Source organism: Diadema antillarum, unplaced genomic scaffold (genome assembly GCF_040938485.1).
Source record: "Diadema antillarum isolate AM-2024a unplaced genomic scaffold, OU_Dant_1.0 seq00001407_RagTag, whole genome shotgun sequence".
NCBI lineage: Eukaryota > Metazoa > Echinodermata > Echinoidea > Diadematoida > Diadematidae > Diadema > Diadema antillarum.
This window is the reverse complement of record NW_027272162.1, coordinates 100,877-161,824: the sequence shown is the minus strand read 5'-3', so window position 1 is coordinate 161,824 and position 60,948 is coordinate 100,877. Positions and strand designations below refer to the sequence as shown.

Genomic DNA, 60,948 nt, shown 5'->3' with positions numbered 1-60,948 from the left:
GATTTCCATACTTTTGTCACTGCATGAAAAGCGTTCATACCTATTCTTTCGTTTATACGTTGAATTCCATAATGCTGACTTTGGAGGACTGGAGTTACAAATAAAGTTATGTCAATATCAAGTAAAATAGGATTTATTCGCTATTAAAAGGAGTCACTACACTACCCTACAATATGGACTTATTTTCATCTATATCGAAAAAAAAAAAGATTAGTCCTGTCCCAACACTGCATCACTCATATCAATTATATTCAAATACTACATGTACATACCTGACATGATGATGCTAAGGTGGCGGCTGTTGAGAAGAAACTATTGGTCAAGTAGGCGCATACCAGTATGAACTTTGAAAGACGTGGCATAGTACACACCCATTGGGCAATGTCTTCTCCCACCGAGGAGAGCTTTAGGATTTCATCATTATGAAGATATAAGTCCAGATCTTCAATCTGAAGAAAATAACGGAATCAAAATGTGGAAATAAAAAAGAGAGATTAATGAATGGTGTGAAAATCGCAAGAAGAAATATTTGAACACGCAAAAAAAGAGACCATTGTAGAGGTGTTATACACGTTACGATATGTTACAAATTAGTGAACTTATACTCTTTGGAAGCTGACAACGAAATATAATCCGCTAAGTTTTGTATTTGTTACGATCTTCGCAGTGGAACACATCGAAATAATAATAACCAGTTTCTAGCGTAAATAAGGAGGATTCATCACTTAAAAGAAAAACAAACAAATGAACAAACACAAATCACGTCTAGTATTGAGTTACATTATTGAGCGATGCTATGTGACAGGGGATTCTTGTACAAAGGTAACATTCTCTATGACTAGTCGTCAATGACAGCAGCATGACAAAGTTAACAATGTAAAGCCTGGAGAGAATAAACTAATTGACAGATGATAGGAAGGTGTATCATTGCTATTGTATGACTCGACGTCCTCGTACAGTAGCCTTCACGTTACGGTATAATTTTTACGTCTAGATTCAAATAATGAGTTGTGACTTACGAAAACAGATTACTGCTCCACAGCCTTGCTTTTTGGGGTCGTTGCCATCGAGGAAGTGATCACAAATACCAATCACATTTTCGTAAACAGAGTCTTCCAGTGATATTCTAGGTTAAAATGTCTTTAATTATCTTTACTCTATTCCATGTTATCCTAAAAGTTGGATTTATTAGGAAGCACAGACATTGCGTAAACGCACACGTAGCGTGTAGTCTTTGGGATTACAAGATTGCAATATACGACAGAAAAAAAAAAAAATCATGATCCCGAGCATCTTATCAAAACTATTTTTCCTGGTCTATATGACAATTGTCTTAATAGGCCTAACACACTCCTTTTAGACATGAGGTAGCTACAGCCAGTGACGTCTCTGGTTGTTTTAAAAACTAATTTGCAGTAAGGATCTGTCTTTATTTGAGTAAAAAAAAAATACATTTGTTTATTTCAAGCCAAAATTAACATTATCATCATTAGTTTTGTGTAGTTTTTTTTTTGTTATGAATGAATTGAATTGAATTGAATTTGCCAAAGTCTTTGTTTGTACACATGTATGTGTGTTTCTGTGTCTGTGTTTCAGTAACAATATCCTTTGCCTTATCCCTTCCCATTAAAAGAAAAAAAAATAATGTGTACAATGTTAACTTCCTGGGAATAGTACAGCGCCACCTACACAACATTACCGCATTTAGGGAACCCCCAATGAACTCTCTTTCAATCACACCCCCTCTCTCTCTCTCTCTCCCTTTTTATCTTTCTCTCTCTCTCTCCTTCTCTCTCCAACTTCCCTCACTTCTCTCTGCCTGTTTGTTTCATGGCAAAAATTCAATAATCAAACTTATCGGAGAGAAACATTGTATCGTCAGTAAAGAAAAAAACTGTGTAAAGCCCAACCGGATAACGGAGGGAACTCATTGCACTCCATTTCCGTACATTTGTCAGTGCATGAAAAGTGTTCATACCTATGCTTTCCTTCATACATTGAATGTCATAATGCTGAGGAGGATTGAAGTTACAAATCATGTTATGTCAATACCAAGTAAAATAGGATTGATTTGCTAAAGGAGTCTCTTTACTACCCTACAACACAGGGTTGTTTTTTTTTTTTCATTTCTCGAAAAAAAAAATGCAGTCCTCTCCCAACACTACATGACTCATATCAATTATAGTAAAAAACGACATACCTTGCATGATGATGCTAAGGTGGCGGCCGTTGAGAGGAAGCTATCGGGCAAGCAGGGGCACCGCAGAATGAACTTTGAAAGACGTGGCATAGCACACACCCATCGGGCGAAGTCTTCTCCCACCGAGGACTGACTAAGGACATCATCATCACTGCTACTGAGACTGAAATACAGATCTTCAATCTGAAGAAAATAATAGAATCGAAATGTGAAACCAATAAAGAGAGATTAATGAAATGGTGTAAAAATGGGAAGAAGGAATAATTGAACATGAAGAAAAGAGATCAACGTAGAGGTGGATCGACGACTACCATTATATTTATGATGTAATGTGCGGACATTTCAAAGATAGATACGTAAAATGAAGCTATATATATTTTTTTTTAATCAACACACTTAATATGATAATGCTGCAATAACACTAATAACGACGCATTTGGACGCAGTATATGTACTCTCCTATAATACCTAGGAGTGTACAGGCCCAACCAGCTGAGTTACCTGATGTAAGATGGCTGCGTCATTCCCTACAGTCCATGATCGTCATACTTGAATGGCAGTTAATATCACTTGCTTTTCTACCGTTTTTGGTCAGGTTCGGACCAATGCATGTATTGTCAGTAATAACGATCCACATGTACACCGAATGGATCAAAGTGAAAATGATATCATAAAACATAATGAATAATGGGTGAAATTGTTAAAAGGATAAGATGACCCGTGTGCACTAAAAAAGGCGGGACAAAACTGGACGAAATAGTGGCAAAGTGTCCTTGAACAGTAACAAGACATGTAAGAGGAGTAAAGTCGCGCCATATTTTATGAAGGCAATCTCCAAAGTAAAGAACATTGATGAACATTGTTATTGAACATTATTGTTGCCTAATCAGGAGGAATATATTGTTAGTGGAAAATTTAACATTGTAATGTAGCTATAAAATGCAAGCAGGATACAACGTACTGTCTGATTTATTGCATATCGTTACTCGAATTATCACATTATACCGAATTAACCAGGCTCCCCGACTTTACTGAAAAAAAAGTGTGGTGCATACAATAGAATGAGAAAATCAAAATTGTTTTTCACGAAAAAACAAAACTTTCAAGCAAATAACAAGTGCATCAAAGGAAGAGAACAATAAAGCAAAATTTCTAATGTCCTTCCTTCTACTACATCTACATTTGTACAATGTTTGTCTCCACATGAAGTAACTCCCACAAGATAGCACCCTCACGCTGTATATTGATCATTTCTGTCTGTCTGTGACTGCAGTCAATTTCGTACAGTGCGCTGCTCCCTGGCAAGCTTCGATCTGGGTGCCTGGTATATAAATCTAATCAATATCATTGTTATTCAAGCAGTTCATCATGCCAGGTCATCTTCTTTAAAAAAGTATTATGTCGATATGGCTGCCTGACGTACCTTGCTAAAAGTGACTTCCGAAAACTCATGCTGTTGTGATGACATACAAATCATCTACAAATCATATTTTAATCTTGTTCAAATTCTACGATGTTATTAGGAGCTGTCTTTGTCCTTGTAGCCTTTGTTTAGAGCGACATTACTAGAGCCTAGTTCTAGTCAAACGTGTCAAATTAGCGGTATTCAAAAGACGGCTTTTCACGGCAAAGAGCTGCATTTATTTTGTCAATCATGTCTGTGTTAACTAATTTACTGAGATAGGACTCGGTAGAATGTACGCAATGAAAAAGAAAGCCAACGTATATTCATGGCTGATTCAACGGTTCAGCTATTCTTTTTCTTTTTTTTTGTGGTCACTGGCCGCGTTAGGCAGGTGACCGCTATATAAAGGCTCTGATAAAGAAATTTCGTGCGGGGGATTTTTCAGTGGCCGCTATAAAGCAGGTGGTCGCCATAGATAGTTGGCCGCTAAGGTTTGAATGTAGTTAATTACAACTTAAAATACCATTCTATTTGATGGTGAGATACTTGACCTGCAAATGACTATCAAAACAAGAGATTAGAAATACTACGAATAAAAGATATCACACTTGTATCGACCTTTGCATAAAGACGCTTACTTACTTGTAACTTGCTCTTCTCTTTGCATAATTGAAAAACGTGTGGAACATCGACGACGTATTTTACGATGAGATAAAAAGAAAAATGTTTTTCCCCGCTCTCGTCTTTCTGTTGTGCTATGGTATCGAGTTGCTGCTGACAGTGTTTGTTGTTCTCTAAAAAATTAGGTTTTTCACATTGATATCCCAAGAGCATCAATTTTTCCAAATTTGATTTTGCAGTCAGAGAATCTGCTGAACATGTTATGTTGTTATTTCTTTTTTGCCTGATATTACACGTTCTTATAATGATAATGCTATACCATGTAAACGCACAAGTTATCGCTCCCAAAGCATCAGAAAAGAACGCATATAAATTGTTTGTTTTTTCAAACACTTCACATCTTGCACAATGCATCACTGCACGTTGTCCCCTCATTCTTCTCTTTCTTTCTCTTTATCGCCATTCAGGAGGTTGTAATTTATATGTTATATTTTTAATGTTGCATTTTACATAGACAATAATTTCTGAGGCTATTGTCCTCCTCAAGCGTTTACTAATGATACTGGTCCCCTGAACTCTCTGCATCAAGAATTGCATAATTTGTCTTTGAGCAATAAATATACTGTAACGTATGTTTGGATAAATGTATGCACAAAATAGTTTGTTTAGTTCCTTTTTGCATTGTGTCAGGGGAAAAAGTAAAATATTTGAATTAGTAATTTGTTTTAAATGTAAGATTCAAATTACACTGTACACTCAATTAGTTTGTTCAATTGACTTTGTATTTCATTTATATATGACAAATAAATTTAGAAATAAAGTCAATCAATCAACCCCTCTCAGTGGAAAATGACCAAACTCATTCCTCTACTCAAGTCAGGTGATAAATCCTGTCCTACAAATTATCGCCCCATTGCGATTTTACCCTGTGTTTCAAAAAATCTTGAACATATAGTACAAAAGCAGCTTACAAATTATTTAAAAACAAACGATCTGCTATCTACAGCACAGTCAGGTTTTCGAGAGAAAAATTCTACCACCACTGCTTTGCTAAAAGTCACGGATGACTTTTTGCTCGCCATCGACAGATGTCTTTACACAGGGGCAATCTTCATTGATTTGAAGAAAGCGTTCGATACGGTGGATCCTTTCAATATGTTGCAAAAGCTAAAGCGAATGGGGTTTTTCTGACGCTTGTCTTGCTTGGTTTAGAAGCTATTTAACAAATCGAAAAGTCGGAACATTTCTTTTAAATTGTTCTATGTCAAATTGTTCAGATATACTCCATGGTGTCCCACAGTGCTCTATCCTGGGGCCAGTTCTCTTTGTGATTTATATTAATGACATTGTCAGTCAAGTAAAGAATTGTCGCATTCACTTGTCACATAATGACTCTATCCATATTGAAAACGTTTTAAACAACGATCTTAAAAGAATATCATGATTGGATGTGCGTTAACAAACTTAGTCTAAATCTCCGAAAGACTGAGGGTTTTTTTATTGGTTCTCGCTCTTTATTATCACGCCGCAATGCCCTTCGCATAAAGTTATGCAGGCAGGCGATCAAACACAAAGAAACAGTTATGTACCTTGGAGTTACACTTGACCAGCAATTAAAGTGGGATGTTCACACCAATAAATTACTTGGTAAAGCTGGTAAACTTCGTCATATTGTTAATGAAACATCATATAATTCTCTTATACTCCCTCTGTTTGATTATGCCGATTTAATTTATGACTTGGCCTTGCTGAAATTATACTTCGCAAATAGAAAAGTTACAAAATAGGGCGGGTAGGATAATTCTTGGGATAAATCCACATAAGCACGTATCAAATCATGAAATCATCAAATTCTGAACTGGGATTTTTTAAACGTAAGGCGCAAAAAGCATTTAAATTCCATGGTTGCAAAATGTCTCCATGACTACAGTGCCCCATATCTTAAAGAATCATTTAACTTTATGTCCCGAAATTACTCTCTCCGCTCAAATGGTACCCTTTCACTGCCAAAACCCAGGACCGAATATTGTCGGAGAATGTCTTCGTACAGAGGTGCTTTCGGTTATAGTGAATTACCTTCAGAGCCCCAGGGCTGTTTGAGTGTAACCAGTTTTGATAAAATGATTAATGTTATTCTGAAATACCTTTGATTTAAATGTGGCATAAAATAAACTGTACCTGTAATTCGTATTCCCTTTTCATAATGTTCATATTATTAAGATAAATATCAAGCTTACAAAATAGGGTGGGAGGTTGGGGAGGTACTTAGGCCTAATTCTTGCTCCCTTCTTTTTAGAAATTGTTGTAAAGTTATACTAATGTTTGTTTTTTGATTTGGGGGTTTTGTTTTTCGCATTCAATTTTTTCTATTGCATTTATAATTTACTCTGTTCCTGGACCCCTTGGTAGAACAGCTGTATCATGTAGGCACAGCTGAGTAGGGCAATCCAGCCGTATTTTAAAAAATCATTCTGTTGACTGTACGATTATTGTTTTGTTGTTGTTTTTATACGGAAAATAAATAAAACAAAAACAAATGATAAAAGGTGATTGCTTTTATATTTTCTTTTTTTTTATCAAAGTCCCCCATAAGAAAGTCATTTTTATTACTATTTGCCAAATGACTTAGTTCCAAAACGGACACTTTGTGCATATTATTGTCTTATCCCTGGATTGCCTTATAAACGCCCATTGGTTTAAAGGGACTGGGGAGGAGTGTTGGAACCCAAAATGCAAAAGTACTATTTCATGAAGTGAAACAGGCAAAAACAAGGACCAATGCCTAAGAAAGGACTAAGCAATGAAAAAGAATCGATGAAAAATACGGCATTATGAAGATATCTATGATTTTGTGAAGAGCGTTACATGTAACGCTTGTCAAAATCTACCGGGGGGTCGGCTTAGAGGCTCTCCGTTCAAGTGTTGTTTTTGCCTCCCTCTTTTGTCCGATTTTGGCACAGCGTTGATGTATTGCCTTCTCCTCTGCGAAAAGCAAGCCCAAGATACATCGCCGCGATCGCGAGGCAAAACGCGTGTGCCTGATCACTGGCTAGCGAGCGTTATCGGTGCATTTCCCGGGATCCGTCCGGCAGCAGACCTAGCCAGCACGGGTCCGCTCGAACTCTCAGCTGGCTGCGTATAGGCAGGCCTACTTACCGTACCATTCCATCCACACAACAATGGAGCCGCAGGAGGAGAGCGAGAGATCTGTCTCCAAGAAGAGGAAGACCATGAAAACCAGTGTGGCAGTGACAGAGTAAGGATGATGGCGACAGAAAAATAAAATGAAATCAGTCCCAATCCCCCTCAAGACACTAGAAGATAAGGGGCTGCACGACAGAGATGTCATTTCACTTCTGCAGCTGGATCGGTAATAAATTTGTGAAGCTCGGAAGACTTCATTCAGTTCAGTGACAGTGAGAGTAGGACCTACTGTTGGTGTAACATTGCTGATAGAGATGTCACTTAGAGGATCTACACACACTTTACTATTATTAGTAGGCCTAACGTTAGATTAGTAGTTTAGGTGTCCTATATGCCACACCCTAACATTTTTCTATTACGGTAAACTAAAAAGATATATCAAAATTTGCCTGAGATTTTACTCACATGTGAAGAAAGGCTACATGCAGATTCACAAAGGTGTACCGGTATTCAGAATGCGATTGAGGTATAGACCTACATTTTTATGGTAGGTGTCCTAGACCTATGTTCTACCACTCCCAGTCCAAGGCCCCTTTTCTCTGCCAATTATATAACTGGATTTTTTTTTGCCTAATGACACCCCAAATTTGGCTCAACATTTCTCCTTTTTGAAATGTGCTTCTGGCAATTGCACATAAATCGCTGTTCACATTAAGATATGGCACGCTAGCCCGACCAGACGCTGTTACTACGCTGTCGCTACGTATCTACGTACAGCGACTGGGCTGTGTATAGTTAATGGCACGCTAAAGTGTTTTGCATGTAAATGCGCGAATTCCTATTTTACCATATTCTGGATTATGTTGCCCTATTCTACCTTCATGTCAAATTATGGGTCTCAAAATGTAGAAATAAGAAAGTTACGACACTCATCAGAGCTGATGTTTGTTACAAATCGGCGATACGGGAGAAATCCAATTTTACGAAACGACACTGAATGAGTGAAAGTGTCAGCGAAGAGCTGCGTAGAGTGATCATCTGGTCACTCTCGGTTTTTACAAATAGTTTGTGGAGAGTCAGCAGTGTCTATGTTGTCACCGCAGCTATGATTGGACCAAAAACGTGGATTCACATGTTTGGTAAGGTACCTAATTATTGTCTCCGGTACACATGGCATTGCAAAAATGTTGATTGAAGTGTATCTATTGTGCGTATACATAAGTGGCTAATGGCGTATATATGCATTGTAGCGCAGTTCACTCAGTCCCTAGTGTAGTGGTTAATGGTGTATGCTTTGCAACACAGTAGGTGCTAGTTGTTGAGAAAGGTCTGTCAGATATTATTGTGGGTATCTTTTGTAGGGCAGCAGCCAGCATCACATTCAAGGACCATCCTGACTAGGCAGCTCAGTGAAGCCAGTGACATCCCCTCTCGTCAGTTGAGAAGCCCTCCCAGCTACCCAGCTTGATGAAGCCAGTGAAATTCCCTCCTGGTCAGTTTCGACCAGATACCCAGCTCGGTGAAGCCAGTGACATCCCCTCTCATCAATTGAGACCAGCCCTCCTAGCTAACCAGCTTGATGAAGCCAGTGACATTCCCTCTCGTCAGTTTCGACCAGCTATACCCAGCTTGGTGAAGCCAGTGATGTCCCCTCTCATCAGTCGAGACCAGCCCTCCCAGCTACCCAGCTTGATGAAGCCAGTGACATCCCCTCTTGCCCATTGAAACCAGCTCTTGCACTGGTACAAAAGGTTTGTACAAACTAACTTTAATTATCTGGTACTATATTTGTTTTAATACCCCTAGATCCAACAACTGTTTTGAACCTACAAATGAAAATTAATGTTGATATTTAGTAAACAAAACATCAATAAATTGTTCGATTTAACTCTGTGTTCTCAAACGATGCTGTTATTATTCTTGCTGTAATAATTGATAACATTTTTTTTTAAACCCATAGCTGTGGTAGTAGTTAATAAGATTATGGTTGTCTTTATCATTACTTTTAGGGTTACAAGTTACATACATTAGTTTGTACATTGCAGCCACGTATAGGCCTACTGCATGATTGTATGTGGAAATACAGACCCCCAAATCCCATGCATGTGGCTGGATTTAAAGACATAGGCCCTATATGAGTTTGTATACACAACATATAAATAGGGCCTACTTTGTACAGATGCACAATGAAAGGCTGAGGTCATCCCGACGTCATGTGCAGTGTCAACTCATCAAAAATTTGGCTAGGGTCTGAAGGTCTTATTTTCCTTTTTGCTATTTAACTTCTACAGTAGACAGTCTATTTCTAACATATTTCATGGAGTTTTCTCTGTTGCATATATGTGAGCACTGCAAGATATAGCTACCTGGTAGACTCTACACTGAAATAAATGGGATAGCAAGTTCTGTGACTAAATTTACAGATTGGTGAAGAACTAATGGGACTATCCTAATTGTAAGTCAGTGTTAATGCCTTTCATTGTGTCTGATATACAGATGAACTCGGAACAGTCCAGATGCCCCTGTGAAATGGAAAAAGGACAAGTTTGTGAATGCCGTTGCCTTCTCCAATTAGTTGTGGAGGAAAATGCTACTTTGAGCAAAGGACTTGGGTCAGATTGAAGTGGATCAAAACCTGGTGAGAGTGCTGACAGATATTGATTTTATCAGAGCCTGGGCAGATGTTAGAAGATAACGGGTTAGATGATGAAGAAGTCCCTTTGGCATGCATATTTGGGAATTTTTATGTAATATCATAAATAAAGTGGGCTTTTTTCATTGGACTTTCAGCATCTAACATAATTACTTTCATTAGTACTGAACTTGTCATTGCTTGAATGATAGTCATTAAAGAGAATATTTACTATTTGTAATACTGAATAGTTAATTGAGTCTATATGAGTAGTAAAGTAATTTTTCATTGTAAATGTGTAGTAGTTAGTTTGTATATTACCAACATTCAGTCATTAGGTGAGAGATCAATAGAATGTGCTTGTTGGCCTCTATTGCAGTGGAACAGCTAGCATCACATCCAAGTGCCATCCCAGATATCCAGGTTGTTGAAGCCAGTGACACCCCTCTCGCCAAATAGGCTACGCAGCTCGGTGAGACCTGTGACATCCATCTCGCCAGTGGAGACCAGCCCTCTCTGCCACCAAGCTCAGTGAAACCAGTGACATCCTCTCTCATCAATCAGAACCAGCCCTCCCAGCTACTTAGCTCCATGAAGCCAGTGACATCCCCTCTCATGTTCTTCTTTGTGGCAAATGTTTGAAAACTGAACTTGGATGACTTCAGTATCATAATTATGTTGAGTGCATCCAAGTGATGGCAATGATAATACGTGTAGCTCTGACACCAGCTCTTCCTGTAGGCCTACTGTCAATTTATGCCTTCATTGTGTATAATAGCAAAAGACATGTTAGTAATGAAAAAGCTGCACCTTTGTACCAGGATTGTTGGGGATTCTGATAAATGCACATTGAACATGAATAACATCAATTCCAATCATACACTACATTCGCGTGATGGCAATGATAACTGATTTGACACTACATTTATATCTCTGAACTCTCTATTTCTGTCTTTTCTGTGAGGTAACAACAAACATGTTAGTACTCAAATGTGTGAATCAGAATGAAACAGTGAATTGATTGCATAGAAAATTTGTTCTTGCCCCATGTGGCAAGTAGGGAATATAAATCCTGTAAACTCCTAAATTGCATGTGCTTAAACTGTTACTTGAAACTGAAAGGGCTGCAATATCCAGGCACAAAGTGTTTTGTCCTTTTTTTATGCCTCCGCCAACGAAGTGGCCGGAGGCGTTATGTTTTTGGGTCGTCCGTCCGTCCATCCGTACGTCCGTCCCGTTTTGTTTTTGTCGATATCTCAAGAACCGTGTGGTGGTTTTACATCAAACTTGGTGTGAGGGTATATCCTGGGGTGATTATACTTTGTTTGGATTTTAGGGTCACTGGGTTAAAGGTCAAAAGTCACAGGTTATTTTGTGAAAAAATAGGTTGAAATTTCATGATTTTCGCCATATCTCGCAAATGGTTCAAGGTATCTTCATGGAACTTAGTAGAAATTATATGCATGTACCGATGGGCAGTGATTATCTAGGGAAGTTGGGGATTATGGGTCAAAGGTCAGGGGGTGAAAAGTCAAGGTCAACTCCTCAAAATATCACTACTTTCCTTATATTTATGCAATGCCTGAAGATTTTTTTTTTTTAACTTGATGTATGCATGTATTACCCAATATATATTCTGTGGGAAGTTTCTTGCCAAAAGGTCAAAGGTCAAAAGGTCAAAGGTCAAGTGGAAGTGCTAAATTGCACTTTTTCCTCCATATCTCGAAAGTAACTCAAGGTATCATCATGAAACTTACATATTTATGCATGTTCTACCTAACAGTGATTCTCTTTGGAACTGTGAGGTCAAAGGTCAAAGGCCAGGTTTAGATAATACTATTTTACCATTTGATACTGAAATTATACTTTTTTCTCAATACCTTGAAAATTACTCAATGCATAAACTTATAAAAGGGTCAAAAGTCAAGTAAAAATCATCAGTTCCCCAAATACCTGCACTCTGACGTTTTAATCATTCATCCAATTGAACCTAGTTCTAGGAAAGTGAACATTCAGCACATTTGTGGCAATCCTGTCATTTTAATATTTTGCCAATTGTGTGAAACTGTCATCACACATTGTCCAGACATTGTACTATAGACCTATTAGGAGAACCATGCATTATGGCGGAGGCATACCAGTCGCCGTAGCGACATTTCTAGTTTTTTTCATTTGGTCTTTTTTCCCCTGTGTTTCCCAGGTGTTTCAGTGGTGAAAAGCTACAATTACTCCGTTACGATAAAATATTGCATCAGTGTTTTAAAGTGAAACACAAATGGCACAGCAGTGTACATCACTGAAAGGGCCTTTCACACATTTCATTATTGCTCTAATTATTATTATTATTATTATTATTATTGTTATTGTTGTTGCTAATGTTTTTATTACTATCATCATCTTCATAATGATTATTATCCTCATCATCATTTATGTGATCACTGATATCATGCCATGTGTTACATTCAAGTGGCATAGCAGGGCCCCGTTTCATATAAGATGTTAGGATGTCAACTCTTGCTTGAATGACAACTTCCTATAGCAACAGCCAATCAGGAAGCTGCATTCATGTCGTTACCCTGACAATTGACATTCCAGCAAGAGTTGTTATCATATCAACTTTTTATGAAACGGGGCCTAGGTCCTACAGAGTAGCATTGTCCATCAGCATTTTGGGAGACACTTTTTCAGCACATAATTTTGTGATAACTCTATCAAATCACATTATTATGAGGACAATATTTTTGTGGTAAATGGAGTTTGTGCCCTTGTAATATTCATTGCATCTATATTTCATAGCAAAAAAAAAAAGTATATGAATTTTGATGTGTTGGAAGTACTTCAAACAAGATGTTCAGTTTTCATTCGCATAGATATTAAAATACATTGTTACATACATTTTGGTAAGTCCCTACACGATTTTCTACTGATATGGCCCGAATTCACGAAGGTGGTACAAATGAAACCATGGTTTAAACCATGGACAAAAACCATGGAGCGCCAAGTGTCGCACGGAATATTTTGTTACGAAATTGGTCATTTCGTCGACAAAATGACCGTTTCGTTAACGAAATTATCATATCTTGGACGAAATGTTCATTTAATTACAAAATGTTGTCATTTCATTACAAAAAAAAAATCATTTCATCAACCAAATGACTGATTTCGTAACGAAATATTCCATGCAACACTTGGTGCTCCATGGTTTTTGTTCAAGGTTTAAACCATGGTTTCATTTGTACCACCTTCGTGAATTGGGGCCAATGTGTTTTGGCAATGCAATAATATGTAGAAGGTCTCCACACTGAAATAGTGTAGTGTTCTTTGTACTTGAAGTCATTAACCATGTGACATTGATTCTTGGACTTTCACTTCAATATTTCTTCCCTGCAAATGTGCAAGTTATTTGAAAGTGGTTGCATTTGTTAGTTTTTTTTTTTAATTTACATGTTATAGTATTATTATCATAATTGTTCAATATGATAGGAGTATAATGTGTAGATGCCAAAATTGACTAATGACAGAATGCTGAGCAGTTTCTTATTTTTTTTCAAATGATTACCTTACCTGTGTAAATTGGCAATCTTTGTTATACAACTATTTTTATTATGACATTTCATATTTAAAAGATAAAGGCCTACATGCAAGTCTTCAGCACAGATTTGTTATCTCTACATTGTATATCACGTCACATTACTGTGAGAGCAGTTTCTAAATACATGTAGCACATTTGCAATTAGAACCTGTGCTCATGATGCAACACCAAATGCAGATATACATGCAAAAATAAAAGAAAATGTAAGGTCAGTGTACCCTGTTACACATAACTTTTAATGTAGGTCCCATGTACACATGCAATTTATATGTACACATGAAATTTGTATGTATGCATGGTAGTATAACGTAGTGTAGAGATTTATTTTGAACCATTTATTATAAGTGTATCCCCCTTCTGTTATAACAGGTACCACCCCTCTACACATAAATACGTCAACCCACACATACACACATCCACATGCATCCACGCACCCCACCTATCACAGACGCACCACATATCACATGACATTTTCCACTCTTTCACTTCTCACCCATTGTTCCCTATAATATTGAAATCATGCCTAAATCACGAAAGCTTACACATCATTTACATATTATGAATATTTAGTTTTAACCTTTGTTTCCTTATTTGCATGTTTTGTTATGTTGATTTTGTGTATGAATTAAACCCATGCAAAATTATGTGAAGAATAAATTGGCTACAAGTTAGTTAGCCAGGGGACTCCTTCCAAGTAACACATGTGTGCTGCCCAAGTTTGCTTTTAGTGTGATGAGTGCTAGAGAGCTAAGCGAACCCGAGCCCTACATAAGTAATGTGTTTGATTTTTATTCACTGAAATATCAGAACAAGATATTACCTGTGTAGGCCTAATTGTTAAGCATCAATTTACCACTGAGAAAAAAATGTGTTCTATTGATAGAAACCTAATCAGGGTTCTAGATAAGACTGAGTGAATGTTGTTGGCCTATGTGGAAATAATTGACTTTAACAGATTATTCCTTGTGTCTTTTCTCCTTGTAGGTGAACAAGACATTGCATCATGCATGGTGCACTGTATATGATAAATAAGAAAATGTATAAGATAGCCTCAGAAATTGTTGGATTAGTTATTAGACTATTACAGGTGTCACATTATCCAGTCTAGAAGACTGAAAATGATCTGATTCCCAACATTTTGTGTGTATGTGTGAAATAATTCCAATTAACCCTATTCATACAGAAAATAGGTAGGCCTAAGCCATACCAATTAAATGACCAACTTTCTAACCTATTAGTATTCAGTGCATGTTTCTGTTGTGAAGAAAATCATCCACAATAAATGTTACAACTAAGTCACATTTGAAATTACGAATACATGACAAGTTGTACCGGTATGGTACCGTAACTAAAAATGAACTATTGGTTAGATCCAATGCAAGTTTAGATATAACATGGTACTTCTCTATCCATAGCCTATTTCTTGTGTTTCAAGCTAGTCTTTGAAGACCTTGCTATTAAAAAAAAAAAAAAAAAAAAAAAAAAAAATGGGTTTGCCATGAAGATTGCATTTCTTGACAATGACATGTGCATGAAAAGTTTAAGATATGTAAATAACATGTCCATGTAATAACACAACCCGTTTGTGTTTCATGTAATTGTAATCAATAATTGAGATTTTGTTGATTTTTTTTTTTATTTTTTTTTTTTTTTTGCTACGTAGCCCGACCAGACGCCATGCGAAGCACGGTAGCTACTGCGTACTGGGCTGTGTCCTTACCACAGAACTCTTACACATAGAAGAATCACTCGCCACCCGTTTTGTCGCCGTCGCTCGACTCATTGTCACGTGACGTCCGCCATTTTGCTTAGCGGAACTTTTTTGCGTGCAAATCCCAGCAGACGCTATCCACATACAGTGACTGCATGTTGTACCGTGTTTTTCTGACGTTCCGAGACCTTGAGCGAGGCATTAAAATGCCATATTGTGCGGCTGTAAACTGCACAAATCACTTGAAAAAAGGATTTGGAAACAGGTAAGTTTGACACCAAGCCATGATGAGAATAAGAAGTAGTAATTCCCCAAGTAACGTTACAATTAGGCGGATCGGTCGTATGTTGGCTTTCTTGTGAGCGCAGTAGCAAAGGTAGTCCCAGACACTGGATTTTGTGTTTGCCGTCGACATATCTGTTTACCACCAACTACTATGCAAAATAAAAAAGATCAATTAGATCTAGGCCTAATTTAGGCCCTGGGGCTATATTACACTCTGTACGTTGTGAGTTGGGGCAAACAGCTTTGTACATGAAAAAAGTGTAAATTTATGTAAATTTGAGCTTAGGTGTAAACTTTACACGTAGATTTATTCTTGTCTAGGTAGTTAGAGTCACAGTACCAGTGGTGGGCAAGTGTCAGTGTCAGTGACAACACTATGGTCGTTTAGATACTAGATTGTCTAGACTGACTGTGTACTCTAGTATGAAAGTAACCCCAGGACATTGCTTTCGCAATATGCAATATTTGTCATACATGTATTTGCGAGACTTGTCTTGCCTACATATTGTTGCCACGTTAACATTTCGTACTATACCATATAGTATGTTTTCACACTCATAAGGATTTCATTTTGAATTGTGCTTGAAGCGAACAAGTGCAAGTGAAATCTTGGATTATACAGTATTGCCTTTGGTATTTTTTTTTAATATTCTTGCCAGTGTCCATTATTCATGGTTTTATTTTGCTGCCATATTCTATGCTAAGTGATTGTACCTGTATGCATTTGCTTTCATGATATACAATACATGTAGTTGTCTTATTTGTGACACTTGTTTTGCCTACATGTACATACTTTGAGATGCAGTGTAGTATGTTTTCACACTCTTTAGATTTCACCTTGAATTTCGTTTGAAGCAAATGGGTGCGTGTGAAATCTTGCATTATACAGATGTTCATGTATTGCCTTTAGTTGATATTGTTATGCCAAGAATGCATTTGATATTCTTGCCCGACAGTGTTCATTCTTAATGGATTTTATGTTGTTGCTATATTGCATGATAGTTGATTATACAGGCATTTGCTTTCGTGATATACAACATTTGTTGTATATCTGTGATACTTGTTTTGCTTACATGTTGCTACCAAATTATGTTTTCATACTACACAGTGTATGGGATAGTGTTTGTTAAACTCATTACTAAGGATTTAATCTTGAATCATGCTGAGCTAAGTACGAGTGAAATCTTACATTTACAAATGTATTGCCTTTAATACTGTTGCAAGGAATGCCTTTGGTGTTCTTTTCAGTGTTCATAATTCGTAGATTTATATTGCCATAGTGCACGCGGATCAACACAATATGTTTTCATACTATACCATAGTGTGTTTTTACTCTCTAAAAAAAATCGAGTGAAAATTTTCACTCTAAAAAGAGTGAATACAAAAAAGAGTGAATTTCGAGTGAAAATGGAGTGAATTTTGAGTGAAAATGCTCATTTTCACTCATTTTGGAGTGACGTCAGGGATCACTCCAAAATCTTCGAGTGATTCCTGACGTCACTCCAAAATGAGTGAAAATGACCATTTTTACTCATTTTCAAGTTCAAGTAAATATCAAGGGCTATAGCGGCTGTCATACTGTCCGATCAGTGAGTTGACCGTACCGTACTCGCGAGGAGCTGCGGAGGTACCGCTAAGCAACATGGCGGCGTGTGCACTGAGGCGTCGCATCCGGGGTGCGCGGTGGCGACACCGAGCTCAGCGGGTTGTGAATGGGTATGATTCTTCTATGTGTAAGAGTTCTGTGGTCCTTACCCGGAAAAGTACGTACAATGTACATTGTACACGCACAGCAAAGTCGCTGTATAAATAGCCAGGCGTCTGCATGGTCGGGCTACGTAGTACCGTACCACGCGTTCACCTATCCCGCTTTCGGTACTTCTCAATGAAGAATCTTACTAAAATAATTAATGGAGTTTGATGGCTTTTAGGATACGTAGCCTACCGAATCTTCCGACGAAAGAACTAGCTCTCATAGTATCTTGGAAGAAGGACATGTGAATCAGAATCGGTGGAGTCCTTAGGTTAGCGCTCTCATCAAATGAAAACACAACGCGAACTCTGTACACTAACGTTATAATTATAGACTGTAGGTCCTATACATGTGTACGTGTACGTACGTAGTTACAGCATCCAAGATCGTACATGTAGTTACAGCATGCGAGATATGGCAAGTGAAGTGCGGCCAGCGCTCGCCGCGACCATAGGCACAGCCAGCCGTAAAGCTAGCTTGCTCTACGTATATACTAGTAGTTCCGCAGCTCACTCGGCATTTTGGCTTGATTTCGCTGTAAGTTGGCTTGATGTTCGCAGTCAACAAGCAGCGCTCCGCAATTGAAATACGTATCGCCATCGTATCGAAGGATCTTTTTCCAGAAAAGTATGTTTTGTTTTTCGCTTTTTAAAACATTTGAGAAGATACCGATTTCCAAGATATTTTGACACATGTTAAGTTACATATCTACCTTTCATGTTATACCCAAAACACCTTCTCTTTCGCATGTTTTGCACAACCGAACACTCCTCCCCAGTCCCTTTAATATTGACTTTATCGTTTGCCATTAACGTCAGGCTTTAAACTCTGCCTTTCATTTGGGGGTAAGTGGGGGTGGGGGGAATTATTTTTAACTCATTCACTTCTACACGGACACAGCGGCGAGGCTAGGATTTAGTTTTCATTTCGACAAGAGGTATTTACCAATGCATGATTGCCCCAAGAAATACTCACTGCACGTCATAATCCATTCGGCTTCTGATATAACTTCCCATTGTAGTAGAACATTCCATTGTCCTAATCATGATAGTAAACAATCGCCTATATAATTATGTGCACAATCATCATGGGGTTCATTCGTCGCTGTGTAATGTTATGCCTGAAGTATATATGCTTTAAGGCGGAATATATGTCAGGCGTTTCGAATGTAATTGTCAACTTTGTGTGGCACTCTTAGATGAGGGGGTACCTTTGCCTACATGTCTCCGGACGCCGATCTAGAAGCCTTCCTTCCTCCCCATCTTTGTAGCAGCTTTATACTGAGTGAAAATCCCTGTAAAGGCTCCCCTCGAACCCTGCATATAATTACCTGGTTTGCATTGACTTTGCGGGATGATTGTCATTCGTTACGCAAATGAATAAAGTAGATTTAATCTTATAGTATCCACTTCGTGTATGTCTTGGCAGAGATATTCAGTAGAATAGCGAGGACAAGAATATGTTGAGGGCTTATTGCTGTTGGTCACAAAGAAGATGGGAAAACAACATATCACTCAATTAATTCTAATAACAAGATTAGTTGACGATAAAGACGATGGCATTGAAAATGATGCCAGGTGCGCCATTCTATTGACCATAATATTATTGCAGCCTTGTTTCTGTGTTAATTTGCCTTTTGCGTCTACAGGAAGTGACTACATAATATAGCCGAAATCTAAATGCATGTCGATTTGTGTTGATTTATGATGCCCTCAACATCACTTTTGCGGTGAAATGCATATCTAGAAACATTCCATATATTTTTTAACGATGTTTTTATTCTATACAAGTTGACTTTGATTTTACTCAAACTTGCATACTATAATTTAGATCGCATTATGTTCTTCGTGACTGGTTAAGGATTTTCCCTCTTAATCAGTTATGATGGTCACAATATATATATATATATATATATATATATATATATATATATAATCCAAGTTACATCTGAAAACATATACTCATCATGTTATAGTAGGTGTTTCAATATGTATATATATATTGAAACACCTACTATAACATGATGAGTATATTTTTTCAGATGTAACTTGGATTCTTTGTTCGAGAAGATTTTTTTTCCTGCAAGGAAACATTGTTCGCACCTAAGATTGTTTTCTTTACATTTCTTATTATCATCCATTTAATGTATTTCCTCTTTGAAATATCTTAGTAACACTTCATCTGTAGTCTGTACATAAAGACATGTGTTGTAGATAATGATAATACATATAAGTTCCTACCAGACAGTTTGAAGCTTCTGCCCGGAGGATCTTGTGGAATTCCACGTGAAATTGTGAGTGTCGTAGCCACACCTTACGGAGTACACTGCTGGAGCACATGCCCTCCGCCAAGTCACGTGACACAGTTCTTCCGCACTTCACTTCGTTCATATTTAGCGATTGCTGATAGAACGAACATGAATTGACAGTAGAGGAAATAAATTATTTTCATAAGAATAAGGTTGATAAAGTACTCGCAGTTGACTGGAGGTTTAAAACTCACAGAGAAAAAAAAATCATTCTATACAGGTTCTATTCATATCGTCATTTCACTAATCACAACTCGGAAAGGAAAGGATGCATTTTCAGTTTGATGAGAAAGGTAGAGGGGCGATGAGTATGATTGCATTACATCAATACTCGTGTTAGGTGCCCTAAGTAGCTGTATGTTCAAAACACTATACACGATACTCAGTTTGAATCTCCCTTTAATATACACGGCGTCTTTATTATAGGCAATGTTGGGTGATTACTACAAAGGGCAGTTTGACAACTGCAACTCTCGCAAAAGGTCTCATTTCAGTAGACGTTGAAACTCCGTGGAGTCCAATTATTTTGCAATAAGAACATTTTGCTTCACTCCTCATAACATTTTTTTTTTCTAAAAGCCACGACGAAAAACGTTTCTCCAGCCCCTTTTACACTTTCACGGATACCATCACGGATGACCACGGATCGTCGATCCGGGATCTTCCGTACAGTTTCCGGCATGACCGTGTTGACTCCGTGAAGTCATCCGGCATTATCCTTGACCTACCGGCATGTCCGCGGGAAAAATTAAGCTTGCTTAATTTTTCATCCCGGACATCACGGATGAAAATCAATACGAGCTCTTCCTTGTTGGCACCGTCTACTCCTTGTTGCCGCCGTATTCCTTCCTTGTAGGCACCGGCTACTCCGTATTGCCTCCGTACTCATTCCGGTACATCCGTGAAGACATCGGGACGTCCGTACTAGCATCGGCTCCATCCGGGATGAGAAATTCGTGTATTTTGCCAATATAAGCTCATAAAGTCCATGAAATTTGCTCACATCTTCCCCCACCAGGACAGCCAGCAACCCCTCATACTGTTCGAATAATTGTAGCCTGAGAAGCTTCAGTGACCCACACACATTTCCTTGATAGTTTGTGTGTGTGTGTGTGTGTGTGTGTGTGTGTGTGTGTTTTGCTTTGTTTATGTCATGATGTTTCCGCAAAATGAGAGTTTGCAAGAAGAGCTTTGCCTGATGTCGACAAGCCAAGGCTTATGTAGGCTGCTGTAGATTTTCTTGTGTGCTTGTTATTAGCTCTGGAGGCATGTTGCCCGAGAATGATAAAGTATCAAAAGCAAAAGTTAATGTCATATGTCAACATTTTAGGGACATCCGTGTAAAGACCGCGAAGGGACCAAGTTGCATCCGTGCTCTTCCTTGATATCCGTGTTGGCTCCGTATCGTTTCCGCTGTGGTCCGCGTTCGTTCCTATATAGTCAGTCCGCTTAGGCACCGTACTTGTCATTGTAGTCTCCGTACCTGTCCGTGTAGACATCCAGTTGGGATCGTATTCACACCGGTATTGAGAGGAAAATCTATATTTTGCATGCCGGAACATCACGGATGACGATCCGTGGTCATCCGTGAAGCAATCCGTGAAAGTGTAAAAGGGGCTATACAATTAACCACCAAACGTTCTAATTGATAACAAGACATGAAATAAGTGCCATGGCAATTCAGATTAAACTTACACATTAAGTCATCATAATGTATTATGCGAGGAGGGCAATTATTTTACATAACAATAATACTTAAACGTTAATACAATTGCACAGAATGTTATATAAAAACGATTTCTCTAAATAATAGGGCCTGTTCCAGGTCTAAAAAGAATGTTAATAAAGCTGTTGAGGTTGTAGATTATGCACTCAAATTCACACAGGGGAAACACACACACAAACACACACCCCACACACAAGGAATGTTATTTTCGTTCGACATTATATTTTCTGACATATTTCAAATCAATATTCAAATTGTGTCACTCACCACTTGGTTATAGCGCACCATGAACACCACTCCTGACACCATGTGTTCTGGTGAATTAAACCACAGTTTGTATTCATCCCATCGTTCTCCCACTGCCCCTGCTGCCTCCTCAGTATGACATTCAAACGCAACGTCAACACAGAAATTACGACTATCATTCTCTTTGTCATTGTAGGAATAAGATATAAAGTTATCGAAGGGACAGTTTATCAAGCCTTTGATGATATCAAGGCCAAGTGTATTCCCTGAAGCTGATATGAAGTAGAGTACGTAGCGAAACTCCTCAGGTCGACTAAGAAGTTTGTTTTTCACCTCGTCGTACTTAGCACGATCATTGTCGAATAAATACTCGATGTATACCCCTGCAATGTATTCTTGAAACAGTTTGTGGGGAAAAGAAATAGTTGATGTAACCAAAGAAGAAATGTTGACATCGCGTCGACGTTCCCTTGTGACGGCATCTTTTTCTATTGTCAGAACCCCCACTCTGCAGCAGGTGACCATAGCATCATCACACTCTCTGAAGTATTCTTCAGAAAATGAGAGATTCCTGTCAAATAAACCCTCTAACGCTATCTCACTAATTTCTTGAATTGCCCTACCAGCTTCCTTTAAATGTTCAAGAATGCTCTTATTCTGTAGATTTTCACAAATTTTTGATGCATAGTGTTCTTTCAGGAAAGAGATCATTTCTCCAAAAATCTGGGAGAAAGTGCGCAATTTTTGCATTTCTCTTCTTCTTTCTTCACTGAAGTCGTTCCACAGGAGGCAAAGCATTGCACAGTAAATAGGAAACGGGGCCATGTTCGACCGGATGACATCATTTTCCTGCATAAAACTGATCAAGCTTTCTGCAAGAGTGTCCTTCTCTTTAATTCGAAAGAACCTTCTAATATAAGTTGATAAATTCTCCATGTTAAATCCTTCGACGTTTAGAAAAGAGTAAGTTTCGGCAAGAATCCTGTCCATCATGAATTCATTTGTCCTCCAAGGGCGTGTTGTCACAATTACTTTGCATGAATTGTATTGCTCTGTTCGTAGAATGCGAATGACCTCACTGCTGCTCGTTTTACTTAACTTTTCATCAAACTCGTCGAAACCATCAAAGATAATGAGAATCCTACTCAGATTCGTTGAAATATAGTTATCTATCGTCTTCTTTGTTGCCGTATTTGAATGAGAGAGGTACGTTTTGACAATATCACCAATACTCATTGCGTTCTTGATATCTCGAAGAGGTATTAGGAGTACCATGTCCTGATCCTGGAGAATCCTTCCTTGGCACCAGTCCCAGGCAATCTTAGCGCAGAGCGTCGTTTTACCGACCCCTCCCTCACCCTGGATCAGAAGTCGCTTTGAAAGATTTCCATTTTTATTGTTTGTCAGAAGATCGCGGTATGTTATCGGTGTCTTACGCTTGCTGCTTTTGTCTATTATACTTAAATTCGTGTAGATATCATCCAATTGAACACGTTCCATAAAGTTGAGTGGATCCACCGTGACCTTGCTTCGTGACATACGGTAATACTCCTTCAGCTCTTCCTTGCATTGCTGTACCTGTTCCTCTGTAAGCGATGGCGGTTCTTAGAAGAGAAACCAAATGAAAGAAAAAAGAAAAAATATAAAATCAATATTATAAATATAAGAGTGTACGTAAATACCCGCAGACACGTAGGAATATTAACATGTATACAGAGAGAGAGAGAGAGAGTGGTGGGGGGGGGGGGGGAGGGGGTGAAGAGAGAGAGAGAGAGAGAGAGAGAGAGAGGGGGGAGTGAGAAAGAAGACCTGTAATATGAAATATCGTTTTTTTTTTCTAATACCCGTGTTACATAATACAACTGTATCATTGCACAAAGAATGTAGAGATGAGTTTTATAACTCTGAAAATATAAAAGTCACTGTGCATAATAGAATACTGCGTTTCTTTCAAGACAACGAATAAGATTGTGATTATCTACATATTTTTCTCACCCAGCATTAATTCTTCTTCCTCGTGAAATCGCTCTGGTATGTTTGGTCTTCGCCAGCAGGGATTCCAGCCACATCCTGAAATATTATCATCATCAATAGGAACAAGAGCGTCACTATAAATGATAATTTTCATACACAGTATAATATAGGGGGCAAACTTATTTTCAACACCTTTCTCGTTTCCCCTCTTTTCACTACCAGATTATCTCAAGAATATGCGCTTTCGATGTGTGGTATGATCCATTACTTCATGAAAAATTATGTATTTTATTTGACATAGAGAGATCATCGCTGATTATAAATTTGGAAGTTCTACTTACATGGGACAATTTTTCGGTCCCCGTAATGTTGACAAGTACATAACGTATAACTAATAATTTTTTAATATTGTTGTATCAAAACTATGGAAAATCATATATAAAAACAAAGAAATACACACTTATACGTACACACACATACGTACACAAATACACACAGACTCACAGACACACACGCGCATAATCGTTAACGCAACAAATGCAAATATCTAACCTTAAAGAAAATAAACCATACCTTTACGAGGTAGGTAGTCCGGATGTTTGCTTTGCAGATATTTCCCAAAAGTGAGAAATAGGATGACTATGACAACAGGCACACCAATGGTGAGTCCAATGATGAGACCCGAATTAACGCGTTTTCCTGAAACTTCATAGAGACACAAATGAAACACGTTTTCATTATTTACTCCATCTATGCAGAAGACAGTAAAATAAACACATACGAATACTCAATGTTCAATACAATGTAAATATTTTAGTATATGTGTTTGAGTGTGTGTGTGTGTGTGTGCGCGCGCGTGTGTGTGAGAGAGAGAGATACAGATAGAGATATTTTATGTTTGATAGTGAAAACAAAGTGGTTGATTGCCTGAATACATTGTCACCACTATGATGACAAAACAAATTACTCAAAGGACACATTTTTCTAATTTAGTCATCGTATGAGACTGACATCCACGAGTCACACGGTCAAAGAGCTCGATATTGATAAAAAGTCCAGATCCATGAGTCACATAGCTGACTAGTCATACAGCCTGTCAGCTTGACATTAGGTTTAAAGGTCTGCGAGTCTGACACTTCCTAGGCAAATTAAAAACAAAAACAAAACAAAACAAAACAAAACAAAACAAAGCGCTTCACGAGACCAACACTGCATATGACAATAATAGGTATCAGACTCGTGAACCTTTTTTTAATACCTAAACTCATGGACCTTAATATACTTGCCTTGAAGTGTCGATATCACGAACTGTACGACTCGTGTGATGTATAACTCGTTGGTGTCGGCCTTGTGACACGTACCCCTGTCAACTTTCTTAAACTACTACTACTTCTTCTTCTTCTTCTTCTTCTTCTTCGTTCTCTCCTTCTTCTTCTCCTTTTTATCAATGAAACTGGTTAACAATTCTCTTGAATGCATCGTACTTTTGTATAGTAAATCGGAGACCAGTTAAACGGACACTTTTTATGCGGAAAGATTACTTTGGTCAAAATATGAATGGGCGCATTATACTTCCCCGTTACAAATCTTCATAAGAACATTAGTTTAAGTAATGTCAATATTGTTTGCCAGTTATTATTCGTAAACAAATAATTGGCAACATTTCACGAAACCTGATGAAGGCAGAACTGTGATTTCTCGGGTAGACGTTCCATTCAGCGAGTCACCGGTAGCCACGCACATGAAGGTTTGCTCTGTCCCGTGATTGGCTGAAACAGTGATTGTCTCGAACCTCTCGTATGTGCCATCAAAAAGTGTGTTCTGTTGTGAAACCACAGAACCCAGTCTCTTTTCCAACTCCTCAGTCCATAGCATGGAAACGTTAGGCTTGAATCCACTCACGACACACGTAAGATTTAAAGAAAGGGTGTTGAAGGGAGATTGATATGTACATCGGCTTTGACGAGATTGACTTCTATCAGCACATTCCTCAATCGTATGTCCTGATGCCATTGCTAGGAAAATAAGAAAATTATGTAGAAATGATATGTTATATACGTATCCTAATCTTTACTCGGGAAATAACTGACATATGACATGATATCACCTGATAATTTGCGTAGATGTAACGAAGAGTTGGTTTCGTTTATGCTTTTCCAATATTTTTATTATTTGCTATTGTACAAATGAGACTACAACCTGAACAATGCTCAGTTGAAGAAACATAATTATGACAATATTTTTATTCGATGATAACACACAATAAACAAAACTCACCTGTTTACATTTGAATTAAAAATTTAAGATGATTACATCTATATAGCTTTATGATTCAACACCAAAATCACTGTAAAGGTATCCAAACAAATTCATAAGTCATATCATAAACGCAAAAAGGAACAGCATTACAAACTGAAACGGAAAGAAGCATCATTATTCATAGTGTAGTTATAAAACCAGTAAATAGTTTCCAATTATGCGAAATGCAAATATGAGACAAGTGACTGAACCTGTCTGAGTATGTATTGTACAAATGAACATTTTGTTTGTCATAGAAAACTCGATCATCAAAAGTCTTGGTGGCTACTATGGTAAAGCCTTTGTAGAAACTGTTGTTTTTAGAAAAATAAGTCCTTAGTATAATTTGTATAAAAAAAGATTTTTCATGACTGATTTATACGGAAAGTTCACACACTTACTGTCCGCAGTCTACATCTACTTGTATTTTTGTTTTAAAGCATAAGCAATAATGTCAAATAGGACAGTAACTATGACACCACAATGTGGAAAAGAGCCCCCCACCCAAAAAAAAAGTACAAGATCCATTTGCTAAAAAAATAGTTTAAATGTAAATCTTCCTCTCAGACACAAAACCATTACAAATTACATAGTGTTTTTTCCTTTAAAAATATCTCTTTTATCTCATTATATCTGTTTGTTGTGAAACTTGTGATATGTAAACAGTATCAGATATGTCATTGTAGTAAATCTAATAAATAATGCAGTGCTTTATCAATAAGAAACTAAACGGAAGGTTAAGTGTGCTTGTGAGAAAATGAATATCTAAACATGTTCTAACAACATTAATATACTTTATGTGTCATGCTGTATTTTTTTTTTCAAACAAAAGGTTTGATTGCAATTAGTCTCAGATGTCAATCACCATGATTACTCTTGAAATTGGCTTAACTGTTATCATTATCTTATAAGTCAATGTGACACTATGATATTGTGACGGACTATCACTAACATGTCGTTCTTTCGTCTGTTTCCTTTCAGTTAGCTTGAGCTTCTTCTTCTTTTTATTCATCGGTAACTTAATTCATAACAATCCCTTTCCCTGTAATTAGGACATGAATAGAGACAGATGTTACTTACAGCTAATCGTCATGATGGTGGAATTTCCAAAACTTTGGGAATTCTTCAGGAGCACCTGACAATAATAACGACCCTCATCTGCCACCTCCAAGCTGCTGATGACGAGGTTGAAGTTCTTGTCGATGTCGAACCGTTCCTCCAAGCTAAAAAATTCTCCATCGATAAATTTAGCCTTGGTCGTCCTCTGTTGTCGATCTGAGATTCTCTCCTTGACCCACTGCACAACGAGAGGCTCCTCCTTGATGTCACACCGCAGCAGGATGTCTTCTCCTTTCCATCCGTGAATGTTGGGTGCAGTGCCTACCACTGACGCTATAGACGGCAGAAATTTGAGTTGGCGTGGTAGTATGCCAGCATTGAACTTCATATGGCTTTCTACTCTAAACTTCTTGTATACATGATGCCTGTCTTCATGCCCCCCCCCCCCCGATTGTCTGGTTTAACCAGCAAAAAAAGCTGTTAACTCAATGTCCTTTATGATTACGATTTCAATCATTTAACTCTTTATGTGCCACGTTCGCACATCCAACTCAGTCGACGGCGTGCCAACTTCGCATATTCTGCTCAACACACAAAGCCGCTTAAACCGATTGATAAATCGCTAATCCCGTGGCACAATGAAAGCGTTTCTCGCGCTTTTGTTCCTCTAGCATACGGCTTGCATTCTATGTGGTGATTAATTATCAAGAGGTGTTCCCAACTAGATTTGTGTGTACATATGTGACCGTGCACCTCAAAACGAACATAAAGTCGCACACACTGATTTTGCGTGAGGACTGAAAATAAGTGAAATGGGTCAACCTAGCCAAACTTGAATCCCTTTTTCATTTCTGAAAAACTTTGCCCACACTCTTCACTTTCAACTCTAATAACTTTTGAAAGGATAGTGCTACTGCTTTGAAAGTTTACATTGATTATGGACAGAATGTGTTAATGAGGCGTGCTTAATTTCAGTTTAATCTGATAATCTCTTCATTGTTGTTACTCCGGTGGTTTACTTCCTGTTTTTTGTCCCATTCATCGCACAGCCAGCACAGTTTGGTAAAGATTAAGCGCTTGAATAGACACTGTGCTTCAGAGCCTCTTTTCTCAGTTCACACTTTTCCTACGTTTGTGCTTTCTTTCCAATATTTAGATAGGTTAGGAGAGTCCATTTGATTTGAGTTATACATCATTTTAAAGCTTAAAGTCTGCTCTTTCAGAATATGGTCTTAACTAAAAATTCATGTCTGGCGACTTTTTGTTTGTTTTGAGGTGCAGGGTCACATATTAAGTTTCTGTTACGGTTTTATGCGCATAAGTCATGCCTTTACAGTAATGTAGCAACTGGTCATATAAAAGAAAAATTGAAAGTAGATTTGTCATACAATTTATATCGAAACAAAGTTTGGTATTCCTCTTTAACTTTGCTCACTATTGTGTCCCCCTTAACAGAAATTTGTAGAAGTTATACAAATTGGGAAAAAAACGAATTCTTTCTCAAAGCATGACTACCTTTGTGTCTCAGAATAACGTGGCACACAGGGGGTTTCCCATGGCACATAAAGAGTTAAATGTCAAGGCTAAACGGATGAGAAATTTCTTCCCTATACGTAACGTAAGGTTTTAAACTTTGGATGAGTTGAGTCTCATTTTTAAGGTGAAGTTAAATCATTGTTTTTTTTTTGTCCGAAAGAATGAAAAATAATAGACAATATTAGCTTAAATCAAATTAATCGAAGTTGTCCTAATGAACCTACATAAAAATTGCTTTCTTCTCTCCATTTGATTAAGATGAACATAAAGATAAGATAGAAGAATTCATAATATTGTCCCTTAAAAAACACACACACAAATCGTAACGTTATTACAATGGTAGCAGGTATCCTAATTAAAGTCAAAAGTGTTATAATTCTCCGTTGAAACACCGCGAATGTTTACCTAAAAATCATTAATTAACATTCTACTCTCATCCTTCCCCTTACAATTATTAGCAGCTTATGCTAATAATATTAACCCTTTAAGAAATGTCCCTCTTTCTTACATTCTTGGGCCCCAAATCGTTATGAACATGTAACTTTGGTTGATTGCAGTGGGCCTACATCTAGGACTGATACCTGGTAAGAATTAAAGTGAACACACTCATTGTTCAAGTTAAATTTGATACGTTGAATAAAAAACAGTTTTCTATTTAAGTCTACAACACGGGGGTTGTGTCTTTGTTTGGCTAAATTTCAAACGTGACAGCCTGTATGGACATTTTAGAATTTAGTATGGGACGGTTTAAGCGAAAGAGAATACAACAACAATAACGAACAACTCTGTTCATAACAGTGATTTAAGGCAATCTCAGAATTTTGTAATCTTTTTAACGGATCTGTCGTTTTGAACCAACTTATCATATTGGTAATTACTCGGCAACGATCAATTGAGTGCAGTTTCACGAAACCAAAGTTGCACTTATTCAAATTCATGAAATTCTTTCGTCGAGATGTTTTCATTGCAACTGATTGACAAATTGCCCTACATCGACGTAAATGTCGGTGATCAGGAGGTCGTATGTTCGAATCCTGCTCGAGTATGTACGCCCATGATTTTTTATCATGGCTACTACTTAAACACTTATCAATTCAATGCTTATTTATGTCGATGTATGGCAATTTGTCAATCAGTTGCAAAGTTGCACTTACCTTTTATGGTTTGGTCACAGAACATAGTTGCAGTCAGTGTCAAAAGAAAAAAGAGGTTGTGTATTCTATCCATAGCTCATAATCTGAGAAACTGAGAAGATTTATAGATAATAAGTTGAATACACGTTTTGATTATAATGTCCTAATATACTGTCAGGCAATCACAATAATCATATTAGAAAAAAAAGAAAATGGTGGAATACATGCCAAGTAATAAACCCTTGCGAGACAAAATCAATTCGTCTGTGATCGCGTGGAAGTAAATGTAACGCTCCTGCCCGCTACACAGCCGTTTGCTTGCTATTCTTAAGTTGATAAAATTTTCATATTTCCAGATTATGTAGCATACAACATTCTGTTGGCACTGTTTGTTCGTAGGAGACATAGTCCAAGGTTCAATGAGAAGCAAACTTGTCTGTTTGCTCCGATCGTGTTTGATAATGATCCCTTACAACGCGTACATACTCTCATTTGGGAATTTGTTGCTGCTTTCTTTTCCCGCGACCAAAGGCCAACCTACATTAGGGAAGTGTTATCTTTACAATAATTGTGACAGTGCACCTCAAAACGAACATAAAGTCGCACACACTGATTTTGCGTGAGGACTGTAAATAAGTGAAATGGGTCAATCTAGCCGAACTTGACTTTTTCATATTTTCTGAAAGAACGGGTCTTCTTTCACATTATGCTAAAATTAAGTATCATAAAACGGGCGGGAAAGTGTGTTTTTTAGCAGTTTATCTCGGACATTTTTGGTAGAATAGTGTGATTAGGTGTGTCTTTAGAATCCCTTTTTCACTTCTGAAAAACCTTGTCCACACTCTTCACTTTCAACTCTAATAACTTTTGAGAGGATAGTGCTACTGCTTTGAAAGTTGGCATTAATTATGGACAGAATGTGTTAATGAGGCATGCTAAATTTCAGTTTAATCTGAAATCCCTTCATTGTTGTTACTCTGGTCGTTTACTTCCTGTTTTTTGTCCCATTCATCGCACAGCCAGCACGGTTTGGTAAAGATTAAACGCTTGAATAGACACTGCACTTCAGAGCCTCTTTTCTCAGTTCACACTTTTCCTGATTTAGTGCTTTCTTTCCAATATTTAGATAGGTTAGGAGAGGCCATTTGATTTGAGTTATACATCATTTTAAAGCTTAAAGTCTGCTTTTTCAAAATATGGTCTAAACTAAAAATTCATGTCTGGCGACTTTTTGTTTGTTTTGAGGTGCAGGGTCACAATTGAAGAGTATTCAGTCTGCAGATCAGTGCATGGCCAAGCATATAGTTATGATGAAGTGTCATCGTTGAGATAACTGCCACATACGCGCCATTGTGTTTCCTGCGTATTCCCGTTATGAACACGTTTCAAACTGGGTAAACTAGCTGGCGAGTGGTCCAGGTTACGAGGTCCGACACCCACGTACGGGTTATATAGCTCATTAATCAAACAGTCCACAAACTCGACACTGAGGTGAATGACGCCCACTAGCTATACTATGCACAAGCTAGACACTGCGCAAATAAAGATCACGAGTTAGACACTAGTAAAATAAGGCCCAAAGAATGTGACACGAGCTGGACATTAAATGTTAGAATTTACGTAGAAGTATCTATAGCTCATGGGTCTGTTTTACCTGGTGTCTAGCTTGTGAGCTGAATGATTATAGGATGACTCGTGGGTGTGTGACTCATGGATCTTTGCCGTATAATATGAATGTGGGTATTTAGCACTACTATCTTTGAATGACCCTCTTTGGAGGGCTCCTGGCCACTGCATGATCACTTGCTCGAACGCACGCACACACCCACACATCTCCACAGACACGCACACACAGACACACACACAGAGACACACACATATTTATATATGATACCACATGACCTTTATCTGAATGCATTGGGGGAACTGTACAGTGTCATGTAATGTAACAGGGAACCAGGTCCTGGCTTTTACATTGGTGGCAATGCGTTTATAATGGTAAATCTTCATCACGGTTTAATGTAATGTTTAATGCCTCATCTATTTTTGACCTTAAGTTTTTGCAAACTTTATGACAGTAGCGTCTTTGGGTTGACTTTCTATTATTTTACTTTTGTGAGATGCTTATATCGCCATAAAAAGAAAGAAATGGACGACAACATGTTAGAAAATTGACAAAAATACTCAACATGTAGCTTCCAGTTAGTGATGTTGTTGTTCATAATCTGATCTCCAAAACAACTGCGTTAAATCGACAGATACAACGGTACGATGCTGTGTTTTCGGTTATCGCAACTGTGCGGCGGGGAAAAAAAGAACATTTAAAAAGGGCTAGTTTATTGACACATTGCGCTACACAGGTACTAAACAAGAATAAAGATACTTCTCTCTGAAGTACGAAAGCGTTAATCTTGATCCGAGGCACAGTTATACACATGTGTCGGGTATAAGCTAGTTCGGAGTTAGCTCATGGGCGCATTGGTACGAATGACATTTCTCTTTTCTCAGTCGGTTAGGGGCACTTAACTCGTGTTAGAGCGACATAATGCATAAGCTTTAGATAACAATTTATGGGATTCACAATCCTGTTCAAACAAAGAATAGAGTTGCGTAGACCAGATGAGCAGAACGATCCGCCAATTTACACCTGGGAAAGTAGCCATTTCATTATTTTCCATTGAATGTATTGACAATCTCTTTCTATTGCTATCGCCAAATATCACTTTTGCTGTCAGGTGGATGTGCTGGCAAGCAGCATTTATAAGTATCTCATGAATAATCATTACATTACAGATGCTTATCCAAGTGAATTTAAAAACCACTATGCCTGTTGGTCCGAATGACCTTGTTTCTGCTCATGCGCAAAGTGGAACTACGACCTGGCTTATTCTTGTACTTTCACGGTTCCCGAAGTTTTATTAATCCGAAAATGAAATATGGTTCGAAATTCCGAATAACACATCCTTCAGAAAAGCTTCAGCTGTCCTTCAGAAATTTCTGAGTAACAAACCTCTGGAATAAAGGTACAGGATGATTAAATTAATGGACCCTATTAAATGGGGGGATCAGCGAACATGGTAGAATACGAAATTTGTATATTGTGGAATATCAGAGCTTCGGAATACATCACCCATTATTACTATATCATCCAATATAATAATATAATATTGTATATTATATACAATTATATCATTTATGATTATCATATAATATGCACTGATGTAAGGAATTCAGGGGCTAATAAAAGGATAAACAGACACAAGTAAGAAAAAAAAAATCATAATTCTTTCTCTAACTCTTTATGTGCCACGTTCGCACGTCCGGCTCAGTCGACGGCGTGCCAACTTCGCATATTCTGCTCAATAAACAAAGCCGCCAAAACCGATCGATAAATCCTTAATCACTGCTAATCCCGCGGCACCATAAAAGCGTTTTTCGTGCTTTTGTTTCTCTCATACACGGCTTGCATTCTATGTAGTGATTGACTATCAAGCGGTGTTCCCAACTAGATTTGCTCGTACATTCTAAGTTTCTGTCACGGTTTTATGTGCAGAATTCATGCCTTTACAGTAATGTAGCAACTGGTCATTCGAAAGAGAAATTTAAAAGAGATTCGTCATACAATTTATATCGAAACAAAGTTTGACATTCCTCTTTAACTTTGCCTACTATTATGCCCATCCTAACAGAAATTTGTAGAGGTTATACAAATTAGAAAAGCAGAATTCTTTCTCAAAACATGACTACCTTCGTGTCTCGGAATAACGTGGCACACAGGGGGTTTCCACCATGGCACATAAAGAGCTTGCTTTCATTTTGTTTATGTATGAGTTTGATGAGAATGTATACATAATTATTGGAATTATGATATGAATCGAAAGAGTACAACTGATGCAGTTTATGATGACATATGAATGTAACACTGTTTGAGTTTTGATAGACATTTGTGATTAACTTTGTTTATCTTGAATAGTTTATTTCATACTTCAAACTTCATCAAATTTGATGAAGTTCATACTGTCATCACGAATAATGGTTTTATTGTGACGTTGTTATCTTAGATTAATGTCTTGTCGATATTGCATGAGGAGAGGGGAGAAGGAACAACAAAGTGTAACTGTCTCCATTGATTCTAATAGCAATCGACATACCTCTTGTTTCTTTGTTTGTGTAAGTGTGCTTTTTTAAGACATCTGTTAGGTTGTTATTTGCGAAAAAAAGTGATTTTTAGTTAAAGCATTTAAAGTATACATACTTTACAGCAATTTCATTCCCGTATAAAAGATGACACTTATCTATTTGAAATTATGTACATTATTCACAGAAACATCTTTGTATTTGAGTATTCTATAGGTGTAAGAAATATATACGCCCCGACTAACTCTACAGTGTGCCATATCTATACAATGTAGAATCGTCCAAGCATAAGTTTGTAGAGCGATAAGGCATCCACGAAAATGAGGTCTTGGTATTCATAACGCGATGAATACACATAATTTATACACTATACCATAATCGTGATAATCATGGACTTTGTGCCTAACATAGAGACAGACAAACCTTATCGATCACACGTACAAACAGATCGCACATTTTAACCTTTGTTCTCAATCAGAGCTTTAAGAGTCGTGTCAGTTGTCACATGAATCCATGATGTTATAAATGTATGGTATCCCACTTCATTTATTGCTCAATTATACTAACTCACTTTGAATGAATTTCTAACCAACGAAAGAGTGGATGATCTAAAGGTGGTAGAAAATGTAACATAAGGAAGGTATAGAATTTTTAGAATTTCCATGAAACAAAAACGCCAGTCCCAGTCGCATGTAGAAATTTAAGAACAGGTAACGGAATGTAAAAGATCAGTCAAAGCCTCTGAACCCTACCAAGCAGAACCTTTTATTTTCAAATTCAGTCATATCCATTTATGCCAGGTAAGGCACGTGCGTAAAGAGATATTATACAAATATCACTCACATTGTCTCCTAACCCACAGATGAGATAAAATGCATTCCAACACTGGATAACAAAGGGGGAAAAGATAACTTGAGTGACTCTTTTGTGTCATTAAGACCATGATCAATCCAATTGCATATCTTCCTTTCCGTTCAACTTTCCTGGCATACCTGGCCCCATAGTGTCTGTGCCACAAATGTGATATGTTATAATTTACTATAGTTTATATGTTTGCATTCCAATATTCTAGTAAGTATTGTTCATAGAATCAGCATCTTATATTAATGAGTAAATGTACAATAGTATATAGAAGAATTTAAAATGAATATGTTTTATTGGTATATAACAAATTGGTGCTGTTGCTGTTTTGTCCGAGTGTTCCATGTCTTACAAGCTTGGCTTTCTTCGTGGAACACTGTTTTCCATCATTGTGATTATTTACTATTTTTGTTGCCATGGCAAAGTCCATTGTTTCTTTTTATGATATCATTCGTGCATATACTTTATATTGTTTTTGAAAAAAAAATCCTTTATCAGACGAGTGTAAGAAAAATGAAAAAAAAATTATCACTTCGGATTATGTTAACTCTTTCTTTTCTTTTTGATGATGAAAATAAATTCACTATTAAATTGAATTGAATTGAACCTATAATTGAGAGAATGTGTACATTGTACTTATATAAAGAAAAAAAGTACAAAGAAGACCATTATAATTTCAGATGAAATCCACCTCTCTCTTAAGTTGATTATTTAGTTTGATGATTCTTGCTGTAATTGCTATCATTGTTTACAACAGACACTCAGAATAGTTAGTGTCGGTGAACGCGATTGTCGTTATTCCAATACCAAAATGGAAGCTCAGTAATATTCAGTTGCACTATTGTTGTGTGTGTGTGTGTGTGTGTGTCTGTGTGTCTGTGTGTCTGTGTGTGTGCGTGTGTGTGTGTTTTTTTCTTCTTTGAAATTCACAAACCGATGGTAATTAGGAGAGATTGTCCATAAGATGATGTGTGAGTGTAACGTACGTGACACGAAGGATTCTTGGTGTTCGGTGGCGCGAACGGTGAAACCTCGCAAAACTGTTCAGTTTATCCTTTGTGATAGAGTACCTATGCATCCAGTGTTAAATGCGCATGATTGAGGACCAACATTATATGAAACTCCCAGCAATACCAAGAGTTCCTAAAGAAAATCAAATCCTAAGGCAAATATACATATGTGACCGTGTACCTCAAAACGAACATAAAGTCGCACACACTGATTTTGCGTGAGGACTGAAAATAAGTGAAATGAGTCAACCTACCCGAACTTGACTTTTTCATATATTCTGAAAGAGCGGGTCTTATTTTACAGTATGCTAAAATTTGGTATCATAAAACGGGCAGGAAAGTGTGTTTTTTTAGCAGTTTATCTCGAACATTTTTGGTAGAATAGTGTGATTAGGTGTATCTTTAGAATCCCTTTTTCATTTCTGAAAAACTTTGCCCACACTCTTCACTTTCAACTCTAATAACTTTTGAAAGGATAGTGCTACTGCTTTGAAAGTTTACATTGATTATGGACAGAATGTGTTAATGAGGCGTGCTTAATTTCAGTTTAATCTGATAATCCCTTCATTGTTGTTACTCTGGTGGTTTACTTCCTGTTTTTTGTCCCATTCATCGCACAGCCAGCACGGTTTGGTAAAGATTAAGCGCTTGAATAGACACTGTACTTCAGAGCCTCTTTTCTCAGTTCACACTTTTGCTGAGTTTGTGCTTTCTTTCCAATATTTAGATAGGTTAGGAGAGTCCATTTGATTTGAGTTATACATCATTTTAAAGCTTAAAGTCTGCTCTTTCAGAATATGTTCTTAACTGAAAATTCATGTCTGGCGACTGTTTGTTTGTTTTGAGGTGCAGGGTCACATATAGACTATTAGCAGAAATATTAGCAATACGCACACACACACACACACACACACACACACACACACAACCTGGGAATTTTCATTTCCCTCCATTTATTTCAGCGTTTTTCATGGCAGATCAAAAATATTATTGTTGATTTCATCAGTTTTTAGGAAAAAGTACTTTTTTTAAAATCTGGACTACTTGCGTCCTTCGCAAGTCGTTTGAGTACTCTGTGCACTCAAGCCTTTCGATTATTTGAATAAGACCAACAAAAGCAAAAAGAATTTGAGCTCGGGCATTGGGCATCATAATCAAATAATCAATCAAGTATGTTAATTGGCATGTTGTGCCGTTTCTCTACTTTTTCCTATTGTAATTATAAGATGATAATCAAAACGTCATACGATGAATCCTACATTCTGATTGGTCATGTGCGGTCACTAGTTTTCCCTATTTTTCATTCAGTAAGAATGATACACAGTCCGCCGACTGAATATTGCTCAGGCCTCACCAGACTGGCATTGATTCGCCGTAGATGGGGTATTACCAGTTTTGGCATGGTATTGGTATAGTCTTCGCATAATTTGAAGAATTACCTATGTTCAAATTCTTAACCATTTTTCATTGTTATCTTAACCATACTGCCTCGAAGCAGACGATATCAATTTCTTTACAACATTATTAGATTAGTTTTGAATAATTATTTGTAGATATGCATTATTATGATACGAGTTCTTTAAGATTCAAGTCAATTGAATAGAAATATGTTTAAAATTTTCGACAAAACATATACTTTCATATTAAAAGAGGGAAATTAATAAAGAAACTGCAAAATAATAGCAAGAAATTATAATACATCATTGACATAACAAAACATTGTAATCAATCACCTAGGACTCAAGGAGAACAAATTCATTCTGTGTGAAAGTGGATGGACCTTTTGAACAGACAGTACAGCCCTTGTCATAATGTTGAACCTTCTAACAACAACAACAACAACAAACATACTTTGATATCAGAAGCCCAATAAAGAGAACGAATTGATATATAAATAGGACTATAAAACTGGTATACAAAGACGAGAGAGAGAGAGAGAGAGAGAGAGAGAGAGAGGAAGAGGCAGTGAGAGGAACTATTGGAATATAATGTTTGATGTCGCTGCTCTTCACTATAAAACATCTTTGCCATTTTAAAATAATGCATCATGACTACTTGACGTGAAAGTGAAAGCTGCAGGCTGAAAAAAAGAAGCTCGATGAGAATATTTCGTGACAACTGGCGATGATTTATACACAACATGTATAGCTAAATTGTTTCGGACACTATACTCTTTGTGCACGACACATCGTGCTTTTAGAACCGATAGGCTCAGAAAAACCCAATAGCATTGTACACACTGTCCAAAGTCCCTGACACAGAAAGGGTTAAGTGATCACAGCGTGCAGGATTTCAGCTAAAGTTTGTCCATGTCAGTTTGGTTTTGAGAGTATGTGAGATTTTCATCAACTCTTTGAGACGGTTGAATTGTCCCATTTGGATCGCAGTTTAAAGGTCTCTCACTTTTTTTTTTTGTTTAGAATTATATCCTGTTTATATTCTTCCAGTATGGAAAGCCTGAAGTAGTCAAGGAAGAATGATTTAAAGCTTTAACATTAAGATGGCAATAACATTACATTTATTCGTAATTTCTCACTTTTTTTGAAACAGAATTTAAAAGAATTTGTTCACACTATACCAACATACTGCACCTGTAACAATTGAAAAATCACGTCACTTTTTCCCCCTCTGGAATTTGTGCTGCCGGTTATTCAACAGACGACAAAAAAGAATAATATGCACTTATTGCAGCAATTCCGGCAGCACGTCACTTAAAGGGGCATTCCAGGAGATTTTCGTTATTTGACATCAAGGACTACATAAATCAACAACTCCATGTATACATTTGTGGAATTCATTGTGGCCCTGGAGCAGAGACATTTATACTCTGAAAAGTCCAAAACGAATTACACTGAACAAGGATGATGGCATAAGAGCCTCACATATTTCAGAAATGTAGCAATGTAATTCCATTACAATACCACATGCTTTACAAGTTCACATGTGTATGGTTTATGCATGTTTTTGTCTTTTTTTCTGCTTCCTTGGGCCCCTACTCATGCATTCTCATAGTGAGGCTGACATGTCATCATCCTTGCTCATATTTGTGATTTGTTATACATTTTGAAAACATTCTTATTCCTCATCCCAATTACGATAGATTCAGAAACTCTGTACCCAGTAGGCCTATAACCAACTTTTTGTTGTTTATGTAAAAGTCTTAAAATCATCTGGAAGTCTCTTTCAAACAATCTTTACTGTGAAGACATGCTCTTTGCAAATTATTGTATACGATATGTATCCCTCTTCATGCTCGATTCAAAGAGGGAACTTTCTGAAAGGCATACTGAGTACAATCACCAGTAATGAAGGAGCATATCAAAACCAACTATTGTTTCTTCACTCGTAAGTACTCATGTTCATAAATGATAATGTTTGACCTGAGAAAGAGTCTGTACATTTCTTTTCAGTCGCCTCAAAATCCATAAGTAGTTGGGTTAATCCAGTTATCCAGGGGTTGAAAATCTTTAATGAAAAAGGCGATCCTGGCAGATGTACCCACTGAAGACAGTAGATCTGCAGTATACGCCTTTGACGCCTTCATCATACTGCTAGGATATCGCTTCCTCATTTCCCTCTGCGAACAAATCATTCAGAAGTAACAACAAAGCGCAAAGAAGTTTTGAACAGGAGCTCGCGAACAAGACTCGCTGACATTTTATCACAAACTTCATAAATCAATTTTGCTGGTACGTTTTTTGAGATACTGCTACGGATAGAAACGAGAAGGGACTACTCCAAGATTTATATCATATTCTCTTACTCGGAATTATAGTGTCGTGATGAATTGTTCAATTTAATGCTCTGTACATCCATTCGATGAGAACAATTCTGCTCGTCATTAGAGTGAACAATATTGGCCTTGTTTGTATCAGGTCGCGGAGAGAAAAGAAACGGCATAATGAAGTCCCCTAATGTCATTTGCAAGTTACACTGGAATACTTTTATACTTGTGTTGTTATTGCTGGTGCTCTCTGAGGTATTCATGTTGTGTAATGGACAGGACATTGTCGATATATCTGTCAACGCAGGGGATAATTTGACATTAGAATGCAATGGTCAAGAAGGAACAGACAGCTTTCGGTTTTCAAAAACAGATCACCAAATGGATGATGGGAAAGACGGCGACTATTTTGCTTTTTACTCGAAATTAGATGTAAAGATTTCAACTTATCAAATAATAAATGACCATACCAGCAGCTTATATGTTGAAGATGTCAGCGGCACTGGTTCCCTGTACTTGTCTTTCACTAATATCTCCTACAGTGACTCAAGTAATTATACATGTTTCATATCATGTGATGGCACAGGTTATACAAAGACGACAACGTTTCGTGTTCGTGTGGTTAAATGCACTTGTTTCTTTGATGCGCGCCTATCACACCAGACAAACCTGAAAGTCAACAACGTAAGCTGTAACATCACAGGGTTACATAGTGAAGAGAATACATGTGCAGTCAGACCCTGTAACCGGCATCAGGATGTACACGTTAACCTGTCTGATGGGTCATTTTCGTATTCATTGGAACAACACTTTCCGATATGTCGTTCATTTAACATTACACTTGAAAAGTTTCTGAACGCTGCTCCAATCTGGTGTGATATAATTCCTTTACCATCAACACCATCGTCATTTCAATTTACTTCGCCAATTCCAGGTACTTCGCCATTTCTCACGTACGTACAATCTCTGAGTACTTCGCGTTTTCCGGGTACTCCGCCATTTCCCTCTACTTCTGTTGGAGTCATCGTCGGTAGCGTGATATTCGTCCCAGTGATCCTTGTTTGTCTGATTACCAGACACAAGATCGTGAAACACGCGTGCCCAATCAAAGGTGGTAGGAATCAGGGGGATCCAGTGGGTGATGGATCCGCGGCGAGTGGATCTCTCAATCAGCAGGGTCACCTTTACGAAACGATCCCTGCTCATTCAACGGGAGCAGAACTTCTGGATGACACAGAGCAGTGTAAATCAGTGCAGTACCCTCACCTATACGAACGAATCCCTGATCGATCAACGGGCACAACATTTGGGGATGAGGATAAAGAGCTGGATGACATCGATCTTTACCTGTACGATTACGACTTTTTCGCCGAGGACGACGAAGTGGTCGTCAACGCACTCTACGAATCCAGCGATTTAACAAACTTACGTGATCCGAACAACGAAAATTAATCAGATAATGAGCGATGTCCTGTATGTGGAAGTAGGTAAAAGTGTAAAACTATCCGAAGAGATGGATAGGCCTACAGAAACGGCGAATGATTTTCAGCAAGCAGCCTATACCCAGTGGTGGCATTGCCATGACTGTACGTTTTTCATACAACGCTTTTAACCTCGCTATCTCTCAATTTTCACTCCTAAATGTTACCAACGCTTAAACTCTCAAACGTAAGGATGGTGAAACAACCTGTTAATCTTGAACGTACAGACTGAATATAATAAAGCCTGAATCTAACGTGAACATTTTAATAGAACCATACACGACTTAGTCTAAATACCATTCCATATCGTATTGTATTGAGTAATTGGACGGAAGTTATCTGGACTTGATCGCTGATACTAACCCACCATCACCGGCAAACTCGTAATGATTGTAAACTATTTCGCGTGTGCACTGTAGCCTTATGAATGTGTATTTGTTTGGTGTATTTTGTCTTTCATAATTATAGAATTTAATTAACTTTACGAAAAGTACGAAATCTTCTGGTATAACAGTGTACATAATTGCACTAAAAAAGCATAAGGTACAATGTATATAGGAAAGAGATCAGTGTTTCTACCTTATTCCATGCTACACTCTTAGAAAAAAAAGGTTCTTTTGAGCACCATTAAATGGTTCTCAGCACTGTCACAATAGCGACACCCTTTTTGGTGCTCGTGAGAACCATTTTTAAATGGTGCTTGTCGGCACCTTTTGCAAAAGGTGCCCATTAGAACCTTTTCCCCGATGAAATGGTGCTCGTGAGTACCATTTGAAGGGTGCTCATGGGCACCTTTTTGACTAAAGATGGGCACCATTTTGACTCTTTTTCAAAAGGTGCTCATGAGAACCATTTCTTTGGAAAAGGTTCTAATGGGCACCAATATTAAAAGGTGCTGACAGGCACCATTTAAAAAGGTTCTCACAGGCTCCAAAAAAGGTGTCGCTATTGTGACAGTGCTGAGAACCATTTAATGGTGCTCAAAAGAACCTTTTTTTTTTCTTAGAATGTAGTGTGTGAATTGATGTCTGTGTATTTTTGGTGTGTTTCACACGCAGTGCTGGTAAGTTGCTTCACTGGCACCATTCTTAAAGGTACATTTGTACATATCTGCATTGAAAATGTGCATCACAAACTCATTTGAAATGAAATGAATTGAACTGAATTTCATCTCATCAGTCAAACATACGTACAAAACATACATATTAGCAATACATAAGCATGTCATACATTATCGTTGACACTGGAAAAAAAAGCAAGGATAACACACCCATGCACACACAGTTTCACAAGCATGAATACAAACGTGTACATGAAGAGTTTGTTCGCAATAAACCGATAAGTCCATATTTGCCAAATGGAGATATTTGCGATTAAAGGTCAAGAAAAATAGAGAGAATAATAAGAAAATTTTTGCTTTTGACGATAACTTCAAAAATGTACCTTTATATGCAGTGACCAATATATAATTTAAAAGGTATTATTTTGTACTTCATGACAGAGACCGTACTCAAAATCTTCAAAAATTGACTTATCGGATTTTGCAAACAAACTTTCACATGTACATGAAATTCACCATTATTTTTTCATGAAACATCACTCAATAACTGAAAACCATAGAAATTTGCTCTTTCACAAATTCGCAGAAATGTATTTATTTACCTTAACTTTTACAATCTAAAGGTGAGGTTTGTATTTGTCATGTTATAATCTGTCAAATATTCTTAACAAAATATTTTCATTTGTTCACTAATTTTTTCCACGATATTTGTCATTTGTGCACCGAGCAGTTCTTGAAACACCATCACACATCTCTGTACAGATGATATGAAATAGCAAGACGTGCATCAGGCTTTTGAAATACATAAGAAAATTTCTAATTCTCTGTGAAATAATTCCTGCATGGATGAGATACAGTAATTGTGTGAGTCTTAAGATAGGCAGAAGTCAAGTACATTACTTAAGTAGTATGAGGAACTTTTTCCACATATTTGCTAGTTTGTTTGGTGTCGGGGTTGTTTTTTTTTTTTTCTTTTTAAAGCATATTTGTCCTAACAGCAACTACAAAGGGCAGGAAAACTATTCCATTAAACAGGACCTTTGGTATTGTCATAGAAAAACATACATTATATTGCTGGTATGATACTTGGGAGAGGATAAGCTTTACACTCCTCCGCTTCACTTCACTTCACATTTATAACGTTGGGTACTTGAATTAACTTATCTTTGTTTGTATACGAGTGACTTTTTTTTTGTTCTGCAATTTGAAAGCACCATAGACAATTCTATACAACTGCAAATACAAGAAGAGTATCAATTCAGGTTAATCATGACATCTGATAATTTACAGCATGTCCTACGAAAACATACACACACACACACACGCACACAAAAGAACACATTGTTTTATAATGTGAAGGATAATAAGAATCCCAAGGGGGAAAAGAGCTAGGATATCATAGCATGAATGAACAAAATTCCTCAACCATGATTTAAAATATATAACATTGGGAATCAATAAAAATTTACACTTTTCTAAAAGCAGAGCCATAAATTCATTAGAGTAAACTATATACAATGCAGGCCTAAAGCTGAGGTTTGAATTTGCTGTCCTACAACCTGCCTATGACAATAATATGTTGTTAGCATTTGTCATTTTGTTCACTAAATTTGGCAACAGTCTTTTAAACACCACCACCACGTACATCCCGTACATGTACATTTTGTATCTCTGCTGGTGACAAGAGGTGCATCAGTGCTTTGAAATAAATTACATAATCTTCAATTCTCTACACAATACGTAATTCCTGCGTGGGTATAAATGCAATAAGTTTTACCAGTCTAGGTGCAAACTTTAAAAGTGTGCAGAAATCGACCACACAATGACTGGAGAAGTATAAAGAGCATTTTCCGTTTGTGCTTTTAAAGCTTAAAACTATGAATGTCTCCACTTCTCAGATAGGCATCTGGTCTGATCTCATTACGTCTACCCCCCCCCCCCCCCAATACAGTTGATTCAAAGTTGTTAAATGCAAATTATACTGAAACATTATCACTGGTACATTGTAAGTTGCAAATACTGTATTGGGATAATAACAAAACGGATGTGACCCTCCATCACACAAACCAACAAAAAGTCGCCAGACAGATTCTGAAAGAGCAGCTATAAAATACACTATAAGTCAATGCAAATGGACTTACCTACCCTATCTACATATTTCTAAAAGGTTTTCTCTGGCAGCGTCAATGTTTTCTCTTTAACTCAGCTCATTCTTGGCTAGCGTAGGTTTCTGGTCGATGCTGTCAACGGGCTATCCGGGCTAAAATTGTCATTCTGATCGATGTATTCTTTTGGGCACCCAGCTCATTCTTGACTATCCCAGGGTTCTGTATGATGCTGTCAACGGGCTATAACGGGCTGTCATTCTGATCGATGTATTGTCTTAGCCACACAGCTCATTCTCGACTAGCCCAGGGTTCTGGCTGATGCTGTGGATGGGCTATCCCGGGCTCTTATTCTGATCGATGAATTCTTGTGGCCGCCCAGCTCATTCTTGGCTAGTGTTAAGCCTACGGTTCTGGCCGATGTTGTCAACGGTCTGTCAAGCACGGGCTGTCTCTCTGATCAATGTAGAGTCTACCTTGTTCCCTAACCGCACCTGCGACCCAAACACATCCGTACTGCATGGTTATCGTCCCGGCCGGAGTTACTCGTTCCCTGGTTTCTGTGCATGTTGGTGTGTCCACTTCCCTGACATATGAATCGAAAGATACAATAGACCTACACCGCGTTAATAAAACAAAGTCATGGCTATAATTCGATAAACAGAACACGGCATTACATGACGTGACTCCTTTAACATACTTAGAACAAACCTGAAAACAAACTGAAGAGATTTTGACCTAGGCCTACTGGAAATGGGCTGTAGACAGACCTCTATTGGATTGGCTCTATTAAACGTTAACACTAACAACAGTTATAACTTATAGACGCTATAGAACAAATTTCCTTATTGCATGTACCGGTATATTGTAGGCCTTACCCCGGGGCGCTCCTTGTACACAGTATTATCTTTGCGTTCGGCGTCCGGGCTGTGTTTCGGAGTTAGTAGACTCTACGAATAGGCATACACGTGCATGCAGGCCTAACTAAGTACAGTGGTCAGTAACTTAGCCCGGCCCAGTCGCTGTAAAAACGTGACAGCCATGCTCCGCATGGCGTCTGTTCGGGCTAGCCCATTGCTATGCCAAATTTCTAATCGTAAAGTGTTAACGTTCGGCCTAACATGTTATCAATTGTTAGATCTGGATCTACTGTACCTGGTAAACATTACACAAGATAGCAGCTTCGATCAAATTAGATCTAACATTAGGATCTAAAACCGTTAACGTTAAAGTTTATCACTGACTGAAAACGAAAACTGAGTGATGAATCTACGGTAACTTGATTTTGTACCAACGAATGTCATCTGAAAATGAGATAAAAACCACATGAAAACTAAAAATCTTACCTATTCTCCTAAATATTGATGACTGCCATGGCGAAAATGGAATTGACATCAGTGACACGTTTCCAGTCCACTTTGACAAAATTTATGTCTAACGTTACCGGGTGCCGTTCGTTATGGGTGTGATGCATAGACCTGCTATGTGTATGTGTCTACTAGCCGTCTGCTGCTGCTATGCATGCATTGCATGCACGGTATTGCATTGGCACTCTGCCCGCTGTGTGGTGCCGGTGGTATGGTAGGTCTGCATAGGCAGGCGCGCAGGCAGCACAGGGCCACATAGCCGCGGCGCGTGCCGCGGCGGTTACATACACAAGATTCCCATGCGGTGGTGCAACAGTGCATGCAGTACTAGTATGTGTGCGTTTACGCGTACGCATATCTGATCGAGCGCTAAAATTGGATGGTTGCAGCTGTCAGTTGGCACGCAGCCAAGAGAAGTCATTAGTCTACGATAAAAACAATATGTACTTTTTATTATCACAGCAGTAGAAAAAAATACAATATTTTTGTACCAATACCACATTTCTGGTGATTCTTACATCTGGCATTCGAATATACAGCAAGGGGAAAAATGAAAGTAGACCTAAAGATATTGTTTGACCTGCAGGAGTACCACAAATAACACTCGGGGACTGGGTAGCATACTAGCAAATGGTGACGAACGGAACCATTTCGATTGGGAACCATTTATAGGTGCTCATCGGAACCATTTTGCGAGAACCATCCGATGAGAACCATTTTGGAGCCGACGAGAACCATTTGAGAACCTTTTTTTCTTAGAGTGTACATGAATAACAATGTACGCAATTTGTTCTCTCTATTACGCATAAATATTTGCACATTGTATATACATACAAAGATACGTACTTTTTCCTTTTAATTGGTGCGCTTTCGAGCCACGAAAATCATTTTTTTTTTGCATCTTTATGTTTCATATAGGCCTTACACTGTAGTTTATCCCAACCGTGCTATATCATTTGAACGTGTTTGTTTCTTCGTCTTTCATTTTGAGGGGTGCCGGTGTAATGAACGTCAACAAATTATTATCAAATTATCAGTGTATACACCTGCTTATCTTTTTAACGCTTCTCTTTCATAATCATCTCGACGATTGATGCATTTATTAGTAATTGATGTTGTTTGCCTACAAAAATTGATTTGTAATATATATATATATATATATATATATATATATATACATACATATATACATATATATCGTAGCGACCAGAAAATTTAAGCATCATTGAGATAAACTCCACATTAAAAGTTGATATGATTCAGTTTGAAAAATGCGACCGATTTCCAGAATGTTACCACAAATTTTACTCTTCGGAAACAAATATCTTAGTGGTTCAAATATACTGTACGAATCCGCGTTGTATTCATTCCTAAATATGCTCACAAGGAAGAGAAAAAAAATCTTCATAAAGCTGTTGAACTAATTCAGTGACAAGATATTTAGAGCAAAGTTGATTCAAATTGAATTCATAGACCTCTAAGAGCATATTTTCAGCTGCTTCAAAAATTCCCATAAAATGTGTAAACTTCATAGTGAGAAGTCTGGATAAGAAACTTTTTAATACAATATTCCTAACACTGTTTAAATGTCATGTTATCGAGTATTAGTTGCAGAATATATATTTTAAGATCTGATAGAAGTCTGTTATATTTCTGAGCAGATATGAAACGCAAGTTTAGTTCTCCCATGTTGCAGTATTATTTGTATAATCTATTTTTTCATCTATCTATTTCATTTATTAGTCTATGAATTTGTTCTATTTTCACAGGGTGGCTTCATTTAGTGAGTAAAACACTGGAGGCCCGGGTAAAACAATTTAAACACATCGTATTCGCACACATCGAAAAATTATAATAAAATGTACCAACAGAAACAATTAAATTCATTGTAGAAGTTGTGATTATATATTATTAAATTTGTCACGGTAGCCCTTCCCTCCAGATAGAAGACCCCCCCCCCAAAAAAAAAGAAATAAATAAAAAAAATAAATAAAAAAATAAAAATAAATAAATAAATAATAATAATAAATAAATTAATGAATAAATAGATAAAATAAAAATCATAGTACAAATTATTCATGGACATTTTTTTTTCAACAATGAGACTCGAAGAAAGCATACATTTTCAATAAATTACTGATACTTGAAAGTAGATTTTAAGGGCCCTTAGTGATTGCTATCAAATTGTGGGTTTGCTGGGATTTCTTTGGCAGTATAGTGACAGACATCAACTATGAAAGCCTGCGTCATGATGCCACAGGGCCTCCGCAAATGTTGAGCCCTACAAAATATGCAAGGTATTGCCACGCTTGCAATATACGTAGGCATTTTAACGCTTAAAATAAACAAATAAATAAATGAACTAAATAATTAATGAATAACTAAAAATTAGGTAAATGACTACAAAATAACTATATAACTAAATTAATTAATTAATAAATATGTGGGAATGTAAAAGTAAAGAAAAACGTTCCTCTTTAGCAACATACTTTTAAATTTGTTGTTGTGGTTTCATCATGTGCTTTGTGTGCAATCATGGACACATGCCTTTACAGGCTTGTGAAGAAAGCAGTGAAAATATAATGATAAATATGCCATAATTATTACTATTAATAGAGTAAGGATAATAACTATAGATGCAGTTCCTTTGCTAACGAATTATGCTCATCTGACCAGTATACATACTTTCCTTATTTGTGTATAGATATATATATTTTTTTCTTTATCATATCATGACCGAAAACAAAGGAAGAAGCGGAAAATGCTTCTTCTCACAACAATCCTTTTCTGTTTACCGGAAAAGGCATTGCCCATCCTGTAAAGAGTTCACGTTTATGACACTTTGTGTAAGTCTTCGTTTCACTGTAAAAGAGCGGTGTTAGATTTAACACCATTGGTGTTAAATCTACCACCGGTCAAGTGTCAATAAGGGACCACACCGACAGGTGTAGAAAGTACGTTTTGATGGTGTTGAAAAGTGTTCATCTGGCCCTTCCTGGTGTTAATTTGACACTGTATGTAGCTGGTGACATTTTGACATTGCGCTGGTGTTAATTCAACAATGGCACCACTTGGTGTTGATTTGATACCAATGGTATAACACCAGCCCAGCTTCAAGAGGAGACCACACCAACTGGTGTTACTATAGTGTAAATGTGTATACACCTTTTTTTTTTTCAAAAATCAAATACTTTATCGGAAAGTCTTGTTCGTCTTATTGAAGTTCAAAATCAACAAGAAAACAGTGATTTGATATCTGAAAATTAGCTTTACGTTTTTTAGTGACACCTGAAAGTGTTAATTTAACACCACAAACGAGCACCAGCAATTTAACACCAGGTCAGTTTTTTTTTTCATATTTTACACCCGATTTTTTGCAGTATTGTACTCCAAACAGCTTGCAAACGGCTGACCCCCCCCCCCCCAAAAAAAAAAAAAAAAAATGATGGAAAAAAACCCGCAAAGCATTATTCCGCCATTCTCGTACTTTCATGACTATCGCGTCGCAGAACACAATAGATAATAAGTATTCTTGGGTCTCTGTTAGAACGAGCATACAAAACAACTTCACCAGAGAGCTCGTTCGCATCTACAAACAAAACCAAATGTGACCCTGCACCTCAAAACAAACAAAAAGTCGCCAGACATGAATTTTTAGTTAAGACCATATTCTGAAAGAGCAGACTTTAAGCTTTAAAATTATGTATAACTCAAATCAAATGGACTCTCCTAACCTATCTAAATATTGGAAAGAAAGCACAAACTCAGGAAAAGTGTGAACTGAGAAAAGAGGCTCTGAAGTACAGTGTCTATTCAAGCGCTTAATCCTTACCAAACCGTGCTGGCTGTGCGATGAATGTGACCAAACATAGGAAGTAAACCACCAGAGTAACAACAATGAAGGGATTATCAGATTAAACTGAAATTAAGCATGCCTCATTAACACATTCTGTCCATAATTAATGCCAACTTTCAAAGCAGTAGCACTATCCTTTCAAAAGTTATAGAGTTAAAAGTGAAGAGTATGGACAAGGTTTTTCAGAAATGAAAAAGGGATTCCACAGACACACCTAATCACACTATTCTACCAAAAAAATGTTCGAGATAAACTGCTAAAAAACACACTTTCCTGCCCGTTTTATGATACCAAATTTAAGCAAAATGTAGAAGAAGACCCACTCTTTCAGAAAATATGAAAAAGTCAAGTTCGGCTAGGTTGACCCATTTCACTTATTTTCAGTCCTCACGCAAAATCAGTGTGTGCGACTTTATGTTCGTTTTGAGGTGCACGGTCACAAATTTAGTTTTCCTAGACAATGTTATAATGTCGTTAAATGTCATTGTGATATCTACAAAGACCATTAGTGAAGGTCATTGTAATAAGTACAAAGCCCATTAGTAGCACCTATTAAACGCTGATATTATTCTGCAGCCATTGGTACTATACAGCTGTCAATACAGAGCCTATAATGCAACGTTTTCGAGATGGAACCTTCGAAGTAAAGCGGTTTTGTTTCGCTCCTGAATGTCAAACCCTATTGAATATAGACCTACACACGGTAAAGATGATTGTGAGAAAGTTAGATATCATGCACTGTCATTTCTTAAAATACATGTAAATAGGCCTAATCATGCAGCGGCTGGTAGGGCAGAGTCCAGCGTTCATGTACCAAAAAGTATCAGGACAATCAAAACTTGACGAATTACAGTTTCAGGAAAGGACCTAAATCCCTAGATTATACTTATAAAGAAATATCCTCAAAACGCATACATCAACACTACATTGACGTCACAAAAGGGAAGCATTCGTCAATGATTATAAAACCATGCCGAACAAACACATCAGCAATTGTATAATGACATTGTATACACCATGTTTGCAATGGAAAGTAATCGCGCGAAAAGTGAGGATTCTCACGCAGCACGGCTGATCCCTAGACTGACTGTATACAGTGTACTAAAGTTTTAAGTTCTCTGTTTCGTAGGTAACAAACTGACGTTATGGTCAATGAGCAAGACGAGAATCGCAAACTAATCTAGCACATGCATTCTGTGCCTTGCAGTTCATCTAATATTGTCAGGTAGACCAGAAAATTAAGCCCTTATAACAATCTACTTGTGACAAATGAAAGTACAAGTTTTTCACCCAGTACTTTTATGTTTCAAATGCTTTCGAATATGTGTCAAGCATTCCTGAAATAAATAGCAAAAGGAATTCATTCATACATTGCAGATTATGTCTGTGAAAAGTTTTATACCGTAACACAAGTTTTAGCTGAGCGAAAACAGAAATAGCGCACAATCGGCTGTCTTTCATATAACTTTATTGCCACTCGTACACATGACGACTAATGACGATAGGCATTCATCTCCTGAAATGCATTTTGTTTTGTTGTTTGCTTCATATTTACTTGTCTATCTGTCTCTATGCATCCAGATACCATGTAATGTTTGTTTGTATCATTTTCCATCTGAGATGGCTGGATAGCCCATATTCAGCTACACTAGCTGGTCTTTCATTGGGTCTAGTTGAATGTGAGGCGGGACCGCTTCACCGAGTTATGCACCCTGCTCTTTGTGATGAATGAATGAAGCGAGATCTTTAACGTGCAGGAGTTGTGACTTTCTCACACAAGGGACCTCAATTGTATGTCCTATCTATAAGGGACAAGTCTACAAAGAACGTAAAACTCTTTGCTACAAAGACTTGTACATTTTACCATGATTTTTATTTTCATGTCTGTTACATTCCCTCGACAGGGTACATTCAACCTCCAAACTGTATAGACACTGTGATAGCTCATCATGCGCACGTGACGCAGATCAATTTCCTTTTCATGCAAGGACATATAACAAGGAGGAAAAATACACAATAATACACAAGGTTGATAAAGAATAACCTAGGTAGTTTATTTGGTTATCTTTCTCCTTTTTTTTTCTTTTGCTTTGCTTTCTCTCACTCTCTATTTTCAGTCCTGTAAAATACAGAGTGTATCTGGTAAAATTAATAAAACAAATAACCCTTGTTTTATCAACATTGTCAGTTATTGTATCATAGTAATCATAGCAGATTTCTGAAGGAATCAATTTTCAAGTATCCTCTTTATCATCTGTACACTGTCTTTGATTATGCAACAGTTTCTCCTCTTGTGAACTTTCATATCACAGGGTGAAGTCCACTCTGGCATTGAAAATCATTTTGCATTACACTACATACAACTAACATCCAGCAAAAATATCAGTACAACAGAAAAAAAGACACAAATAAAAGAAAGCAAATTAAAACTCTATACCTGGACAAATATTGTACTACTTGTAATGTACCCATAAAATATACACTCTGAGATGATTTTCTTTTATTCATGTTACCAATTTGCTTCTGATATGAAGACAATCCCAGAACGATCTCACTGAATATATAATCACTTTTTTTATATCTCTCTTGCACGTTCAAAATTCATTTCTTGTACAACAACTGTATGAAATATCAAAATACATAAAGTATACTCCTCTCATACACAGGTTCATGAATAATTCACCAAAGTACAGAATGCCATTGAAGCTCCCTGTGTTAGTGACAATAACATATTTTTGAATCAACAGAAAAGTCAGGGACATTCCTACTCAAAGATCTTTCACAAGTGCATGGATTTTGTGGCTTGACACATTTAATATAATATATATTACCGTCCCTATGGATTTTTGTAAACCCTATGCCAGCATGCAAACCAGAAAGGGGAGGCGGTAGGGTCGGACGGAGAATGGTACATGCACCACGGTGTAAATCCTTAATAGTTCTCAATCCCACAAAATCAGTTTGAAACATGCTCAAATACGGACTTTGCGACAAAATGATTCACATCTCAAAGTAGGAAAAACCAAAGGACATTAACTTGAACACAATCCTACCCCTCTCTCTATCTCTCTCTCTCTCTCTCTCTCAAAAAAAAAAGGGGGGATAATTCAGCACATCTACACGTACAAACAAATTGAACTGCATGATTTTAGTTTCTTGCCTGGGTCCATCATTGATCTGAAGAAAATAATTTTACAGGCTTTTTAGCAGCTTATAGCTGTGACATATTTTGCCGGGATTGGGGGTATAGAGGGCAAACATTCTGTCTTTGTTGTTGTTGTTGATGTTGTTATCATTATTATAAGTATTATTATCATTATTGTTTTATTCAACACAGTAATCAAGAAATCAATAGTAATTTGGTGCGGTGCACTCTTGTTTCTTTTCTTTTCTTATTTTTTCTTTTGTTCTACAGACAACAGGCACAAACAACAGCTGTTATTTCGTCTGAAAAATATGAAGAGGAATGTATATCTTTTGTACTCACAGGAACTGAGCACAATGCATATATTTGACTCCACTGAGGTATATTTCTTTAATTGAATATGCATCCTGAATAAGGATACCAACAAGAAGGTATATAATTCCAATGCTATTTCCTAGAATCAGAAAGATTGGTGTACATATATTCTGGACTAATTAGACAAATACATCGGTGTTACCATTACAAACTACAGACACTGCTTGTGAACATAAATAAAATAATTCCAAATACAAACAAATTTTTCATACAAACACTAAGGTTTGATAAAGTTATACAATGCACCCACTCAGGTTGTGGACAAAATTATGATAAAATAATATACATGAATATTGATAATGTATGTTTATAATTATGTTTATCCCTGTGTTGGGCATTATCATCTTGGTTTTAAGAATCTGTTTTTAAAACATAAAGACAAACTGTGATAAATACAGAGCGGTATCCTAAACTAAGTTTACAGTTATCTAGTTTGCAGGGACAAGAAATCACTTTTGGTGATTTCTGCTTAAATTTTTTGGGAAACAATCTGTGCTTTGAAATGTGGTAGCTGGTGCAAAACACCCTTGCATCCTGACTCATTTTGATATTAAGCATTTTTTCAAAACGCTGATTTAAAATGCACAAAAGGATGTCTTTGCAGTCTGTCTAATCACATTTACTGGGGAGGCATAAATGCAAAATCATGTTCACGTATGCTGCTCAGCTAGTTACAAGAGGAATTTATAGTTTTTCAGCAATGCGCAGTCCATGTCTTGCAAAATCGACTCTTTGTGGAGCTGAAATAATTAAGCATAAACAGCATTCCAGTGAATGGAATTTAGAATTAATGTTTCAAAATTATGTTGATTCTACATTCAACAATTGGGTGTTGAAAATTATGCATTAGTATGGCATTTCTTCAGTGCGATGGCACATTTCACTGAATGAGATGGTATGCTTTGTGAGTCTGAATCCTAGTCTAACCCTCCAAGAAATAGAAAAAAAAGGGAGAAAAGGGTAAAGAGCATATAAGGAACAAGGAAGGCATTAACCATATGCGTTTTCACATCAGCCCGATGTTTCGAAATAGCGCGCTATTTTCTGACTTGGAAAATGTTCCCGATAGCGAAATAGCGCGCTATTTGATAATGTGAACACAAATAAACGCGCTAATTGTATCGCTCTGATCGAGAAAATTTCTCGAGTCCAACTCGGGAAATTTCTGAAATTGCGGGATAGTAGCGCGCTATTTGATAATGTGAAAACAACTCAAGAAATTAACGCAATGCATCCCATTATGCCTAGCGTGTGCGACCCGATCGAGGCAAACTGCACACAAATCATGAGGAATTTTTGAGAGGGCACACACATTACTTCTGCTGTTTGCACATACCCAACTGTCGAATTGAGCTCGACAAAAATTCGGGCTGATTCTCTTCGGGCTGATGTGAATACGAAATGAAATAGCGCGCTAACTCGCAATCGCGAAAAATTTCTCGTGCTTGGATTTTTATCGGGCTGATGTGAAAACGCCTAATCTTACTCACATGCATTGTAAACATGGGGCACAATAACTGATGATTGCATTATGGAAGGACCTTACAGTAAGACTTACAAATCAAACTCTGTCCGAAATGATATCGTCCACTAAATCATACTACAGTTTCTATGTGTATCCGCAATGTTTGAACAGAAAATAATAAAAAATACAAAAAGTAACCTTTTGTATGGGCATGGTTCTTCCTTCATTCTTTTGTACTAGAAGACAACATACAAAATCTGAAGACACCACTGAAATCAAACATAGATTTTTCCTTTTGTACATACTTATACCAGGTATACTGAACAAATTCACAGTGAAGGTAGCAAAGTATTTAACACCATACACAGAGTAACACGAATTGTGCAATAATTAAAAAAAAAACACTATTGTTGTTGAATATGTTTCATCATTCAATGTCACTTTCCCCCTTTTTTGATATTTATTTTATGTATTTTATTTATTCATTTATTCATTTATTTATTTATATCTTTATCATTTTTTTTTTGGAAATTTCTTCTTCAAATCCACACGATCATAATAAACATCACGTCTTCAGTTATAATTCACAAACTAAACAGTCAGTCTCTGTTACAATCAAATTTCTCTGTCATCAGACGAGGTTTATCCAGACAAGTCATTTAAATAAATCACTTTAATACTCTCTGCAGCTGGGAAAGTGGCTGTCTTGATCTCTTAATCCCACACACATGTAGGCAGATGGGACTAAGGGAATAACTTATGTGACCATAATATTTGTGAAAATTACAGCAGCTGGTATGATATTTTTTTTTCCCCATTTCTCTCTGTTTACCTGTCCTTTATGAGGTGGAATCGAATATACAACATCTCAAAATTGACATCCATAATCAACACCTTTGCATTCCCTCTGGTACCGAGTGTAAATCGTCAGCCTCATGCCAAAAGGGCCCTAACAGTGTACAAAGTCTATGGTGTTAAGGCCCTTTTCGCATGAGGCCGACGAAATTCTGAGATGAAAAACATAATTCAGACTAGGCAATATAAAAAAGGTAACACTGTTACTACCTTGCAACACAATAACGATTTAAAGAAAAAAAAAGAGAGAATCATCTTCACCACAGCACTATGAGAACATAGAATATCTCGCTATCTTTCACACCTGCGTATCTTTACCACACCTCCCACAGCCGACTTTCTTGTCGGCAAAGGGAGTACATGTACTTGCATCTAAAAAAAAATAACAACAAACAAACTTTGACAGGATCGCTAGCTTTTTTCAGCTCTTCAATCCACATGCACTTCTTTTGATTCATATCATACGTATCTTCTCTCTTCTCCCCTGTCCTATTATTTGCATAGACAACGTAAACTTCTTCCTCCAGCTTCTCAAAGTCGATCCCTAGACTTCGATAGAAAAAAAACAAATTACATTACATATTTGGCTTGTAAAACAGTCTTAACTCCACGTTATCTGGGGATCGCCAACCTATCTCCCTCTTTCTCTCTCTTTCTCTTTCTCTCTCTCTCTCTCTTTCTTTCTTTCACTCTCTCTCTACTAGCTACGTTTGCGATATGCTGTACATCATATACATAGAGTGTATATCATTACGTTTATGTAGTTTTATGTACACAATACTTGAGAGAAATTTTGTCACATGAATTCGGTTGAAGTAATAAACGTAATTCACATTCTACTTAGTGTATATATCTACTCTCACTCACCCTCTCTCTCTCTCTCTCTTTCTCTCTAAATTCCTGCTCAATATATCAATATTTGCATTTTTAGTCAGAGCAGAAAACACAAGAACACTGTGTAGATTCTAACTTTGTCTCTACTGTGAGTTGCTTGCTGTCCCTACGGGTTCCCTGATGTTTCAACAAATAAAGACAACGATTTTCGTCCCCGACACATGGCACATTCTGCAACAACCACGAACATTGCATCAATGGAAGTCATCTCTACCACTTGGCACTAACCTCATCCTGACCTCTTTGAATCAAACTTTTGGAATAATTATTTAGATATTTCTTCCTTCCTTTTAGACTAAAAGAATCAATGCGAAAAAAATCTCCTCTTATTTTTCAATCTTTTTTAAGTCTCCTGTCTGCATTTTTTTTCGTTTAGTATGTTTTTTTGGTTTTTTTTAGTCATTGGTTTGAACAATTTGATAAGAGACAGACATGATATAACTTAACAATTTTTTAGTGGGGAAAACAAAAAAGAATCTTGACTTTTATCAAAGAAAAGTGATGCAAACGATATATTGGGATACCAATTTACGTGACTGGCCATCTTCATTAATTTCATAGCAAATGGGTTTTGAAAATATTGCCGCTCACAAGAATGATGTCAAATGATTCAAATATTTGTTTACATATAATATTTAATGAAATTGCTACACTTTCACAAATTAGAGAAAATAGATTTAAAGTGATTGCTATATTGGCATCACATCTTTAAAGCTGAAAGTTTATGCTACGTTAATTTGAATTATTTCAACCTGTTTAATCTTATCATGTTCCAACAGGGGATATCCATCAACATTGAACGTTGCCAATTTGATGAGGAAAAAGATGATTTCTTCCAGTAAATTCTACTCAGTACTTGAAGGGATAATGTTGCAAAAGAGCACTCTGGGGACACAGAGGTCCAATAACTCACTCTATGAGGGCTGACCTGTGACGGACTGGCTGCTTGCAGCTTTAACCATTGACGCCTGGTCTTTATGACGGAGAGGTAGTTTTGACAATGAGCATGAACTGGTGACTACAATAGCACAGACAAAGGATATACCACATTATCCTATTCATTGTACCCTATGACCCCTACACCTCAGAATGTGCAATGTATGTGAATGGGAGAATGGTTACGTATATCAAATCAATGTCGGCATCTAGCAAAATGTTGTCTGCCTAGGAAAACACAAAACCTACTGCATGCTTGTGAAGGCAAAAGCCCAAAGATGGAAAGAAAGTCTAAAATTAATGATCACCGACACCCTCAAGCACCATAACTGACCATATGTCTTCATCTTTCTGCAAGAGAGCTGCTTTTTTATACCAGACTCTTTAAAACCTCTGCCTCCCATTCATGATTCAAACTCTCTATAACAGAGTATCAAAGTGTGATGTCATAGCCATTTTGATATTTGCCATGGAAACTGGTTCTACACAACCTCACCTGGCCCAATCTGTGAACACTACTGTAAGGTTGCTATTAAGCCAGGCTCACATCTGGTTCCAAACCAGGCTACATAACATAAGACTGTCACATCATCACTTTGGCACTCTATTTACAAACACAAATAAACTTTGTAGAAATCAACATATATGATTTTTGATATGTCCCCGTTCACTGTGTGTATTACGGAAGCAACATAACATGACAGGAATACTAATTTTAGGTTCATTCTGGGATTTCAAGTGGACTACGTCGTAGTCCCTTTAAGCAAAGCTACAGCAATATCAATTTATCTGCTGCTGGAATTTTAAATGAGCTGAAAGCAGATCTGACTGAAAGGTATTCCCCTTTAAACCATGCTACAGCCAAATCAATATGTTTTACTGCTACAAAATATTCTCTACTTGCTCTTCACTTACCAAAACCAGACTCCACAGTCTGTTTAGAATACCACACTCTGATTCTTCTGTTCATTCCTTTCTGTTAACGAATAAGTGCACATACAATTGTACATCGAAACAATGGAATCTCGTGAGCATTTACACTCCAGGGACAGAACCTTACGAATAACAAAATATTATTTCCTCAATGGAATGTGTAGATTCTGCTTGTTGTAGAAGGATACACAGAAAACATTTCAATACAGTGATTTAAGTACTTCATTGCATGTCAGCATTTTAGTTTCAGTTGATCGGAGAGCATCGCAAAAGATAATTGGAGAGGATGTGAGAGAGTTTGGCATTGAAGAGACCGTGTGACTTGCTGAGAGTTTGGCCAGGCTTGCTCACCAAGACAGAAGTGACATTGTTCGTGGATCTGCGAAGCTGCCTTTGATGTTTGCTGCTAATATTGGGGGGGGGGGGGGAGGGGGTGTCAGGCTGGGGTTCAAGATCAGGTCATCTCTTCTGCATCATGTTGGGGCAGGACCTCAAGTCGTTCGGGGCTGTCATCCGGCCCAGAGGCCGTCTTTCTCTAGACGTGGGTTGGCTTGACCGTGCGCGGAAAGGACAATTCTTGCATTTGGTGGCCTGGAATTTTCCAGCTTTTCTCTTACTGTCTGGTTGGACACATTAAAAAAAACTGATGGGTCATCACATCGTTGTATGTGGTGCACAATTTCTCACGGACTCTTGTGTCACCCGGAAGTCATCGCAAATCCAACACCAACGGTCTTCGACATCGTGGCGGAATAATACCATCCCCCATAAATGAATTGGAACACACATCCCAGAGCATCTGCCGATCTTGGTGAGCGGTTGGTTGGTCGCGTAGTGCTCCCTGCAAAAATGTTGCAAGTCACGAGGAACTGCGGCAGAACGACGTCCTGGGCTTTCCGAAATTTTGGCCTACCATACAGTCTGTTCCGCTAGGGAAAGCGAGGTCAGCTGATTGGGTGACTTGGTCCTTGTTTCCACGGTGATGTGTTCTGTAGGCGGGGGAAAACAAGGACATGTGAAAGTCGCAAGGAAGGTAAAACAAAGAACAGGCAGCCTTTCTTGCGAAAAAAAGGCAAATGCTGAAATTATCACTGTTTGTCACTTTAATACAGGTTTTGAACATAATAGCACAATGCAGTCACTACACAGATCCCTTCCCTCTTTAGCTTATTTTGACTCATTTTTTTGGACATGAAGCTGGGATTATACAGAAGCACACGGAAGCTATTACAACACAAATTTGATTTCTACTATTCCTGCCAACATACTGACGGACACAAATACAAGTTTGCTGTAAAGCAGGCAATCATAAAGGAGCATTTTAGACAGAAATGCATTCGAGCTGAGAGGCCACCTTAGGTACACCACAAGCACTGCATTATGCTGACAAACTTTGGAAATCTATGAAAGAAGACGAAAGATAAAGAAAGCAGATGCATTCTTTTCCTTTTACACTGTTTGTTTCATTTTGCCATCTACAAACGTTGTATATCAACTAGCCCAGAATGTTTTAACATTCATAAAAGCCAAAAATATCTCATCTCGGGTAACGTTTTGATTGGAAGGAAAAGAGGTGCTTTAAATAAGTCTCTTTCTCTCTTTGCATATCATAGAAGGTAATTTCCTGCTACCACAGATTACATCCCTAATGAAAAATTAGCTCAGTAGTACCCAGAATTAAAATGGAAACGAGGATAAAGTCCTACATATTTCTTAAAAAAAGGGGGGAATGGAAAATTTGATGAATCTGTGAAATGCACATCTGTGGAAAGGAAGTTCAGTCATCACAGGAAGTAAAAAGGTAGGGTTAAATACAACAAAATACGTGTCACACATGATGGAAGCTATTTTACAGGAAGAAGCACATGACTGTTAATGCAGGCTATGGGTACCCATCCACATGCAGGACTTGTCATAGTTTATGCATGATACCTAGAAGATGTTCCCAAGGTGGAAAAAAAAAACCCAGAAACAAAACAAACGTAAAATTGCTCTGTATACTTTCTCTAGCAATTCAGAAATAGCAATATAAATTGGCAAATGAAGATGTTGATCTCTCCATGTTCTACAGACCTTTTAAATCCATGGGCAATTATATAACCTACATACACAATGTAATGTCTGCTAGGATGAACACTTGATGTACCATGCACATAACCTGAGGTCTCGTGCCATAAAGTAGTATTGGTTGAATTTGGATGAATGCATTTTAATACATCCTTTGTCTTGAAAGCAGCATATGAAAATGTGACCCATTTTGGATACTCACACACACACACACACACACAAAATAATGATAAATAGATTAATAAATAATAAATAAATAAATAAATAAATAAATAAATAAATAAAATCAGTATCTTTCTACAAAATGTGACATTGCAATGTTATCACCTGCAGAGAAAACACAAAACATTTTCATGTGACTATTAAAATGATGCTGCTATGCTATGCTGTAATTACAGATAAATGCTTTCATTGTTTTTAGCCACAAATTCCTTCCTTTACAGTTTACATGTACCTCTCCTACATCTTTTAAGGGATTGAAATTATCACTGCACAGTACATACACTTGACACTAGAAAGTGTGTGCATTTGTGTGTGCATGTGTGTGCATACCTCAAAACTACCGCCCCTCCCCCACCCCCATCCCCATATAATACACACAAAACAATCTCACAAGATTACGGGCACACTTGTAATTTTAAGCCACACCTGCATGGATGTAAGTATGTCATTAACTGACGTTGTGAGCAATGGAAAGGCAGAACAAGTCTTTCGTGGGTTTTGCACACACCCACAATCTCACTGCTGTCACTTTAACCCGTCGAAGATTAGTTCCGACTCCCGAGTTAACTTGGGTAGGTGTCTATGGGAAATGCGTGTCGTAGCAAAATCAGTCTGTCCTCCACGGCTTAATAGTCACAGAAATATTGAAGCTGTAAATCCAAACGATATCCAGGATATGACTCTCAATTTGAAGCTTGGGTCTCCTAATATATGTTTTCGCTTTTAATAGAAACTGTTTTATTTATTCATTTTTATTTTCCACCACAGTTTACAGGAAATGAACACCGCAAACTTTCCAAGAATAGAAAATTGCACAGGTTGCTTAACTTTT

General features: G+C 37.4%; 1 protein-coding gene across 1 annotated transcript; it reads right to left on the bottom strand.

Annotated features, from left to right (window-relative positions):
* Positions 1–19,419: 19,419 nt before the first annotated feature.
* On the bottom strand, positions 19,420–27,342 carry LOC139709107 (uncharacterized). The gene is made up of 5 exons (XM_071621068.1): positions 26,976–27,342; positions 24,171–24,347; positions 23,619–23,693; positions 21,645–23,227; positions 19,420–19,745 (listed from the first exon to the last, which is right to left on the bottom strand). Exons 1-5 carry the CDS (start codon positions 27,340–27,342, stop codon positions 19,521–19,523), a joined length of 2,427 nt encoding a protein of 808 aa, XP_071477169.1. The 3' UTR covers positions 19,420–19,520.
* Between the last annotated feature and the right edge of the window lie 33,606 nt (positions 27,343–60,948).

Coding starts and splice junctions, on each gene's coding strand:
- LOC139709107 (XM_071621068.1), bottom strand. CDS start 27,342: ATGAAGTTCAATGCTGGCATACTACCACGCCAACTCAAATTTCTGCCG. Junction 23,694..24,170: donor GGACTACCTACCTCGTAAAG/GTATGGTTTATT, acceptor ATAATATTTCAG/GATGTGGCTGGAATCCCTGC. Junction 19,746..21,644: donor TGGTGCGCTATAACCAAGTG/GTGAGTGACACA, acceptor TCGTTCTATCAG/CAATCGCTAAATATGAACGA.